This window comes from Dipodomys merriami, unplaced genomic scaffold, assembly GCF_024711535.1.
Source record: "Dipodomys merriami isolate MVZ:Mamm:240054 unplaced genomic scaffold, mDipMer1.0.p SCAF_1239, whole genome shotgun sequence".
NCBI classification, from domain to species: Eukaryota; Metazoa; Chordata; class Mammalia; order Rodentia; family Heteromyidae; genus Dipodomys; species Dipodomys merriami.
In genome coordinates this window covers 74,316-146,404 of record NW_027202537.1, presented here as the reverse complement: position 1 = coordinate 146,404, position 72,089 = coordinate 74,316, and the positions used below count along the sequence as shown (strand labels likewise).

Below are 72,089 nucleotides of genomic sequence, written 5' to 3'. Positions count from 1 at the left end.
GAGTAATACAAGAATTGCAACAGCTGGATGAGCATAGACAAAGATCAATAGAGCCATTCATGGAATCCATAAGCAGTCACCTGAAAGGAGTCAGGGAGACCACAGTGGGAATGTTTAATGGAGCCCAACAGAAGGAATGGAAGTCCAAGGAAACCATAACCAATCAACTAAGTGATTTGAGAGTAAACACTGAACACCAAATTAAGGAAGTAAAGAATTTCATTCAAGATCTAAAACAAAGCTCCAACAAAGAATTTGAAGCCATAACAGCCGACCAATTAAAAAGAAAAGAAATGAAAAATAAAGTAGAAAGTCTTGACAGTAGGTTAGACTATGCACAAGATTGAATCTCCGGCATTGAAGACAGCCTAGGTATTATAGAGAAAGAACATACAACTATCCAAGACAAATTCAAGAAATATGATAGATCTATTCAACACTTGGAAGACGCCATCAGAAGGCTTATCTGAGGGAAATGGGTGTAGAGGAGCACATAGAGACAGAAGGTAATGGTCTAGAAAATTTGTTCAACAGGATCCCAGCACAGAACTTCCCAACACGCAAAAAGATAGGCATATTCAGATACAAGAAGCTTTTAGAACTCTAAATAGACCAGACAAGAACAGGACTTCCCATCGTCCAATTAATTATAAGCCACACAGGATCAATTCAGACCAAAGAAAAGATCCTTAAAGCTGTCAAGGAGAAAAGATCAGTCACCTATAAAGGAAAACCAATTAGAATCACCTCATATTTCTCAAAAGAGACAATTAAAGCAAGAAGAGCCTGGAATGGTGTATGCCATGCTCTAAAGACAAACAACTACCAACCAAGAATAGTGTACCGAGCTAAACTCTCCTTCATAATTGAAGGTCTAATAAAAATCTTCCATAGCAAAGAAAAACAAACAATAAATCTCCACCAAATCAGCTCTACAAAAGATACTTAAAGATGTCCTAAACCTAGAAAACCAACATGACCACAATAAAGGCCAAGAAACCACATACAAACAGAATCCAAGAACCATAGAAAGAATCCAGTAGTCGCAGCACCTAAGATGGTGGATAAAATGGCAGGAGCACCCAAATACCTCTCAGTCCTGTCTCTCAATATTAGGGGATGTAACTCTCCAATTAAGTGACATAGACTGTCTACTTGGTTTAAAATGCAAGATTCTTCTATCTTCTACCTTCAGGAATCACAACTTGCCCATAAAAATCAAACACATTTTGAAAGTGAAAGGCTGGAACAAAATCTACCAAGAAAAAGGCCTCCCAAAACAGGCAGGAGTTGCAATCCTAATATCAAATAAAGTAGACTTCAAATTAACATTATTGAGAGGAGATAAAGAAGGTTACTACATACTAATTAAGGGATATCTCTTTCACCCAAATTTATCTAAGAAATATTACTTTAAATCTCACATAGATCAAACGACATTAATTGTTGGGGACTTTAACAAACCACTATCCCCACTAAATAGATCAAGTCGGCAAAAACTCAACAGAGAAATCCCAGATCAGCAGGACATGGAACATTTTCCAAATCAAACTTGTCAAAATTCAGAAACATTGAATTCATATCTTGCATTCTATCAGACCAAAAGGAAATAAAATTAGAACTCAACACAAAAAGCCACCAAAGAAAGTCCAGTAAAAGATGGAGGCTGAAAAACACACTGTTCAACACCAGTGGGTCATGGAAGAGCTTAGAATCGAAGTTCAAATGTTCATATTATTCAACAAAAACTAGCACAGAGATTTTCTGCTCCTCTGGGACACAGAAAAGGCATGATTCAGAAGCAAGTTTATAGCTCTGAGTTCCTATATTAACAAATTGGAGAGACATGGAACCAACAATTTAATGAGATCTGACACTCCTTGAAAAAGAGAATCAAGATAAACCCCAAACCAGTTGATGGAAAGAAAGAATTAAAATTCAATCAGAATTAAATGAATTAGAATCCAAAAAAAAAATGAAGAATCAACAAAATGAGAAGGTTCTTCAAAAAAATTAACAAAATTGACAGACCCTTAAAAAAGAAAAAGAAGAGAACACACTGAAATTAATAACTCAGAGATGAGAATGGAAACATCACTACAAAAACAACCAAGATTCAGAACATTATAAAGGAATACTACTCAAAATTTTATGCTAATTTGTTTGAGAACTTGACAGAAATGGACATTTTCCTGGCAAATATTGACATGCAGAAACTAAAATGAGTTAAACCATCTTAGCAGGCCCATATCAAGCATTGAAATAGAAAGAGCAATAAGAGAACTCCCATCTAAGAAAAACCCAGGAATAGATGGTTATACAGCAGAATTCTACAAGGCCTTCAAAGCAGAGCTCACACCAATACTCCTCCAACTCTTCAATGAAATTGAAAGAGAAAGTTCACTACCGAACTCTTTCCATGAAGCCATCATAACCCTCATCTCCTCAAAGAAAGAGCACTATAGACCCATTTCTTTGAGGAACATTGATGCAAATCCTCTCACCAAAATTTTGGCTAATCAACTTCAACAATTCATCCAAAAAATCATACACCATGAGCAAACAGGATTCATTTCAGGTATGCAAAGCTGCTTCAATATGCACAAATCAATTAACATAATTCATCACATCAACAATAGCAAGGATAAGAACCACATGGTTATCTCAATAGTTCCAGAAAAAGCCTTTGACAAGATCCAACACCCCTTTATGGTGAAGGTCCTAGAAAATTAGGAATTTATGGAACATTCCTCAATACAATAAAGGTTGTGTATAACAAAACTACAGAAAGCATTATACTCAATGGTGAAAATCTAAAGCTATTCCCTCTAAACTCTGGAACGAGACAAGGAGGCCCACTCTCTCTACTGCTCTTCAATGCAAACATAAAGAGGAACCCAATAGGGGAAGAAGAAGTATAACTTTCCCTCTTTGAAGATGATATGATCTTGTATTTAAAGACCCCGCTCCCAAGTTACTCAAGGTTACTCAAAACTTGGGCAAACTAGAAGGGTATGAAATTAACCCTCAAAAATCAATGGCTTTTCTGTATGAAAACAATGAGAAAATTGTGGCTGAAATTAGGAAAGCAACTCCATTCGTAGTAGCCCCACAAAAAATAAAATACTTAGGAATTAACTTAATCAAAGGAGTGAAGGACTTCTATGATGAAAACTTTAAATACCTGAAAAAGGAAATCAAAACAAACTTAGAAAGTGGAAAAACTCCCATGTTCCTAGATTGGAAAGATCAAATCGTGATAATGGCAATACTTTCCAACGCTATCTACAAATTGAATGTGATACCTATCAATATTCCAACCTCATTCTTCAAGGACATAGGAAAGGCAATCCAAAAATTCATATGGAGCAATAAAAGACCCTGAATAGCAAAAACGATACTTAACAGAAAGAACAGTGTTGGAGGAAAATCAGTACCAAATTTCAAACTCTTCTACAAAGCCATAGTAAGCAAAACAGCTTGGTACTGGCACAAGAACAGACATCAGGACAAATGGAATAGAATTGAAATGATCCTAAAAACCTACAGCCATCTAATATTTGATAAGGGAGCTGAAAAAAATAGAATGGAAGAAAGACAGCCTCTTCAGTAAATGGTGCTCTCAAAATTGGTTAACTACTTGTAGAAAAATAAATCTAGATCCTTATATATCACCCTATAGCAGAATCAACTCCAAATGGATCAAAGACCTCACAATATGAAGACACTCTGAAAACATTACAGGATGGAATAGGAGAAACCCTAGATCTCCTTGGTACAGGCCGAAAATTGCTTAATAGAGACCCAGAAACACAACAAATCATAGAAAGGTTGACAAATGGAACTGCATGAAATTGCAGAGCTTCTATATGGCAAAGGACATAGCTAGCAAGATCCATAGAAAGTCCACAAATTGGGAGAAGATCTTCACTAGCCATGCAATGGACAAGGGTCTCATATCTAAAATATATCTGGAACTCCAAAAAATTAAATCCCCCAAAAACAAATCCTCAAAGAATCAACAGCCCAATAAATAAGTCTGCTAAAGGCTTAAAGAGAAACTACTCTGAAGAGGAAGGAAAGATGGCCAATAGACACATGAAGAAATGCTCAACCTCCCTAGCTATAAAAAATGCAAATCAAAACAACATTGAGATACCACCTCACCCCAGTTAGAATGGCTATAATCAAGAACTCTAATAACAACAGATGCAGGAGATGTGGATAGGGGAACCCTACTGCATTGTTGGTGGTAGTGTAAACTTGTTCAACCACTTTGGAAAGGGGTATGGAGGTTCCTCAAAAGACTTCATATGGAGCTCCCCTATGACCCAGCAATCACACTTTTGGGCATTTACGCAAATGATCACAAAGAAGACCACACTAATGCTCTCAGCACAACTATGTTTATGGCAACATTATTTACCATAGCTAAGCTTGGAACCAACCCACATTCCCCTCAGTAGATGAATGGATCAATAAATTGTGGTATATATACACAATGGAATTTTTTGCCTCCATCAGAAAGAATGACATTGCCCCATTGTTAGGAAAATGAAAGTCTTGGAAAATTATATTAAGTGAAGTAATCCAGGCCCAAGTACACATTGGCCCCATGGTTTCCCTTATTGGTAATAAATAGGATATGTCTGAGACAAGCAGAAAAGGTAAGATTCGTTGATGTTAGGTGAAATGTACCCCAAGATAAGCATTCAAATATTTTTTCTTTCGTGCGATTGTTTCTAACATATTTATAAGATGAATTTTTGTTGCTTTGTATGTCCCTTCCCCACAATATAGCTCCTGTTTTCACTGTATTTTATGTTGGTATAGTTTGTGGAGGGGAAGGAAAAAAAACAAATCTTTTAAAAATTGATAGAATTGGACCCATTGTAACAATGAGATGTACAAAATGTTATGTCGAAAAATGAACTTTAAAATTTTCGCAAGGCGGGGCCTAATGGGGGGGAGGGGCAGGAGGGATGAGATGGAAAAGGATAGGAAGTGGAAACAAAAGAAGAGGCAACAATGCTTGATAAGAAATATACTCATTATCTTGACCATGTAATTGAAACTATTCTATATGGTATTTTCAGAATAAAAAAAAAAAAAACCTTCAGACCTATTAATGGTACACGAATTCTATGTGCTTAGAAGGGTCTTTTTATTTTCACAGCCGTTTTTGGCATACACAGACATATCATGGATTATATGAAGATTATAAATTTCCAGATACTTGCCAGGAGGAGTAAAACCTATCGTTTATTTTTTTCCAGAGGCTTCCCATTTCATGAAATAAATATGCTGCTTGATGTAGGATTTCACAAAATTATATTGCTAGGAAGAAGTTAAACAAGCATCTAACATTACAGAGATGAGGGAGATGAATTGATCTCTTGAATAATTTACTTTTGGGTCAAATAAGAGCAGGCTGCCAAAAAGAGAGTAGACTTTAGAGAAACATGATGAGTTGTATGTAAATAGGTGCTTAGCTGATTTTGTTAATTTGTGAACTAATACAGGGAAATAAAGTACAGCAAGGTAAAAAAAAATAAAGAACTCTGCATTGAAATACTCATTTGTGTGTGTGTGCACACAAACACGTGCCTGTACACACACATGCATGTTCATGTGCTCATGCATGCATTCATCATTCCTGCTCTAAGCATCTGTGCCCAAGGTAGTGGTCTACCACTTGAGCCACTGCTGCACTTCTGGTTTTTTGGAGATAATCACATGTGTTTTCATGATTGTACTGGCTTTGAAAAGTGGTTTTCAGATCTCGGCCTCCAGTGTAGCTAGCTAAGCTGATTCACCCTCTGAGTAGCTAGCTAAAATTCTGTTTGTCCTCTATGCTTCATTGCTCTTTTATTCTTTTCCTGAGGTAATCAAAAACCTGTCATATAAATGTCTAATTGCTTTAAAAATATTGTTACTGTTTGGCACCAGGGGCTCCAATCTGTACTCTTAACTACTTAGGAGGCTTGAGAACAGAAACCAGGCCAAATTTTAGGGGAGTTCCTTCTCAATCTATAGCTGGGTGCATTGGATCATTTCCACCATCCTGCACTATCTAGAGACTAAGATTGGAAGGACTGCAGGATCCAGTAAACTAGACAAGTTGGTGTGCAACTCTGATGCCATTGATGATGGGAAACTTAAAAGGACAGATCAGGTGCATGTTCTTGTGGAAAGGGAACCCTTATCCTAAAATTAACCACTGACATAATGCCAGCCTAGCAAGAACAATACCCCATTTTGAAATCCTCACAATTTTCCAAAACCAAAAAAGTACATACATTAACATCCCAAAACTTAGTACAATCTGATCTTTGCTCTAATAGCATCTTTATCTGATTGTCATATGACAGACAGAATAGTTTCTTCATTAAACTTATGATATATTTTAAAAGACCTAGAAAATTCTTTCTCACTTATTAAGTGCAAACGAATGGCATATTGCCTCATTTTTTACATATTTGACTGCCACTAAAAATCCATTCAATGATTAGTATAGTAATATATTCTGATTTCTTACTTTATTTGTAACAGTTGTTAAACATGTTGCTTTTCTGCTGAAGTATAAGTATTTAAATAGTCTTAACACAGTGTGCTATATGCTGAGTCCTGGGAAAGAGTGCTACGTGCTGAGTTTTTCAAAGCATGCCATGCACTGAGTCCTATACACGGCGTGCCTATGGACTCCCTCCTTCAAAGGGTGCTGTGTGCTGAATCATCCCAAGGCTACTATATGCTAAGTCCTTCAAAAGACACATTGTGCTGAGTCTTTTACTTAGTGTGCTTTGTGCTGTTTTTTGAAGTATGCTGTGTGCTGAGTCATCCCAAAGGGTGCTATGTTCTGAGTCCTTGAGAGGTAGTTTTCCCCAACAATCTCTCTCAGTCTCTCAGTCTCTCAGTCTCTCTCTCTGTCTCTCTCTCTAACTGGGTCATTGTGCACGTTCTTGATATGTGGAGTGGAGAGGCTTGGAGGAGAATCTCCTCTAGTGGTGGGGCTGAGGGGAGGTTCGATCCCCTGAGCAAGTGCTAGGGTTGGCAGGGAGTGCAGAGCTGAGGTGAGGCTGTAATTCCCATGGCCTGGAAGCCATGTCAGGGCTGATCTTTTGGGCAAGGGTAGGGGGCGGAGCCAAGGGGAAGAGGGGACTGGGCAGAGGGGAGGAGGAGGCAGGGTCCAGGGGCCTCACTGTGGAGTCAGCAGTGGCCAGGGTCTCCCAGGGGCAGGTGTACATGCGCAGAGAATGTGAGGCGGCCTGCAAGAGGAGTGGAAGTAGAGAGAGAGAGCAGAGAAGAGCAAGGATAGGCACGAGGGTAAGTGGCTTCACATGCTCTGTTCGTGGATCAATAGAAAAATAGCCAAAATGAGAATAAAGGAAACAAATGTACAGCCAAGATGAATATAGTTAGAATAAAGGTAGAGGCAATAAAGGTCCAGCCAAGTATATAGGAAGCCTTGAACCAACACCCTCTTTCTGCAAGCATGCTTCCATGAAGCTTATGCTTTGTCTGGCGTGATCTCTCACGCAGATTCAGCAGGAATTGTCATGGCATTTCTTCCTTTTTTATTTTTTAATTGAAGCTCATGAATGTCTTGGTGCACAGAAGAGATAAATCTAAAGATCATCCGGAAAATGATTGGAAATATAAGAATAAGAATTGGGAGAATTGATCTGACAATGGTAATTATAATTATTACATTAATGCAATCCAGAAGATTGAGGGCCTCCACGTTATGCTTAAGTAATGCTGCCAAAGATTGTAAGTTTTTTACATCTAAATGAGCTTTACTAACTGCTGTAATTTTATCCTTAAAGCCTCCATATCATGAGAGATATCTTTATCTCTCCAGACTCCCAACAAATGATTTTTGGTGGCATTCCAATTAAAAGAAAAGTAATATTTTAGAACAATAACACAGATATATTTAAAACTAGCATGACATTTAACTGAGAGTTGTGTTTTTAAATTATTAACTTCCTGACCTATAGCCAGAACCACTTCCTCCAGAGCATTTATTTTCATTTTTAACTTTTTATCTATAATTTGTTGTTCTGCTAGGGCTAATGAAACATATTTGTTTAAATCAGTAACAAAATGAGCAGTGTTTACTTCATTTACTAAGGCTGCTGTAGAAATCGCTAAAGAGCTAATTATTGTTAATAAAGCACTTACTCCTAAAATCAAGGCCGCAACAAAGTGTTTTGGCTGCAACATAATATCCAGAATTTTCAGCATTTGTAAAGCAGAATTTTTAAACCAAGGGTCATTTTATAGATCTACACGTAACATTACATATGAAGGTCTTTTTAAAATAAAAATTACAGAATATGTTTTATCCAGAGAAGAAGTAAGACAATTAGTAAAAATATAATCCTTACAGCTAATATAATAAGATTTTCCTTGATTAATAATGATTAAATTATCTAGTTTTCTAGCTAAAATTCCCATAGGATAATCTACACATGCTCTTACTAAGAGTACTTGTAGTACTCTTAGTTTCTTTGGGCTTTTTCAGTAAAATCATGTTTGTTGCTGCAAAAAGTCTAAACAAATACAGATGAATGCCCATTTTATTGTGAAAGGGAGAGTGACTCACCAAAACGGAAGCCACCCACGCTGGAGTGAGCCATCTTTTCAGGGGTTCCCCGTGCCTATCAGGAGCATAGCCATTAAACTTTCCTGAATTATGTTTTAAGTAGGCGGCATAATCATAATCAGGGTTAGCAATGGAAAAATCAAAAATACTATCTGGTGCCCCAAAGGGTTGTAAAAAGAGGCCTTTTGAAATCCACATTCTCACCATTTCGGTGAGGTAATTAATACATCCCCAAACTGATCTTTGTCATGATATTTTTGTAGGCAGTTACCTAAATGTATATTCCTCTTGGGAATGAAAAAGGATTCGTTATAAGTATGAAAGCCTAATGTCATCATGCCAATTTCCCACATCAATCATTTTTTGAACTTTTTATCATTGGATTGATCAAGGGGATCAGTCAAAAAAGTTCTATAGTTTATAGGCAAACACCCGTGGAGATTTTCTCCTGATAGCGTTATGCAAATTGGAGTGGTATCTATCATTCCTTCATAATTAATTCTTTGAGAAGTCATATGAGAATTAGAATAGTCCTCCAAACCCCCTAGCAGATCACTATTATTTGTCATTACTTGTATTATATCCTCATCCCCCCACCCCTTCCCACAGGATGTAGAAGAGGAGGATTAGGAACATATGTCCAGTATTGTTCTCCTGAAACAGACACTGCCTACACAGCAATAATGGCAAGCATAGCAAGAAACGTATTTTCAACAGTGATAGTCTTTCCTATAGAAACAACAATCTCCTCCACAGAATGGATGAGCTTCTTAATTTATTCCCAGGTTGGTGGTTGAGCTTCTTTTGTTGTCTTCGCCTGTTGAGGAGAAAGGTGAAGATGAAGACTTTTGAGCTTTGGCATCGCTTTCTTCATTTGCATCTTCTGTTTTGTTTTTTTTCCCTGGGTTTCTCTTATTTTTGTAGGGCACACAAGTCGGTTGCGATTCCAGATGGGTGACTCGGCTCCTGTGGAAACACACATGGATACCCTCTTCCCTAGGTGATTAATACATCAGGCCCTTTCCAGGTACCTGTGAGCAAATCTTTTAACTTTTGGCTGAACTTTAAATCCAATTTAGCTCCAATGTTTTTGCATAAGTGTAAGATTTTGTTGATTAGTATTAAGGTGATTAATTACAAATAAAGCATGATGGTTTCTCTAGTTAATAAGTCAGCCATCCTATTTCCAAATGAAAGAGGACCTGGTAAATTTGTATGTCTCTTATGGGTTCAATAAATATTTTTTTTCTAAGTTGAATTAATTTTTGTAACTGTTGTAACAAGTCTATAATTTTTGATTGTCCTGATAAAAGAGCTGTCTCTATGGCAGGAAATAAGTTAACCACATGCTTAGAGTCTGTGTAAATGTTATGCTGCTGGGGAATATGGTTAAAGCTAAAATTACAGCAATAATTTCCGTCTGTTGCTCTGAAATGTCAGATCCCTTTTAATAATAGGGAAGTGGTCTGGAATGTATACCACTGAAGTTCCATTTGAGAACCTATCAGTAAAAACTCTTAGAGCTCCCTCGAAAAGTGTTGTTACCACTAATGGAAAAATGGTTTTTACCTCTTCCACAAATTTTAATGAAGGATGTTGAGGAACATGAAATATTATTTGTCCTGTATAATTTAATAATGCTAATTGCCAATTCTCATCATTCTGTAATAATATTTTAATTGTTTTTTATTATAAGTTATAATTATATTATACATTTCTTTCTCAAGTAACTCTCAGGACCTACTCCTTGCTTTGACAATGAGTTGGCTGCACAAATATACATAAGAAGCTATCATTCTTGTCTGACTGTGAGGCAAGTTAAGCCACTCCAGGACTCCATCTTGCCATAAACATCTTGTATAAGATGTCTTTAATATTATAATATCCCAGTCTTTATTATAGTCCAATTGGACCACTTTTGCTTGTAACTTTTCTTCCACCAATGAAAATTTTCTAACATTATTGGAGTGAATTGTCTCTTACATTTAGGATTAGAATCCCCTTTTAAGGCTTCAAACAATGGGTGTAATTCTCCTGTGGTAATTTTCAAGTAGGGTCTAACCCAATTTGTATTTCGTAGTAATTTTTGAAAATCATTTAATGTTTTTAATTTATCTAGCCTAATACTCATTTTTGTGACATGATGTATTATTTTTCCTAAATAATTTAAAGGTTTATTATGTTGAATTTTATCTGGAAAATAAGCAAACCAAAGTTGGTTAATTGCTCAATGGTTAATTGTTAAAGTTTGTTCTGTTAAATGTTTACTTTCAGCAGCTATTAAAATACCGTCCATATAATGAATAATATAAGCATTAGAAAACTCTTCCCTAGTTTTTTGTAAAGCTTTATCCACAAATTTTTGACACAATGTAGGAGAATTTTTCATGCCTTGTGGCAAGACCTTACACTGATATCTCTGCCAGGGCCTTTTCAAATTACATGAGGGCACATGAAATGCAAATCTTTGAAAATCATTAGGATACAATTTTATTGTTTAAAAAATCCTGAAAATAAATGATTATTATATAATGTCCTTTAGGAACAGCCACAGGAAATGGAAGTCTTGGCTAAAGAGCCCCCATGTCATACATGGTGTTATTAATGGCTCTGAGGTCTTGTAACAACCTCCATTACCCAGATTTCTTTTTAATTACAAAAATTGGAGTATTCTAATTTTTGTATTGGCTATTGGATTTCTCTAAATATCCTTTCTGTATTTGCTCATTTACCAATTGTCCTACAACCTGTATCTTTTCTTGAGTTAGGGACCACTGATCAACCCACACAGGCTGATCATATTTCCATGATATTGCATCAGCAAACTTCTCATCAGCGGCACCTATGAAAAATTTTGTACAGTAAAGGAATCTGAAGTAACGAATTTTAGTTCAATGTTTTGCAAAATGTCTCTGCCCCATAATGTAAGGGCAAAGAAGATATAATAAAAGGTTGAAAGTTTCCAAATCTATTTTCACACTCCAACTTTAAAATTTTTGAACTTTGAGCAACATTGTTAGCCATACCCAATCCCATTAATGTAGATTCTGTCTTCATAATTGGCCAGGATGAGGGCCAGTCTTTTCCTGAAATACATGTTGGGTCTGCCCCTGTGTCCAAGAGACCTTTATCGGCTTTCTATCCACTTTTATAGTTTTTATGGGTCGATCCTTAGAAATAGATTGTACCCAGGCCACAGTTTCTGTGGAACTGAAACCTCCTGTACCTCGACCTTGTTTTAGGATTTGATTTGGAAGATGGACATAATTTAAAATTAAGATTTGAGCTAATCTTTGATCCATATGTATTTGCATATTTTTTAAAGACCTTACCGTTACACTAATTTCCCCTTGGTAATCTGCATCAACTACTCTGGGTAATACCTCAAAGTTTTGTTATAATTTGAGCTTCTACCAATTATCAAGCCCACAGTTCCTTCAATTACAGAACCATAAACTTGAGTTTCTATTAGCTGAACATCATGCATGATAGAGATGATGTAATCTCTTTTTGCTGCCAGATCAAACCCTGCACTTCCTGGAGTAGCTCTTGGCAAATCCCATACTGTAAATGGAGGAGACAAGGGATTTAATGGAACTGATCCCTTAGGGGATTTTTGTGTAACAGTAGGTGTGTCCCCTCTTTCGTTTAATGGGCTGAGGGAACATCCCTCTTCTTGTTTTTTGTGTCCTTTTCTTCTGCTGTTAGAATTCTATCCTTATGATATTTTGATCTACACTCATTTTTCCAATGATTGCCTTTCTTTCATCGTGGACAAAGTCCAGGCACTTTACCCTTTTTATTGTTACTAGGTTTATTTTGCTTTAATTGAAAATCTTTACTCATGTGTTCTGACTGGCCACATGAGAAGCAGACCCCATTTCTGGCCTGAGGTCGCGTCTTATGTAATTTTTGTTCATAAGCACTGAATGGTTTTCCTTTCATTGCTGCAGCATATGCCATTCCTTGAGTGACTGCTGGTGAGGCATCTATGCATGCTTTAACATTATCTTGCAATGATCCCGTCAGTAATTGAAAAGTACTTAATACATAACTTTTCATACTTGTTACCTCCTCCCTCATTTTTCTCACAGTTTTCCTTCTCCTCAATACCTCTCACAAGTTGATATGTACACTTCCCATATATTGTCTTGTGAGCATTGCTATTCCATTGGTTTGCCCTTTGTCTTTTTTCTCACCATTTTGTTTTTCCTCTTCCATTCCCTAATTAAGGTAAATGTATACACAAAATACAGGGTACCAAAATCAGGGGGATAAACCATAGGGAGAAAACCCAAAACAAAATAGATATCATATACTACATTAAAAACAGCAACCGCAAAAAGAAAAAAAAGCCTTTGTTTTCATATCTTGGAGTTCATTTTGCTCTGCTTCAGCTTATATTGTAATATATATGCATAACAAAGCCATTGGAAAAGAATCGTTGCATGGACACTATATCATGAAAACAAGGTTAACTGTTTCTGATGGAAAAGGTGGAATTAGGATTGGTGAATTCACGATTCTGATAAAGGAATTTCAAAAGAGTTTTACAATTATGACAGGTAAATTTTAATTCTTCAGCATTTTTAACAACTTAGCCTATTAAGAAAATTTTAAATTGCCTGGGAAAAGAGGATTTCATGCAAAGAAATCCATGGAGACTTGGTGGAGAGAGAGCAATGTGGGTGAAGATGGCTCATTAAACAAACAAACCAACAAGCCAATAAACCTCAGCAAACTTGCTGGAAATCCTGTAGGTTCCCTTGAAAATGTCCTTACCCCAGGAAATATATTTTCAGTTTGTGAAACAAGGTTGAGTGGAATTTAAATTCAAAGTTCTTTAAAAAAAAACAGACATCAAAATTTGTGAATTGACCTTTAATTACCAAACTGTAATTCTCTGAAAAATATATTTTGAGTCAAAATATTTAAGAGAAAGTGTCCTGAACAATGAAAGAATGTATTGGGCTTACATTTTTCTGTTTGTAATTCTTTCCACAATGTCTTTGCACATGAAGCACTGAAACAAAGGAAAAAAAATCTGATAGGATAATTCAAACCACTGATTTCACATTTCTAAGTGGCTCACAAAAATAATATCCTTATTAAGATGAGATAGTGAATACTTCTCTTATTGCATAAGCCAAAAAATTTTGGGATCAGAAAAGAATTGAGGAAATGAAAAATGTAAGAAAACTCTTTTTAGAACCCGAGCTAAGCATATTGGCTTCAAAAGTGTAGAGAGGCCAAAACTTTTTGATATAGATTCTCTTAATATTTTAGCTACCTAAAGTGATTTTACAGAGCCTATTTGCCTCACTATGATGAAGAACAGATTGAATGAAGACATGAAAATAAATTACACATCTGAATGAGTCAACTTAAAAGAGTTTTAAATGAGAAACAATGAAGATGGAGCAATGGGGGAGGCCCTATAGTCCTTCAGCTTCACTAAACTTGAAGCCAAGAAGCTGTGATTCATTGGAAATCAGGAACGAGCTAAGAGGAGGAGATAGAAGTAGGACATAGAAGCATTGTCCTTTGTAACAGACACTGTCTTCCAAGGTATGGATGATTTAACTCTTTTCTCCTCGATACATCTTGTTGAACAAATGCAAGACCAAGAGAAAAATAATCAATTGAAATAATTTTGCAAAGAATAACTTCACTTTTCCTGATATTATAACTAAGGAGAGACTTAAGAGAAAAGATAAAAAGTGGAGTAGACTTTGGTTTCCTCTAAGCATCTTGTTACCAAAATATATCTTTGAGTTTAGAAACGATTGAACCCAAACGTGGTGGAATACTTATTTTTGTTGGCAATTGAGACAAAAGAAGACTTTCAATTTTTAAAAAAAGAAAAAAGTATAGTCAAATATTTGTGATCACAGCTTCTTGGACTGGTTTTTGGAGACAAAGTTTTACATTAGAGTTTGTCCTCATTAACATAGAAGTTGGGTATTCATAACAACCAAATTCAAGAGGGAGGTTTAATGGACTCGCTAGGAAAGTAAAAAGAAAACCACTAGAAAACCCGAAAGTAGTGCTGTAGCTCAAGAGGTAGAGTGCTTGCCTTGAGCTGAAGAGCACAGGGACAGCACACAGGCCCAGAGTACCAGCCCCATGACCAACAAAAACAAAAAAACGAAATCAAATTAGTAACAGAAACTGAGAAAACCTTGATCATTCATCTTACATAATGGGTGGGAGAAGAAGGGTAACAAGAAATCTAAAGGGTTCTACATCTATGGCCAGGCAAATGTGTTAGTCATGTTCGTGGTGATAAGGATTACAGGTGAAAATGATCGACTTAGGGGAAAAAACTCTCTGATAGTTCTAACGTTTATATTAAACAGATGCAAAGATTGATCTGTTTAGATATCATCAAAATATCCATGACCATGAATATGAAAAAGAATGATAAAATTGGGGGCATTATTAAAGGGAAGAAGAAAAGAAAATTTATGACATAAGTGTAGCAATGTGAGCACCAGTGTGGACAAGATTGGAAGAAAGAGATAAGGAAATAAAAAAGCAATAGAAACAGATTTACAGAAGAAAAGAAAAGAAAGAATTTGCAGGAAGAAAAGGTCAAAACTGTTACAGAAACATTGAAGGAAATATGCTATTTGGATTTGAAAACTAAAAGGACATAGACAAGTTCAATAAGAACAGTGTTTTGGTGAACTGGTAGAGATGTAATTCATATTGATGAAATTTTGAGATATGAATGTGAAGCCATAAAATTCTAGATCCATTAATTCAACAGATCCTTTTTATTTTAAAATTTGGGAACAAATGCTTTTATTCTGACCTTAGAAGAACGAATGAGCTCCAAGAAAATGTCTCTAAGAAGACTTTCAATTCAAATATCACTGTTTGTCTCAAAATGCCTTAAATTCTACATCTTCTAATGTTGGCATAGAGTTACACTGTGGAACTTTTATCCGAGAGTGAGTACTACCCTATTGGTTAACATGGACAAAGTACCTTCATAAATAGAATGGGTGTTTGCAAACAAGAAGTGGTAGCTGAACAATGTTCTTAGCAGTTTTTACAGATGAAATAGAAATAGAGTAATCAAAAGGAACATGCAAAAAAACAAAGGCACAAAATAGAATGTGCCAAGGAAATGCTGATATACAATTTCAAATAATGTGCTCAGGTGTGAAGGTGTGTTCAAAGTACAGCGTCAGACAATATACTTCGATACCTTGAGAAAAAACTGCATTAAACTATTCTGGGATTATCATACAAGTAGAAACCTGTTACACTGACTCTCTAATCAGTCACAACACCATCAATTTAGGGAGTATTTTCCAAGAGCATATTGAGAAAAAGAGGGCTCATCACAATTAGTGTTCAGGTTGAAGTAACGACAATTACATAACGTTTCTTATAAGTCTTCATTTATTTTGGAGCATTAAAGTGGGAAAAAGCAAAGTAAATATTTTGCATGTATCTAAATTAAGTGGGACGAATTATATTGGTCTCTTTTTAACTTGGAAGTTATAGGTTATGATTTTTTTATACTCTACGTTGGGACAATGATCTGCTTTCAGTTATTTTCTTCTCTTCCCCTTCTTTTGCCCTTCCAATTAAAGAGACATACTTGAGCTTGCATTTCTAAATCCTTCTAAATTATCTGAATTTCTCCATACTTCTGTCAGCCTCCTATATCTTTCTCAAGGGAATATCTTCTTACTAGCATTTTTTTTATCCCATATGATATTGGATATCTTCCTGCCTAATTCAGTGCAAGATACACATTAGACTCATCCATATATCTCAACACTTGTACCACTATGAAATCCTATCTTACTTAGAAATCATGATTTTAGTATGTCTGGGGAGGTGACATCTGTCATTTTTGAATGACCATAATTGATACTTACATGCAAGCATGTTTTAAACCAATATGCCTCTCAGTAGATGAATGAATTGGCATGTCCATTGCGGTGCTGTGGGTTGTGGCAGGGACGAGGAAGAAAAATGGTTGGCTACCCTTGGTTATTAATCCTGGGTCCCAGGGCTGGCCAGATGGAGAATTTCCCTGCATAGGGTAAGCATTTTTATCGGAATTCCTTTATTGTCTATTTTTTATCTACACACTCTTGCCCAGTGCTTTCCTTTTTATATTTAGGGCAAATTCCTGGTCCTCTCTTGTTAACATCAGTATCCTTTTTACAGTTCTTCTTTATATGTCCCATTTGACCACATCCAAAACATTTTAGATTAGATGGTTGTAAAGCATACCAGGTAGTGGGCATAGTTTCAGCAAACAACTGCAAACGCCGGGATTCGGATGTATTGTCTTTACACGCCCTTAAATATGTATTTACATCCCCAGATTATTTTTAATAGGCAATAGGGCTCGTTTACAGTCCTCATTAGGATTCTCATAAGCCAACATGCCTAGTAGTTGTTGCTGTGCAGCTTCTCCCACAACATTATGTTCCAAGGTCAGTGTCAATCGTGATAAAAATTCAACATAGGGTTTATTAGGTTTTTGAATTACTTTAGTCCAGGAGCCATAACGCTCTCCTACCAGCCGAATCCTCCCCCATGCCTCAATACCTATGTCTCATAAATGCTCATGGATCTCTTCAGGAGAGTTCAATTGCATATGAGCATCTGCATATGGTTCTGTTCCACTCAACATAGGACAGGTTATAATCTGCAGGCGTGGATTATTGCTCTGTGCATTTTGTCTAGTCCTTTCTGTATATAACTCAGTAAACTACATTTGCCATTGTAGGTATTCAGGTTCCTTAAGCAAAGCTCTACAAAGCATCTTCCAATCCTCGGGAGCAAGATTATCGGGCAAGCTTATTAAGTAATCCCTTAACATAATGAGACTGAGGACCATAAGCCACTGATTGTTAAGTTTACCAATATCATCGACAGCAACACCCTCATATCTGGTTGGTTGAGCTATACCATTCATAGGAGGTGGTCAAATTACAGGATAAGAAAAAATAGGCATTTCTTCATCAGATTCACTGAGCCTTCTGTTTTGTGAAGGAGTGATGCGGTAAAAATTGCTTCTGCAAGCTGAGGAGTGGAAGGCTGTTTTACTATCACCTTCTCAGATTAGCCTTTCACTCTGCTAATTTCTAACTCCATATGTAGTAATCTTGATAAAATCAATTCCATTTGCTCAGACATTCTATTTACGCTTTCAGTTTGTTCATTTTCAGCTTTCTTTACCTCTTGTTTTTTCTCCTAATTGTGATGCAGCCTTATCTATTGCGTCCTTAACCTCCGAGTCCAATAGTAAACCTACAATAGAAGGCGCTGCCTCTTTCTTTAAGTCCGCTATTAATCTTTTCTCATTTAAATCTTTAAAAAGGGTATGTAAAATAGCCCAAATGGACCAAAATCTAACAGGATTCCTTTCCCCTTCTCGAACATCTCTTTCTACAATACTTTACTCATTTCCAATTAGCAACATCTAATGCCCCATCATCGGGGAACCAAGGATTCTATTCCCTAACTACATTAATAGACATTTCTATGTCAAAAGAAGACATAGTTACACCATAAGCTGCAAGTAAATATTTTAGCATATGTAAGTACGGAGTAGACTTAACTTGTTCCATCACCATGTCATTAAAAGTACTTACCTGAATATCCCTTCCTTTATTCAACACTGCAGGGTCCCTGTTTGTGTGCCAGTTGTGAACGTCTCAGGCATTGGGGTTCCTGGGTAAGGGTCGCAAAATCACCAGGAAACAGGGGTTGCAGAGTGCAAACAGCAATTGCCACTGCATGCTGTGCTTTATTGTTAGTGGGTATTTAAAGACAAGCAAATATTATCTTTGCCAAGATTTATTCAGGAGACATTCACACAAAGAATTTCAACAGATACAATTTTGCTTAAACTATGAGATAAGTCTTTGTATATTTTTATCTAAACTATTTTAGAGCAAGCTCAAACCATTTCCCCGTACTCTGGAAAATGCTTGACTAGCTGTTCGTCTATGCGTAAGTAAGCAGAAGAGCTACTTCCTCAGCTTTGAGACATGATAGCTTTGAGATAGGGAGAGAGAACATGTTCCCTCTCTAGGCCGGCATGCCAAGAGCTTTCCACATACCCAAACACAGTCCTCAGATAATCCTGAGGCCGGAGCCAGCATCATTCTGCACCTCCAACACAGACCCTGAGTCTTCACACAGATTGTCTCACCAACTCTTCTATTACTTTAAGCAAAAACAAAGCAAAGCAAAGCAAACAAAATAGACATTATCGTTAATTAAGCTGCTATTAAAGAGTCTAGGCACAATTATACTGTTAAATGATGTTAGTAAATATGTTTTGTAGATACTGATCTCACATGTGTCACAAAAATATCCATGGATTCATAACTAGAAACTCTGAAGTGTAAAGTATATTAATTAGGTGAGTTTCATTAGGTAGCCAATGAAGAGAACACCACAAGGTTTTCAGTCAGGTAAAGAAGTTTATTTAATGAACTGCTGCCCATGAAATACATGGGGGAAATGCATGTAAAAAAATGGGGCGATCCAACCTCTGGCAAGGATGAATCTATGTGAAGGACCAGATGAGGTGTGGCCATTTGGGGGAAACTCTGGCCACACTGGATCTGGATGTGACTTCAAGTTCTGGGACTCACCTCTGGTCAGATGGAAAGTGGGACCAGAGGCTGACCAGGTTGTGATTTAACAGGATGGGGAGGTGGCTGCCTCCAGGTGTGCCAGATACTAGGCAACACATAAAGGGTTGAAACTTAGCCAAGAAGTGGCTGCATAGGGTCTGCATGACCTGGGGCAGACCTAACAACAAATACAGGTAGTACTTCTGATATATGACTCCTGACTCCAAACAATTCATTCTCAGTCATGTTCTTTCTTTTCTTTCTTTCTTTCTTTCTTTCTTTCTTTCTTTCTTTCTTTCTTTCTTTCTTTCTTTCTTTCTTTCTTTCTTTCTTTCTTTCTTTCTTTCTTTCTTTCTTTCTTTCTTTTCTTTCTTTCTTTCTTTTCTCCCTCTCCTCTCTCTTTTTTGTTTTATTGGTTGGTCGTAGGGTTTGAACTCTGGGCTTGGGCACTGTCCCTCAGCTCTTGAGCTCAAGTCGAGCACTCTACCACTTGAGCCACAGAGCCACTTCTGGTTTTTGAGTGGTTTATTGGAGATAAGGGTTTCACGGACTTTCCTGCCCAGGCTGGCTTTGAACTGCAATCTTCAGATCTCAGCGTACTGAGTAGCTAGGATTACAGGTGTGATCCACCAGCGCCCAGCTCTTTCTCTATCTCTCCACTCTTTCACTCACCCTCCCTCTCTACCCTACCTCAGCATTGTCAAATCTCAAATAATGAACACTTGCTGAGTTGAACTCACAGGCTGGCAGAGCAGCTCAATTGGCATATGTGAAATTTATTTAATGTTTCCTTCTACTTCTACCACAGGTCACTGGAATCAAATAATGAACACTCAGCAGCATGGCATCTCAAGCCAGTTGGAGGAGGAAAGCAAGCATGCTCACTTCATTCTGTGAGGTTCACCCTGGGAAGGTGGGGCAGACTCCTCCCTCCTCTTGCTAAATCTCAGCCCAGATTCTGCATCCGTAGAGGTGACTGCCTCCAAGAGTCCCAGTTACTCAAGTGAAACAGTTACAAGGCAGAGACTTAGCTTCTTGTGGTGCTGAGATTAATGGCAGCATGATTCAACATGATCCACTAGTTTATTGAGATTGGGACTTCTTAAATTTTTGGTTAGGCTATGTTCAAATTGTGATCTATTTATTTCTGATTGCTAACCATGATTATAGATGTGAACCAGCACATCAGAACATTCAAAGTTCTTTATCCCACATGGAAGACATGAAGTTTAATTTACCAAATGACATACAACTAGACAGACATCAAAAGTAAGTCCTTAATTCTGGTCAAGATGTGTTGTTAATGTGAAACAAAATTACTTAGCAAAATATCTGACTACTGCGATTATACTTTCAAACTTACCCTACACTTTAATATCAAATCACTTATATTAGCCAATGATTCACTCAAATTACCTGTAATCATTTATGTCTGTCCTATCTTCTAGAATTAGGGCAAACAGGAGCTCACACAATTAACTAAAGTGGTAGAATTTGAGAGGATCACAGTTCTGAATAGGTCTAGGAAGGAAAGTATCAGCCATATCAACCTACTAGGTAGGGATATTGGAATGCAATCCTGATCCCTGCTTTTTGGGCTGGGTGCAAAAATTGCTACTCTATGCGTAAAGTAACTTAAACTAGAAAGGAGTGGTGGAGTGACTCCAATGGTGGAATACTTATCTAGCAAACAACATCAAAACTCAGATCAACTTCCTAAAGATAAAATAAGACAAGAAAAGAAAGAACAACTCATACTTAGCATGTGTTCATTGTAAAGATTTACACTAAATTATTGTAGTTATAAATGCCATCATTTATTTCTAGGAGCACACACATTTTGTGTCAAGACTAAATGAAAAATTAACACCATATATGTAAAATTTTGGTAAAACACAGGTCTAGCTTACAATGGTGAACGCTTAAGTTTGCTTGTGCAGTGGTGTTGCAGGGTTGTTAAGGTTTATGGAAGTCCATCTTTTTGATGGAATTGACATGATGAAATTACCTAAACATACATAACCATACAGTTCACTGGACAGATACTGCTGAGATATATGTATATATATATATATATATTGCACACACATGTATGCATTTATATATTAAGGGACAGGTAAGTAAAAATAAAAAATATAATGAATAAATTTAGTGAACAGATAACTTTTCCAAAGTATTACTTTACCTGAACCAGTTCATTTCGTAAAGTCTCCAATGCTATATCACACTTACATGGTTGCTGATCCCCTTCAGCTTTTTTATGAAATTGTTTTTTCTTTGTTTTACAGGTGAAAAGCCTGCCAATAAATATACTTTCATGACATTCCTTTCTTTAGAAAATGCAAAGCACGTTGTGTTATCTGGCTCTTTATGTATCATCAATATAACTTTTTTATAATTTCAAGTACATATTGTCTAAGATCTCACTCATTCTCTTCCAATAGTACCTATGGGAAGGAGAAAATGAAGGATTATGCTGTTACTTTGGGAGTTTCTGTTATTAATAACTGCAATAAATATGAAAATGAAACTCTGAAATTACTTAGAGAGGTAACTTGAAAGTTAAATTTCTACACACTTATTTTACTCCCTCAAACTAAAACACAGAACTTAAAATAAGTAACATTTTTAGCTGGGTGCCATGCTTGGAATCCTAGCTACTCAGGAGCTGAGATCTGAGGATAGTAATTCAAAGCTAGCCCTGGCAGGAAATCCATGACACTCTTACTTCAAATTAACCACCAGAAAACCAGAAGTAGCACTGTGGCTCAAGTGGTAAACATGCTAGCCTTGATCTGAAGAGCCAGGGACAGCGCCCAGACCCAGAATTCAAGCCCCTTGACCAAGAAAATTAAAAAGGAAAAAAGGGGGAAAAAGTAATGTTTTAACACTAATGTGCATATATACACAAAATTTGTCTAGAAATAAAACTATAACAGCCCCTGGACTGGCAAAAAAAGAGATTAAAGTGAAATTGCCTTCAATAATTCATTTAGACGATCTAAACTGAGGGCAGGCTACTAGAACTCACATCTCTAATTGAAGAGGTAGAATTTGAGAGGATCACAGATCAGAACCAGTGTGCAAGGAAAGTAATAAGAGTCTCATATCATCCTAAAGGTTCGCATGTTGGAATGTATTTGTGATCCCCGCTACTTGGCAGACAGAGGTGAGGAACTTAGGCTGTGTTCAGCCCTCAGCAAAATGGATAACCTATGAACAAAGTAAATAAATCGAAAACGGATTATTCTAATGGTAGAATACTTGTTCAGCAAACAAAATATTTAAATTCATACTCATTTCGTAAAAGAGGAAAGAAAAGGGAAGAACGAAAGAAAGAAAGAAAGAAAGAAAGAAAGAAAGAAAGAAAGAAAGAAAGAAAGAAAGAAAGAAAGAAAGAAAGAAAGAAAGAAAAGAAGAGAAAAGAAAAGAAAGATAGAGAGGAAGAAAGAAAGGGAGGAAGAAAGAAAGGGAAAAGAAGAGGTATAAAGAAATACCTCAGCAGGCATTAGATGTTAACAATGACCCTAAATCATTTTAGCTATAAATGCCTTCATTTAATTCTGGGCAGAGACATTTTGTATCAAGCCTGAAAAAAACCATAGCATACGGCATACAAAACTTGGGTTAAATACAGGTCTGCCCTACACTGTTGTACCAATAGGAATGTATGTCTAGTGCTGTTGCAGGTATGTTAAGGTGTGTGGGAGTTTATCATCCTGATGATCTTGCAATGATGAAATTGACTAACTACACAATTACCTTGGCAGATCCCTGCTGAGACTTATATTATGTCACAGGTTAAAAAGGAACAATATATACGATGAAATATATTGAACAACCAGGCATTGTGTCCAAAATTATTTTTACCTGATTCAGTGTATCTTTACATTCTATATCACATGTACAAGTTTCTCATTCCCTTCTGTCTCATTATGTTGTCTTGCCTTGGTTTTGTTTTGTTTTCAGAACCGTGGTATAGGAGGGCATTTCTTATATTTTTGTCTTCTAGTCTTCAGAAAGTCTGCAGTTAAATATGCTTAAGTTCCTTTCATTAGAAAATTTAAACCACAATGGGTAGGGTCTTTATCATGATTTTGTTATGATCTCAAATACGTTTTTATTTCTTGCATTCTACCTGTATAATCTCACTTCAATCTTTTCCAAAGGGCACTTCAGCGGAAGTAGGAAATTCAAAGGGGATTCTGGTAGAGAATTACTAAAAATTCTGATACATAGTAAAGGATGTAAGTCCAAAATTATTCATTAGAGAGATGATTTGAAAGTCATCTTTTTACATCTTAATACTCTTTCCTCAACCAAACCAAAGGAGTTAAAATAACATATTTATAAGTTAATGGACACAAATGTGGACCAAAATTCTAGAAATAAAATGATCACTCATGAAACCTTACTGATACTTCAAAGAATGCTTTCCAGTTAGAGGAATCATCTTCACACATTTTCACACAATGTGAATCTGCCTGTTAACAGAACCCCAAACTAGACTAACGCATCTAATAGCTAACTAATTTTTGTTGTCTTTTGTCAATACTGCTTTCTTATCATATTGATTAGTATGAATTCTGTGACCATTATAAAATCACATTTGTAATAAAAGTTCCTAGGTGGGAACTTCAAGGATGATGTGGTGTGGGGTTTCTGGTGGAGCCCTGTCTGGTTCAAGGGAGGAGTTGGTATTGGGACAGCTTCTGTGGTAAAGCAGGGCGGGGCTTTGAGGGTGAAAGCCAGTCTGTGTAAGGCTTTGAGACAGCAGGGAGGGGACAGGAAAGACTAGACTTGTTAGGAGCAGGGTCTCTTGTGGAGTAGGTGGGACTTTAGGATGGAGACTGGCAGGTGGATGGGTTTTCAGTGGAAGAGGGCAAGGTCACTGGGGAAGAGGCTATTTGGGGCAGAGCTTTGAAAAGGAAGAACAAGGCTATAGAGGAGGAGGTTACTTAGAGGAGGGGTTGTGGTTTAGCACTGTGAGCCCTGGTGGGATATGTAGGGTGAGGTTTCCCATAAGGCAGGGAAGATAATGAAGGCAAGAGGCTGACAAAAGGTGGGGATTCTGGTGCAGGAATGCAGAGCTATGAGGGAGAGGCTTTTCAAAGTCCGTGAGAGGGCAGAGTGGTGCTAGAAAGAAGTGGGCTAGTAAGGGGCGGACCTTTGGGAAGTGTGTTATGGTGGAGGTGGGGTTTCTGGCAGAGCAGGATGTAGTAACAATGTATGGAGGAATTTTTCATGACCAGAGCTTTGTGAGAGCAGAGATAGGATCCAGTGGACTAGACTATTTAGGACAGGTTTTCTGATGTAGCCAGTTACCACTTCGAAAAGAGCAGTAAGTTTGGGTGGGGATTTCAGTTTTGCAAGGCAGGACATTAGAATTGGACAGGGTTTCCAGTAGGGCAAGGCAATCTTCAAAAAGGGATTATGAAGGGACAGGGATTTACAGTTGAGTCTGGTGAGGCTTTCAGAGGGAGGCCAACAGATGCAGTAGTTTGCAGTGGAGCAATGTGGGTGTCGAGAGATGGGATAGTGTGGTGGGGGTTTTCTAGAGCAGGTCAGGGCTTGGAGCCATGGGGTTAATTGGAAGAGGGACTTTGAGAAGGAGTGGAAGGTCTACAAAGGTGTAGAGTAATTATGGGCAGGGTTGAGTAGGGTGTGGCTCTGTGGGAGGAGCCAATAAGAAGAGGATTCATCATGGGAACAATGAAGCCATTGAGAGAGTAGATATGGGAGATACAGAGGCCTGTGGTGGAGCAGGGCTGGCTTTCCAAGCAGGAGATGGGCTGTGTGAGAAGCTTCTGGTCAACTAAGGTGGGGCTACAAAGGCAGTTATAGAGAGGTGGAGGGTTTTTGGTGTAGCATGAAGGGAATTGTGGGAAGAGGTAGGTTCAGGGCTGGGCTTGAAAAGTTCGGCTACTTAGACTAGTTATGGATCGAGTTTCTGATGAAACCAGGAGGGGTTGAGGGAGAAGTTTGGTTGGGAGTGGGGTATGAAAGGGATGGGAGGAGCTTGGAAGTAATAGAATATGGGAGCAATGGGACTCAGGGAATAGAGTAGTTAGGGACAGGGTATCTGGTGGATGAAGTTAGGATTAGAGGGAGGAGCCCAATGTAGGCGGAGTTCTTGTTGCAACAAGGTGGATATTAGGAGGAGATATGGATATGTTTGGTTTCTGGTGGTGCAGAGCAGGGATTCCAGGAAGGGGTGGAGTGGAAGAACGATTTCCCTGTAGCAGAGGAGGGCTTTCAGGAAGGATTCTGGTTGCAGTCAGGCCATTGAAAGTTTATAGCAGGACTACCAGAGGGTAGGTTAGTTAACGTTGGGCTTTTTAAGGACCAGGCTGACTGGAAGTGGGTTTCTAGTGGATCCAGTCAAGTTTTATGGGAAGGGGAGATAGGAAAGGGACAAGATTTAGTAAAGAGTGCGGCTACAAAAAATAAACAATTATTCAATAGGAAAACCATTTCAGTCACCATAAAATTATATTACTTTTATGTATGCGAGAGATATTGGAGAAAGTAAGCAAGTAATAATTCCTTCCTATTGAATTTTTTAAAAATTCCTGTTGAGTGAAAATAAAACCACAGGTCACATCAGGCTCAGAGGCCCACAGTAGACTAAGAAATATGAAGCACTGGACTGGATTCCCCAGCACAACCTTTAAGGACTACAAAAAAAATTTTACATATCTCACTTGGTCATAATGGACACTCTATTATCTTATAATTGTGAATGAATAGAACTTTTACTCTGACCGTTTTAGAAATCCTAAAACTAAGTAAGTGATAATGTTTTAACTTTATATAATATGGGAAGTATATTAAAATAATTAGGAAAATATAAAATTGTACACAGAATATTTGTTGTGCAGCATCAGTTTTAATCTAAAAGAATTTAAAACCAGAAAATTGCCATATGTGAGATTGCAGCATGGTTGCTTTTCAGTCATCAAAATGGTGACTTAAGGAATGTGTCTTCAGCATTGGATACATCGATGTTAAAACATATTTAAAAATGTGAAGCACTATACAGACCCTGAAGAAACTCAGAGGGATCTGTGAAATGAGGTTGGAATAAAATTAATGAATAGTTACAGTAAGAATTGATCTTCACTAGGCACATAAATATTTTCCAGAAGAAAAGACTACATTGAAAAATAAACAAAACACTGAAAAGGAAGCAGGCAGGCAGACCTTGAAATACACATTATCCAATGAAGAATATCTATTGAAGTATGATTGCAATAATCTTTAACCTAAATTACAGTACTGATCTATGTTCTTCCCTAATGCCAAATAACAAAGCCATGAAAATGCAGTAATAATTTTCAAGACATTAGACTTTACGAAGGAATTCAATGAATGTATTTCTAGATAGTAAAGATAGATGTCTGAGATAAAGAGTAAAGCAAATATCCCCAATTCTTAGCCCTTCCAGGTCAGAGGGGTACAAGCCGAAGCACAAGGAGAATAGACAGAAGTACAGTAATGCATACCAGTAGTTCCCAAGATGCAATGATGAATATAAGAGTGGAGAAAATCAACATGACCATCATAGGACCTAACACTGGAGAATAGAGAAAAGAACCGTGAAAATCCATGGAGAATCACAAAGAATGTCCTTGCATATTTGACAGAAGTGTGCCTTGCATGGCATTGAGCTCTAAAATATGTGTAGGTATTATAGGAAACTATTTGTGCTCATATGGTGCCTCAAGTAGTGATAAACTTATGATTTACAGGACATTGAGTAATAATAAAGGTCCTGCTTCAGTAGTGTAGAGATAAACCTTGATAAATTCTGTTTTTAAACACCTAACACCCTATAAAACCAAGACAAGAAGATTCAAATTATATATAAGTGACTTGACTGCAACAATAGAGTTCAAAAAATCAAATCACATAATGGGATGTAAAAGGATTACATTATTAAGGTAATCTTTAAACAACACACAATTTTATGTGAATAGTCCTGATTTTTGATGCACAAAAACAACAAAAACAAAACAAATCAAAACGAAGAAATGACACTTGGCAATAGAGCTAGATGCCAGTATCTCATCTCATGAGGCTGAGATTGTAAGACCATGGTTCACAGATGGCTGGGGTAGCAATCCACGAGACATTTATGTTCAATTGTTCAATCAAACACATAGTGAAACCTTGGTTAAAATAGTACAGATTCAGTCAGTCATGAGTGAAAAAAAACAAACAAGATTTTGAGGCTCTGAGTCAGTTTCATTACTGCACACAGGCACACACACACACAAACACACACACACACACACACACACACACACACACACACACACACACAAACACACACAGCGAATATTAAGAGTGTAAAAAATGAACCTATCTGCCAGGACTATCCTAAGCATATATGAATTAATAAAAATTAGGGAAACCATAGAGCCTATGTTTCTTTGAGTCTGGCTTCCTTCACATAATGATTTTTTTCCAAGTCTTTCCATTTTCTTAAGAAAGGGGCTATGCCATTCTTTCTCATAGAAGCATGAAATTCCATTGTGTATATATACCACATTTTCCTGATCCATTCATCTACTGAGGGGCATCTGGACTGGTTCCATATCTTAGATATGGTAATAATGCTGCCAAAAACATACTTGTGCTGGTAGTTTTAGTGTTTCATTTTTTGGAGTCCAGTCGTGGGGCTTGAACTATGGACATGGACGCTGTCCTTCAGCTCTTCATCTCAAGTTTAGCGCTCTACCACTTGAGCCACACCGCCACTTCCGGGTTTTTTCTTTTTGCTTATGTAGTACTGAAGAATTGAACCCAGGGACTCTTGCATGCAAACACTACAACTGAGCCACCTTCCCAGCCTGAGAGAAGATATTTTAACTTATTTTCTACACGTAAATTAATATTAAGCAAAGCTAATTAAAATAATTACTTATATACTCTTCAGAGGATGAGTATATTACTCTTGGATATCTTTAAGGAAAAGACTTTAGACTCATTACAACTGATGCCTTGCATTGAAATTACAGGCTAAACTTTCTTCTTCATTAAACAAAAGCTTCAGTTCTTTCATATTAGAATTGCAAAATCATAATACCTGAATTTTGATTTGTTTTCCTTTGCTATTTTCAATTCCATTTTTCATCCATTAGCTATCTAGAGATAATTTCGACAAATGCCCATGAATGGGATTGCTGGCTCTAGAGCTATGTACAGTTGACCATACAAAATGATGCTAATTGAAATGGACTCCAAGACATGGAAACAACAATTACTTTTTTTTTTCAGATATCAAACTTGATGTCAGTAAAGAAGTGTAAATAGATCTTATTTTATTTCATTTGTCTTTGATTTATCTCTGGACATCTCTGTCTTGATTCTGGTACCTTCCATCTTGTATATACATTATCTGATTTGGAGAAAGAAAGGGAAATAACATAATGATGAAAGAAGTGACCCATTGCAACAATGATATTCACAAGACAATATACCGGCAATGAACTTTACAAGTTTGGGGTGGGGGGTATGGTTGGGGGTGGGAAAGGATAGGAGAACAACAATGGAGTGGGTAACAATATTCATCAATGAAAGTACCTTACTCATGTAACTGTAAACACTCTGTGCAGTACCTTTAAATAAAATAAAATTTAAAACATTGAACCTACCCTAGAAAAAATATCCCTTTCAAAATAACCCATCTGTAATAGTACTTGTGAGGGATTCTAGAGTCAAACTGTTATACCTGGAAAGGGATATATTGGGAAGCCATCTCAAACAGCAATCAAAAGGCTGAGAGCTGTGCTCTGGAAAGGTCAAACAGTTAAGGGAAGACAGGGGTATGATTTATTACCTCAAAAGTATTTAAGTTAGAGCTGTTGGACACTAAAAGTTTAAGACTTTGGAAACAAGATGTATGTCTGTGCTATGGTTGTAATGATTATTGCTCCCTTCTGCTCCTTAAAAATAAGGGATTCAATTATCACTATGTATACAAACAATACCTCAGTTAATAGTTGTAACCACAAACTAGATTGATGCCTCAGTTTGTGGACATACCTGTAGCCACTCATTACCCCACCCCTGTAGTAGAATGAATATAAAGCATTTTAAACAGGATTTGGGAATCCAGAACCTGGCAATGAGGCTTTGGGTCCTCTGGTGTCTTCTTTCCTATCACTTCCTGTGATTTCTCAGTTCTTTGGCCAGGTATCCCAACATCTTTGCTGTTCCATGGTTCTGGTTAGTGACAGTACTGATATTCGGGACACCTCAAAACAAACTATGGAAAACACTTCCTCAGAGAAGATTCACAAATGTATAGGAGCACCTGGAAAGAAACCAAACATCACAAGTCATTCTGTGATCCTCTAACAAGAAAGTATAATTCAGGTGTATCTTTACTTCGGATATATATAAGAGATGGACAATTGTCCCTTTTGTTCATTTGGTATTTGGTATTGCATAAATTTTCAGAAACACATATACATTGTGAAATAATGTTATTTATTTCATAGGTCACAAACCTTGTCACTGGAGTGATGACCCAAATGTCTTATCTCAGTTGCCCGATTCACTCTTAGATGAGTGTGAATTGCATAATTGTGAACATTTTTCCATGAAACTTAACAACACAAAATGAAGTTTGAAGGTCAGGCCAAAGATTTTACATATATTACAGTAATACACACATAAACTGCTCAGCACTCATAGCACATTGGTGTGTTATAATTGTCTTCAGATCAGAAATATTCTAGAGTTTAAAGTAGAATGATGGGCTGTACATTTTCAATGGAAGAGTGATGAACACCCCCTGCAATTATTCTCAGTGGAAAATCTTCCTATACATTTTACTGACTTAGCTTCTACTCTGTGCTGTAAGTAATTTGATGTTTTGACATATGAATTTAATTTTGGCAATTGAGGAAGTCAATGCACATCACTCACAAAAGTTTCTTTATATGTACTGGTATTGCTTTATTGTGAACTTCCTAAAAGCCAGTCATAGGAGCACATGTCCCTAATCCCATCACTTCTGTCACTGAGATGAGGTTTGAAATATCCAGACCACTTGGCAATTCATAGTGAGAAAGTTTCTACAATGAAGGGTGAGAGAATACAAAAAAGAGCAAATGAATCTTCCAACTGTATTGTTACATGTTCTATACATGTTCTATAGCCATTAAGACACCACAACAGTATTTTTATAACTTCTTACCTACTTTTTTCCTGTTCTGAGATGTTTTATTTATGGATCTCTAAGAAATCATATAAGATTCATAAAATAAATCTATAAATCATATAAGAAATCTTAAAAAATAGTTTGTTTTGGATATATAATTTAAAAGGAATAATTTCAGGAAAGTATTAAGAACATAAAATGTAATGCACACCTAAAATTGTCTATTTATTTAAAACTTCAGCAGTTGTAATTTATTTATTCTAATAACAAAGATTATAAACTAAGTTACAATAGTATTCCAAACGGAACACAGAACTAGAAAAATGAAGGGTAGCACTAAAGAATGCTACTGCTACTACTAATAGAGTAAGAATAAAATTTAGGCAAAACTCCTTCAGACTAAAAGCCACAGGACAGCCCCAACATTACTTTAATTGTTTCATATGAAGACAAGACCTTTTTTTGTAAATGTAAGTTTTCACAGATATTAACATCAGTTGGGTACATATTTCTTAAGTCCTTCAGGAAGGATGTTCTGACAATGTTGATGGAAGCTGACTTCTTTGGGACCTACTACACAATGTGAAGACACCATTCCAAGCACTGCACCTGCATTAGGGTAATTTTAGTGCTCATGATAGTTCTTCCAATTAGGAAATGAATTAAGTATTTTATTAAAAACAGAAGTAGGCAACAAGGCCAAACAAATTTCCCAAGTACCCAATACGGATCAGCTGTAGAACCATAATTCAAATCCAGGTTTCCACCAGGCATATCTGAGGATATTCTGTAAGTTTCACATTCATTACCTTTCAAGATGTATGGAGCAGATGAACCCACATTATCTTCCTAATTATGGTTATAATGACAATAACATTGCTACAGAATATACATATTTTTAAATTAAAAGGGTGTGGGTAATGACATTGTAGGTGATCTTTATACCAAATAAAGACTGAACCAAAAAGAAAAGTAAGGGGCTGGGAAGGTGGCTCAGTGATAGAGCGCTTGCCTTGAATGCATGAGGTCCTGGGTTCAATTCCTCAGCACCACATAAGCAAAAAGAAAAAAGTTGAAAGTGGTGCTGTGGCTCAAGTGGTAGAGCACTATCCTTGAGCTGAAGAGCTGAAGGACAGCACCCATGCCCAGAGTTCAGGCCCCACGACCAGACCCCCCCCCCAAAAAAAATAAAAGAACCTAGGCCACAAATTTTAGTCATAGTACTAGCACTCATATACCATATATATATATATATGTGTGTGTGTGTGTGTGTGTGTGTGTGTGTGTGTGTGTGTGTGTGTGTGTGTGTGTGTATGTGTGTGTGTGTGTGTATATACACATATATATGCTTCCTAAAATATACAGTTAGTTAATTTGTCCAAACCTGGTCATAGATTAAATATGAGGTGTGAAAAAGTATGTAAGTCTGAAATGACTCCAAGGTATTTTGAGAAGACAGCTGGAAGAGTTATCACTTAATCATATAGTAATGAGGGATTGGTTTGTAGATAGAGATCAAAGCTCACTTTGGGATATTTTGAGTTTGTTAAAATCAGTAGTTAGGAGTTGTCAATGGACAGGATGCTATTAAGGACTTGAATTAAAGTAAACAGAGATGGAGAAAAAATACAGAAATAATTACTGTACTCAGTGGTAAAAAACATGAGAAGGAATATTACAGAGCTAAGCCCTGTGATACACAAATATGTAACACATGAAAAATGAAGAAAAACCGTAATAAGTATGTAATGCAGACTTATATGGGTAGGTATTTTTAATGTTTAAGGGTTATGAAGTGATTGTGTGATGACCTAAAATTTAAGAAATTCGTAAGTTCAACTATCCTTTGGGCCAACCATAGCTGATAGTTTAAGTTAAACGGGGCCACAATAGTGTGTCTTGATTTACCAAAGTGAAAATAGGCCAATATTTGGAAAGCCTCTTTTTGGACATGTGGTTGGAGTGCAATTACTGCAGTTTGTTCAACTGTCAGTAGAAAGCTACAGGTTTAGCACAATGATAGAAATCTTTCAGGGATCTGGTAGATTTTCCCTCTGTCTTCAATTTCCCTTTTTTTCTGAGAGCTAAAATATCACTACTGGAAGCCTGTCCAAATTGTGCCTTTGGCAAGTTAACGGATAGTCAGTCTAACACATGCCCAAATAAAAGAGAATTGGAACAGGTTTACATTGAGCACTCACAGTAGACGGGTCTCTGGACTTTCTCAGGAAAAACCTTCTGCCATTGTGGGATGGATAGGGCTGGATAATATGCAAAATAGACACCATAGATTGAAAGTATTCTGCTAAGTTAACACTTGAGATATCGGATGTTTTAACTGCATTGTATTGATTTTATGAATCAGTTAATCAGATTCTTCATGCCATATGATTTTACTAGACTGTAAAACGCATGCTTATAGCATTTCTTTTGTATAACATATAGTATGTTTTGAAATTTGGTATAAAACATTTGTCTTTTCATTTATTTATTTTTAATATGTATTACTCTAGTTTTCAAGAGTAGGGAAATGCCCTGGAACTTTGTAATTTGATGTCATATGTAATTTATTTTTTTTAAATTCTTAATTAGTGTCTATTGCAGTTCCCAGCTATATGTAATTTAAACTGTACTTTTCTTCAAGTGTATCATCCTACGCTGAAGTTTTTTTCTTACAAGCTTTCTAATAAATATGTAGTCTATTCAATTTTGAAAAGTACTGCTGTACCTCCCACTTATTTGTGGCATTTCTGGAATCCAAGTTCCTCTATGTGTCAGGGTGGATACTTTTGCTTGTAACAGTTTTGTTATTGAATACATAGCATCTGACTACTTAGGGAACAAAGGATGTGAAGTTACAGTATCCCAATAAAGAACTTCCAGGACAATTCAAGGGCAACTCATGTACTCTCTGTGTAGGTGAATAGGAGCATAGAAAAGAAAGTTTTATACATGAAAGTGACTGGGAGTGTGTGCACATGGGTATTCACTTATTTATCTGTTGTTATAGTTTTACATATTCAACATTTTTCATTATATATATATATATATATATATATATATATATATATATATATATGATTACAATTTCCAAAATCCAGAGAACCACATCCATGGGCCACGCTTTCCTATGTTGCTCTTTGGGTAATAAGAATGAAACCTGGTATTGTCCTGTGGTAGAGAAATAACTCAGAAATTCAAACATTTTTCTTTCAATATGTTGCCTGTTCCTACATCTAAAATGAGGAAGTCTGTTAATATGTAATACATGTTATAATCTATTTAATATATTTATACAATGTATAATATATTCTATATTATATATAATAACTGAATGTTATATATTCATTAGGAAAAATACAACGAACGTATCTATGTCCATACTTTCCCAGCCATGATTAGGTTCAGTAAAGTTAGGTGCATTACATCTCAACAGGAAAAGTCTACTGAAGTTTTGATGACCTTGAGCTAGATAAGGAGAATTTCTGTAAAAGGAGCCTCTCTTCAATTATGAGAAAAGATAAGTTTGGAAGTTTTTTTGTTTTATTTTTTTTGTTTTTATTTAGGCCGGACAAGGAGCCTGAACTCTGGGCCTGAGCACTGTCCATCACCTCTTCAATTCAAGGCTAGTTCCCTACCACTCAAGCCATAAAAGCACTTCTGGCTTTTTTTTGCTTATGTGGCACTGAAGAATCGAACCCTAGGCATTGTCCCTGAGCTCAAGGCTCGTGCTCTACCCCTTGAACCACAGCACCGCTTCTGTCTTTTTCTGCCTGGGATTGCTTTGAATCATAATACTCAGATCTCAGCCACCCAGGTAGCTAGGATTACAGGTGTGAGCAACCAGTGCCCAGCAAGTCCCTCTCTTTTAGATATTATTCTAAAAGCCTCCTATCCAAGGTCACTCCTAAGATAATAAATGGACCTATGCCAATAGTTCCTTCATACTCTCATCTCCTCTTATGGCTATGGTGTGTCTTTTCCATTGTATCCTGAACCTACTTCAAAGTTCTCTTCCTAATCCATGATTCTAGGTGTATTACTAATAATTACCTAAATTTTGTGGCTATAAACCCTAAATTACTCAACTATTTATTTAATTTATTTTTTTCTATATGATCGTGGTTCTGTACAAATCTGAGCTTATATTCACCTCTTGCATCTACCTCTTGGCATGAGCAGAGCCTGGGCCTAATCTACTTTAAATGCAAGAGGTTAGCCAAAGAACAGCCTACAGTATTCCTGCCTAGGAGTCAGTACAGGTAGTTGAGTGTCTGAAAGAAGCAATGCATTCCTGACATGAGAAGCGGTGAGAGAGACAACAGCCTACAGAGCAAACTGGCAGTCACAACATTTAACAACTTCTCCTTTGGGGAAACTGACCTCCTGCAAAGTGGCAGCGAGAAAACTTTAATTTTCTTATATGAAGGAAGTTGTCATGTCTCACTACATAAATCCCTTGTAATCAAAGTGAGGGTCATTCTTTTGTTTCCACCTTAGGCCCAGTCTCAGTTTACGTCAGACTTTGCTCAGACTCTATTCCTACCGGAAGGTCCCTGATGAGGAGGAAATTGTGATCTCTTGGCTTCTGACTGGCCCATTGGGACCTGAGGCCACTTTTAGTTTTCAACATGTTCCTTCTGACAATGGGAAAGCTCATTCTCTGAATTGTGCCCTAGTATCGAATCTCTTCAGAGAAATCAAGGAATGACAGATTCTTCCTGAGTGAGTGAGTTTCTCCATTTCCAAAGAGGTCAATTAATATCTGATTCTGAGACCCAGGTGAAAGTCCTTTACCAGATCCTCCAAGCTGGAGTGGATGTTAGCTCAGACTCCAAGCCATCCTCATATTTCTCCAGCTCTTTCTCATGAACCAAACTGTGACAGGAGTTTAGTTCAGAAACAAGGAAAAATGAGAGAAGCAGAAGAACCATTGGCAGGCTGAGGAATTTAGAGATTTTGTCTGAAAAAAAGGGCTCAGAAAATCTAGAATCAGGGGGCTGGGAAGGTTGCTCAGTGGTAGAGCGCTTGCCTTGCATGCCTGAGGCCCTGGGTTCCATTCCTCAGCACCACATAAGCAAAAAGAAAAACCTGGAAGTGGCTCTGTGGCTCAAGTGGTAGAGCGCTAGCTTTGAGCTGAAGAGCTGAGGGACAGTGCCCAGGCCAGAGTTCAGGCCCCAGGACCGGACACCCCCCCCAAAAAAAAAAGAAAATCTAGGATAACTCACATCATTAGGGAATCACATCATAAGATTAGGGAATAAATGTAATAAATTACTATCTAAATTACTAACTCCACTACTCTACATTACAAGTGTTCTGTCAAAAGTTAGCTGTCCTAGCTCTATTTTGATCAGGAAAACAGAGCATATTCTTTCCTTACAAAGTTCTACTGAGAATCTTTATCCATACCCCAGGTTGTTCTTACTCTCTACTTCTCTGTTACTTTCTCTACTTCTCTGTTACTTTCCTTTGCTGCATTCAATCAATGACACTTGAATGTGTTAGCATCTTCTAATCCATTTGTTATAAAGTAAAACAAATTATGGGGAAACATATATCTATGGTACATTTTCTTCAGGGGCATATTTATTTGATATTATTAAGTATTATTTTAATAGTTTCATTGTTAATACTTGAGAAAAATATTTTACTATTAGCAGTAATTAGTTGCACATTTTTTTGATATTTTTCCATGTCTGTGTATTTTTTAAGCTTCTAACATCGTCTTTTCACCCAACTGTTGCCTTCTTAAAATTGCTTCAAATTATAAACTATATATGATGGTCCTCTATGTGTTCATTGATATATTTAAATTTTGATCTAATATCTACATATGATAGGAAATCTTCAACCTATTGCAATTGGTCTGAAAATCAATATGGATGTTCGTCATTAAAGCAAAAACACAATGCCACAAAACTTAGTGAAAGTAGGATGATTAGGTATATATTCAAAATATTTAGCAATGATACAGTACAAACATTCACTTCTCATATACCAGAACATGTTTATAGCTATGAATAGCACATTTTCTTCATTCCCTCTTTCTGGTGCATCTAGGTTGATTACACAGCTTGGTTGCTATAGAATATTGCTGCCATGAACATGTATGTTCATGTTGATTTATATTCCTTAAATATGTATCCAATTGCAGTAAAGGTCATCAAAATATCTGCCTTTTTGGTATTGTGTAAACTTCCATTAAGATATCCCTATGGGTTACACTAGTTTACAATGCCACAAAACCAAATATAGTTCCTGATTTATTTACCTCTCCAGCAGTTTATTTATTTGAGTGGTGGTAGCTATTCTGGTGTGTAAGATAGGATCTCAGTGACTTTCCTCTTTATTTTCCTTCTTATTTGCTATGTGGATATGAATCTCAAAAATTTCATTTATTTATTAAACACTTACATTTGTACTTCATTCCTGATTAGTGTTTTTCTTTTTCTTTGGTAATTGATCAATTTTTAAGATTTATAACATTTGATTTTTTCCCATTACAAATACTCATTTCAGTTAGTAAAAAGATTTTTTTTTTTCATTACAGTGGTGCACAATTAACTAAAAACAACAGATTGTACATTTATATCACTGGATGTTTTTGTTTGTATTTACAGCCAGGAAATTGTTTCAATAAAGATGCTGAACTCCTTTCATTGATATAATGAAAGTATAGTATCTCATATTGGCCTAAACTAATCTCAGACTTAACAGTCAGTGCCTGGGCCACCACAGTCTGGGCTAAGTAAAACCACTAACACAGCATAAACTGCATTTAAAGAGAGCAAATGGCTTCATAAAAGATGGAAGAAAGGCATCACCTTCATGAAGCAAATGTTGAAGTTCACAAGCAGACCTTAGGAATCTGAATATCAAGAAGATCAAAGGATAAAAGTATTTAGAAGGACAACTTTAGAACTCAAAATTGGGGAGGTGGGACAAACAATAGATACCAAAACTCAATGCAGAAGGGAAGGAGAATTTTACCCCAAACCTCAGCTGTGTCTGACTCTCTCACACAACACACACAGACACACACACAGACACACACAGACACAGACACACACACACACACACACACACACACACACACACACACACACACACCGAGTGAGAGATCTTTGCCAAAGCACAGGCATTCTGGACTTAGACACCGAATACTCCAAAACTATCCATTGTGAAGGCCTTTACTGAAAGTACCCATTGTAAGTAGACATTTACTGAAAGTTAGAACTCAGGTTCCTGGAAAAACCGTGAAATGTCACAATAAAGTTCTGCCCATAACTCCCCTAGCAATAGCCTTCAGCGGATGACAGGAAATACCTAAAGCTACAGATTATTTTTAATTTTTTATCTTTTTTTACTTTTTATTGTGAAAATACTGTACAATGGAGCTACAGATACATGGGCAAGATAAGGAGTACATTTCTTATCAAGCATTGTAGCCTCCTCCTTTGTTTCCCCCTCCCATCCCTTCCCATTGTCCCCCTGCTCCCCCTTCGAATCCTCCTCCCCCCTTCCCCTCACCAAAGTTGTAGAGTTAGTTTTTCTCCATAAGAATTTGTACATCTCATTGTTGCAATGGGTCCACCTGTATCCCTATTTAAATGATTTGTTTTTTTTCCCCTTCTCCTCCACAAATCATTGCTTATTGCTTAGCCTGCACTCGCTAGCTAGATTGTTATAAGATTACCCAGTTAACAGAAGGGTCGGGGATCTCAACTCTGACCCACTGCAATGGTGACAGTTGTGAGTCCAGGCTCGACCTTGCAATAAATGACCCTAATGTGGTCACGTGACAACTGGCTCCACGGTGGTCTTTGGGGATCTTTTGCTAAGCACAAGGCTAGTGTACACAGAGAACCCCAGGGGCAGCTGTATCTGGAACAATGAAGCTTTTTTCCTCTTCTTTTCAGATAATCAATCATGATGTTGGAGTTGGCTCCACAGCTGCTCCACACCTGAGCAGGAGGAAGGAAAGGATGCCTTAGACTGCAGGATGGCCTTGTGTACCCCTGGATTTATGTGTAAGAATGCAGTTTGTGGTCCTTAGACAGGGGCGGCCAAGCTGAAATGGTGGTAAACTTTGCCTGGAGGATGGCACCCTGTGAGCCCTGCATGCATGGTGAAGCAGCTGGAAAGTCCTGTGAACATCTCCGGGATTGCCTCTCAGTGGATTGGAGAAATTGACTCCTGTAGTTGCACATGGCAGGAGGCAGGAGGAGAGCAGGAATCCAGAAGATGGGAGAGGCACAGAAGCAAATGCACCTCTCCATTGAGACTCCTCGGCCATTCTAAGGAGGTTCACAACCCACACGTGGCGGCCACTGCACAGGTCCCCAGAGGCCCTATTGTCTGAGGAGCAGTTCCTGGTCCTGATCCAGAGCTGGAACTTCCCAAGTGGCCCTGAGCTTGGCTGGGCTGGAGCAGAGCCTACCAGCCATGTTTCCTCTGCCCTGCTGAGTATAGCCTCCTAGCAGCTGCCCAGGCTACAGCACCCACAACAGGCCACCTCCTTGGGGCAGGCTGAAGCTGTGCTGACAATTCCTGCCTGGTGCCTGCTTCAAGGCAAGAGCCAGGCTTAGCCCACAGCAGAGTTGGCCCTCACTTCCAAGGGCATTCTAGGGAGGCATGACAACCACATGCCCAGACTTGCTGCCCTCACTGCCCCTAGAGGTTACCTATAAGTCCCTGCCTTTGTTCTTGAAATTCTTCAGCCATTGGTTGTCTCATTTCTCATTATCTGTTTGAGTGTGGCTCAAGACTTCTTCCTCTCCTCACCAAGCTAACATGCCCTAGCAAAGCCACCCCAACTACCAATCTACCATGTATTATGTGATTTTTTTGTTTCTCTTCTATTTTCTTCCTCCATGGTATAACCCGTTTCCAATGTATTTGAGGTCGGTGAGCTCCAACTTGCATATACAAATTTCTAATGTGGGGAGGAGAAGGGAAATAAAATGCTGAAAGAAGTACACAGTATGACCCATTGTTACAATGAGATGAACAAGACACTATGTTGAAAATGAACTTTACTAGTTGGGGATGAAAGGGGAGAGTTGGGGAGGTGGGGAGAAAAGGGATGGCAGGGAAAAACAAAAGAGGAGGTAACAATGTTCGTTAGATAATGTACTCACTAACTTACTTATGTAACTCTAATCCCTCTGTCTACCATTTTCACAATTAAAAAAAAACATGAATTATCCTGGAGTACATTAAGTTCAAATTTCCTAAATGCTCTGTAAATTAAGACCAATTTTAAGTGGGAAGTAGGTTCTCAGAAATATTTTTTGTCAGTGTTTGTTTTGTGCATTATTACCCAAGTGTACACAAATTAACAGAAAGAGAAACAATAGGAATAGGAGAAAGAGAAGTTCTGTGTTTAAGTATAATGGTTCAATAAACTATAGAAGACTCTGCAAATAAGACAACTTTGAAACAATAAAGCTAAGGCCAGTATTTAGACCTATGGGAGTGACGTAGAGAAAGCATTACTCCTAAATGGAACATGAAGGATGAGGCCACTCTCTTTCTTCTACTAGCTCTAAATCATGGTAGCTAATCATGCAAATTTGTAAAAATTAGAATGGAAGAATAATTCTGGTTCCAAGCAAGTCATATATAAGACTATGGACTTAACTGGGGAAAAAAAAGGCCATGTTGAGAGAGCAGAAATTATTCTAGCAATGAACTGGTGGCTAAGATCATATTTCTTTTTCTTTCTTTTTCTTTTCTTTTTCTTTTGATGGTAGTGGGGCTTGAACTCCATGCCTGGGCACTGTCCCTCTACTCTTCAGCTCAAAGCTTGTGCTGTACCTCTTGAGCCACAGCACCACTTCCAGTTTTCTGGTGGTTAATTAGAGATAAGTGCCTCAGAAACTTTCCTACTCATGCTGGATTTGAACTGCAATCTTCAGATCTCAGTCTCCTGATTAGCTAGGATTACAGGTGTGAGACACTGGCAATCTGCTTAGGATCACATGTAATTCACTTGCAATATATTATCTCCTTTTATTGTATACATTTTAGTGCTTTGGAAGTGAATTGTACCTTCATAGGTTTTCAAAGCTAGTATGAAGGCTGAAGCTACACCATTTTACAAGATTGTTCTGACTGACCTGTATTACTTGAATTTACATAGGAGTTTATTGAGCAGGTGGACCCATATTCTACAGAGATATCTAGATGTTTGATAGTCACTCATATTTTGTACCTTCAAAAAACACAAGACCCCAGATATTATATATAGAAAAATGTCTTCAGAGACTACTTGAAACAACTAAAATTAACTCAGGAATTAGTTAAGATTTAGATAACAGTGTAGCATAACAAAGCTGAATGATAACTTGAGCTGTACAACAGAGGAAAGTGAGAGGAGAAAGAATGATGGGCCACATAGGAGCTATATGTGATTGCTATTGTGTTTCAAAAACCAGAAAGACTTCAGAGAAGAGAAGGAGAAAAATAAAGTGTCCTGAGAGAAGTTTCTTTTTAATCCATCTAATAGCTTGTACTAAAATCAGTGGAAATGGGAAAAATTAAAATAGAAATTAAAGCGTTGTATATGCATGTTTTAATAGGAATATGATAATTTTCAAAGAAATAAGAGAGAGAATAGTTAAACTCTAAAGGGAAAAGGAATGAAGAGAGAAAGAAGCAAAGTAAAACTTTATCAATAACAAACACAAGAGTTTGGAAGTGGAAATATTCTAAATTACAATAAAAATTGCTAGCGTGGATAGAATATGGATCACATGTTATCATATATAATTTTGAAAAAGCATACTAGGAATGAAAGTCATGGTTTAAAACACTATTTGGATTATAACTAGACAGTATAGCTCAGTAGTAAACCATTGGCTTTGCATATGTGAAGCAATGGTGTGAACTCCCAAGCATTACAAAGTACACACAAAGCACACACACACAAAAAAACCACATAAACACACACACACACACACACACCACATACACACACTTTCAATATTGATATTATCATATTAAACGGAGGAAATTATCACAAACTGTAAAAGTATGTTAATATATGAAATAATAATATTGCTCGTAGTATTTAAAAGTTTAGTAGAAAGTAAATAGTCACAATATACTTGGATTTTAATAGATTAAGTAAATTGAAAATTAATAGAAGACATGAGAACTTTTGCAAATAAGTTTTGTGGGTTTTTTTTTTTTTTTTTTGCTTATGTGGTGCTGGGGAATCGAACCCAGGGCCTCATGCATGCAAGGCAAGCGCTCTACCACTGAGCCACCTTCCCAGCCCATAAGTTTTAAATAATAAACATTTTGAAACATGTGTCCTTTTATTTTAACAAATGTTTGATATTACTGGTGTTTTAACTCAAGATTTAGAATATGATAGCGAGGTGTTGTATATAACGCTAGGGATGGCTATATCCATAATAATTTCACTCTGAATAGTTTTATACTAAGGTCTCATAGTTTCCCAGTCTCTCCTGAATTACAAACTCTATTTACACTTCCCACCATAGCTAGAAAATGGATTTCACAAATCACCATGCCGAGCTCAAAGTTTTTTTTTTTTAATTCAAATAAAAGTACTTCCAAAAAGTGACCAAGTAATGAAGCCTTTCTTAGTAAAGTATGTGCTTCTTGAAATTACTGTAAGTATTTGTTACCTGGACAAATATTTTTATACTATAAGAAAATAAATATATTTAGATTCACTAACCATATAAAATTAAGAAATTAATTTTTAAATAGCCACATGTTAAATATCATAAAAGCAAAATATATGTGTCTGAATAATTTACATGTGTAAAAATCATGCAAAATTAAATTAACTGATTCTAAACTTTGAAAAAAGAATTACTCTAAAGAAACAAAAGGAAACATTTAAGCTCAAAATTTGAAATTTAGAAAATAAAATGAAGTAGGGGCTGGGAAGGTAGCTCAGTTGTAGATCACTTGCCTTGCAAGCATGAGGCCCTAGGTTCGATTCCTCAGCACCACAAAAGCAAAAAGAAAAAAGCCGGAAGTGGTGCTGTGGCTCAAGTGGCTCAAGCGCTATCCTTGAGCTGAAGAGCTGAGGGACAGGGCTCAGGCCCAGACTTCAGGCACCACAACTTGACCCCCCCCCAAAAAAAAAAGAAAAGAAAATGAAGTATACTCTTTAGTTGACTTAATTAAGTGTAAACGCTCTGTAAATCAATTTTATATTAAAAAATGCTTGAACAAAAAAAGCAAAAGTACCCATTGATCAATGGCAACAGCAAAAGCATCAATAGTTCTTGTTTTGAGTGTACAAAAATATCGTTGGAATATATAACAATGTTCCTTCCTGAAGAAATATACTCATTACCTCATTTATGTAACTGTAACCCCTGTGTACATTACCATTACAATAAAATTAATTTGAAATTAAAAATAAACCAAATAATATACCAATTAAGAATTCTTAGAAGCTATTGGTTAAAAACATTGTAAAAAACTCCCCTAAATATCCAAGGAATATACTTTGAAGATACTATTTAAATGCTTCAACTTCAGCAGAAAAGCAAAAAGTTTAAAAACTGTTACAAAGTAAAGTAATAAATCAGAATATATTACTATTAATAATAATCATATGACAAATTTATAGTGGTAGTCAAATATGTAAGAAATGAGGCAATTTGCCATTCATTTGCACTTAATAAGCGAGAAAGAATTTTCTAGGTCTTTTTAAATTATCATAAGTTTAATGAAGAAATTATTCTGTCATATCATATGATAATCAGACAAAGCTGATATTAGAACAAAGAACAGATTTATTAAGTTTTCGGATGTTAATGTATATACTTATTTTGGTTGTGGAAAATGTTGGGATTTCAACTTGGGGTATATTGTTCTTGCAGGCCGGCATCATATCTGTGGTTAATTTTAGGATAGTGGTTCCCTTTCCACAAAAACATGCACCTGATCTGTCCTTTTAGCCTTCCCATCATCAATGGCATCAGAGATACACACCAAATTTTCTAGCTTGCTATCTTGCTTGGCCTGGATCCTCAGTCCTTCCAATCTTAGTTTCTAGATAGTGCAGGATGGTGGAAATGATCCAATTCACCCAGCTATAGATTGAGAAATAAGTCCACTAAATTTTGGCCTGGGTTCTGTCCTCAAGGCTCCTAAGTAGTTAAGAGTACACATGTGATACCCTGGTGCCAAGCAGTAAGAATATTTTTAAAGCAAGTGGACATATATATGACTTAGGCTTGTGAATACCTCACGAAAAGAATAAAAGAGTAGTGAAGCACAGAGGATAGGTAGAATTTTAACTAGCTACTCAGAGGCTGAATAAGCTTAGCTAGCTACTCAGGAGTCTGAGATCTGAAGACCACTGTTCCATCATGAAAATACAAGCGATTATCTCAAAAAAAAAAAAAAAAACACAGCAGAATTGTAGCAGTGGCTGAAGTAGTAGACCACTATCCTTGGGCACAGAAGCTGAGGAATAGTTCCCAGGGACTATCAAGCCTCAAGAATGATGAATGCATGCATGAGCATATGCACATGTTCGTGTGCGTACTCGTACATGCATGCACACATATACAAACACAAATTAATATTTCAATGTGAACTTATTTTTTTTTACCTTGCTGTACTTTATTTCCCTGTATTAGTTCACAAATTAACAAAATCAGCTAAGGACCTATTTACATAAAATTCATCATGTTTCTCTAAAATCTACTCTCTTTTTGGAAGCCTGCTTTTATTTGTCCCAAAAGTAAATTATTCAGGAAGTCAATTCATCACTCTCAAGTCTATAGTATTAGATGATTGTTTAGGTTCCTCCTAGCAATATGATTTTTTGAAATCCTGCATCAAGCAATTTATTTCTTTCACTAGAAGAGAAACCTCTGTCAAACAATTAATAATAGCTTATTCTCCTCCTGGCATTCATCTGTAGTTTTATTTTCTTCATATATTTCATGATCTCTCTGTGTATGCCAAAGTCTGTGCTTAGCATGTGTATACCATTCATAGATACTGAAATTGCTTTTGAATAAATAATGTTCACACTGACTATCTTGAAAAAGAAGAATTGGTTTCTTAGCACTTTAGGTAAGAACTTGAGGGAAAGAAACAAAAGGAAAAGTGAGGAACAACTCAACACATAGATTCAAATGAAACAAAACAACCCAAGAAAACAAAAATTAATTCAGTACTCAAAAACCTGCAGGAAATGAAAGATTTAAAAAAAATCAGCTATGACAAGCTTATGAAATTCGTGACTACATGGGAGTGCACTGTTTAGATAGTGGCTAAAGGCCAGACTGAACATAAAGTTCTGTACACAATGCCATGCACCTGTTATTATAAATTCCAGGAAGAATAACATCAAGTGCACTGAGACCAAGTTCATACACTAGTAAGAAGCCAGTTTCTAGATGAAAAATAATCAGGATAACTTAGGGCTGGGGGCATGAAAAAGTGGTAAGAACATCCATTTAAGGGGCACAAAACACTCAATCAAACTATAGTATTAGGGGTAAAAAAGTTATGATTTAAATAATTAGAACAATTGTAGTACTTGAGTATTTGAGTGGAGAAAAATCCATTAGAGAGATAGAATGAACCCACGTTCCAATGCTACTTTAGTGGTAATGTTTAGTGGTACTTGAGACAAAACAGAGTTACCTTGCAAATGAGCATGGATGTACATTTGGATGATGGAAATACTCTACTTATAGAGGTGTAAATTAGATTTTTTTGGATAGATTGTAGTTCTTGAACTAAGAGCCTGGGTGATGTCCTTGAGCTTTTTCTCTCAAGGTTACCACTCTAATACTTTGAGCCACAGTTCCAATTCTGATTTTCTGTTGGTTGTTTGGAGATAAAAGGCTCATGGACTTTCCTGCCCAGGATGGCTTCAAACCATGATCTTCAGATCTTATCCTCCTGTGTAACCAGGATTCCAGGCATGAGCTGTCGACGTTTTTAATAATTCAGTAAATTGTATAGTTACAGAAGTTATAAATTATCATTGTAACCTGTGTAATATAGGTGTATGTATAGATCAATGCATACAGTTAGAAATATATTGACATATTTTGCATCTACAGTAGATTTATGAAATCATCCTTCATTATAAAATAAAATGGAAACAAATTTTATAAGGAGAAAAACAAAGGGAATTGTTACACGTTACTAATTGTTGAATGGAAGATGAATTGTGAGAATCAGTTTGGGAAAACCATCTCTACTTTAATAAAATGGATAATTGCTATTAATTTCAATCAACTATGGTGGGGGGGAGTATTGGATGAGGGGGCGGGCAGAGGCTGGGAACGGATGTGAAGGGTAAACAAAGAGGAGGCTGCAATTCTTGATAAGAAATGTACTCATTATCTTGCCCATGTAATTGTAACTCGTCTGTACACTATGTTCACCAATAAAATAAAATAAAATAAAAAAGAAATAAAAAAGAAAAATGTGTAGGGAAAAGTTATATAAAGATCCATTACACGTAAATCATGATTTACTGAATGGAAATTCCCTTGTAAAACTAGTTAAGATAATAAAAATATAATTAAAAACAATGGAGACATCTAATCTTAAACTGTGTTCTCTTAAACCATGAGTCAATATAATAGTTTCCTCCTCAGAAATTTTCTTTGCAGGTATTTTCCTCATAGTGACAGAAAAATGATCAATGCAATATCAATACATCACATTGCACATCAGAAAGAGACACAATAAAAATCACAGTAAAATGTTAGAATTCACCACATGATAAAATAACAGGCAGAATGTGCCAAATGCTAATTGATTATTTTTCCAAGTACTTTACCGATGGTATCTAATTTAATCCTCAGAATAATTCCAAAAAGTGGAACTACTTACATGTTTAATTCTCAGATGATCATATTGAAGTCTTCAGAGTTGTAATTACTAGTACAACATTGCACACATGGTAAGTGTTAGCCTGAGGTCCATCCCCGACTGTATCAATTAACCTCATTCTATTTTATGACTAATATTCTAGGAAAAATTCCCAGAATTATTGTGTACACTCATAATATTTCAGTTTATCTTTGTTAGAAAATAGGGAACTGTAATATGAAAACTCGAAGTTCAGAATCAATGCATACCTCCCTGGTGAAAGGACCTGCTAAAGTATAACATTCTTGATTTCTAGGTCAAAATAGCAGAAATCATATTCTATCCCTTCACTCAACACTGCACTGCCTGGGGACCCTAACTCTGTTTAACACTGTCTTACTGAAAGAATGACCTCCCCAATTCCTGATGGAAACAAACTGCAGGTCTTATGGACCAATCATTTCCACATTGTAGCTCAACTAAGTTGTTTACCATTAGAAGTATTTTGATTGCTTTTTATACCCTACATTTTGAGACAAAGGTACTACTTTAAAATGCTGTTAAAGCAACACTGATATAAAAATCACCTTTGACCCCAGATAAATAATTTACCTTTCATGTACCCAAAAATGCAGTCTGACCTATTATTAATATTAGGAATGAGAGGATAAAAAATCATAGACAACAAGGCCTAAGCATGAATTAAAGCCTCTCCAACTTGTGAATACAATTGGTTTAAAAAGACATTAAGGGCTGGGAAGGTGGCTCAGTGGTAGAGCGCTTGCCTTGCATGCATGAAGCCCTGGGTTCGATTCCTCAGCACCACATAAGCAAAAAGAAAAAAACCGCAAGTGGTGCTGTGGCTCAAGTGGAAGACCGCTAGCCTTGAACTGAAGAGCTGAGGGAGAGCGCCCAGGCCCAGAGTTCAGGCCCCACTACCAGACTGCCCCACCCCCGAAAAAAAGATATCAATACTACTATATTTGTTCAAAATTTCTCATGATACTAAAGATTCAATTGTAAACTGTTAACACTTGAAAATAACTCATTTTCTTGGGAGTAGGAAACAAAACACAAGATTAATCCTAATAATTTTCAAAGACATTTATTTATACTACAAATTCACTCTTATAACTACAAAGATTCTAAAAATAACTGAAGCATAGTGTCACGAAGGCCATAATTTAACTTCATCATATACATTCAAAGGACTTTGCTAATAGAAAATAAATTTATACTAATAATTAGCTCACCCAATTCACTTCCATTCTTTTATTCTATATCTTTTATTTTCATAGAAACTGGCTTTTCATAAAATGATGCATAAAAAGCCTATATACCCACTTATATTTTCAGATTTTAACAATGTTTATTTCAGAAATGTCTTTAGCTGTATAGTCAATGAACTGAAATAACACTAAAATATTCAAAGTTTTTTCAGAAATTGCAAGACTCGCTCTGGGATATTATTTACATTGGAAAGGATATTCAAAAAGCCTTATTTGTTAAAGTTGTGATAGTTACTCCCACAAAAATACTATTAATGAAGAAACCTTCGTATGTATAATACAACTTCAAATGCATCCTCAATCTGGAGGTGACACATGCTTTTTGTTTGTTTTTGCAATGTATATCTAATAAACATATCCGCAATACCGATTTTCAGTCAATATGATGGGATATTCAAACCTAAAAAATACGGGGTTTATTATCTTAGTGTGAATAGATACAATCTTACAAAGAAAGTTATTTTCAACAGAAATCCGGAAAGAGTTTATCCACCTTGAGTTTCACAGGAATAACCAGACAGTAATACCTATTTCGTCAAGTTGGTCAAAATTACTCTATGAGTATATCTTAAAATTATATCCCATTTAAGAGGTGAAATACATATTTTGTACTGACAGTCATCTTACAGCAATAACTTACTACCTAATTATATGTGTATCTTCTTTCCTAGCATATACTAAGAGTTGAAAGTGATCTCTTTTATCTAACTTAATGGTGTAAATGCTTTGATTATGATGATGTTATTATTTGACAAATAAAATGTACAGAAGGGTGGTTCCACTGAAATGACAGGACAGAAGAGTGATAAATAACAATATTGCAACATAGCTCTTTTCAGCCTCACTCTGTCCACATTGGCAAGCAACATTGCAACCGCACACACACACACACACACACACACACACACACACACACACACACATGTGCGCACATGTACACACACATACATGAATGCCAAATTCAGGGTTTATTGTACATAAAAGTTCAATTAAAATATTAGTGATTAGGAAAAATGATAATTTGACTTATTACAAAATAATACATATTCTAATCACCACGGTTGTTACATTTTACCTGTGTCTCCACATGTGACCACTTAATTTATTTTTAGTTCATTCATTTATTCATCATTCATTAGTTTGGTGCCAATACTGGAGCTTGAACTCAAGGCTTGGCTCTGTCCCAGAATTTGTTATGTTTTTGTTTTAGTTTTCTCAATGCTAGCATTTTACTGCTTATACTACAGCTCCATTTCTAGCTTTTGCTGGTTACTTTCAAACCAGAATCTAATGGACTTTTTTGTCTGGTTTCAAATCACAGTCATCAGATTTCGTCTTTCTGATTAGGTAGGATTAAAGACCTGAGTCACCCGTGTGGCTCTTAATTTTTCCTGTACATATGTAATGCACATACTTAGATAGTAATTTAAAACTGAGAACATAGAAGCAAGATGTACAGTGATGATATTGTCCTGTCAGAAATTCAAGTTAGTAATGTAAATTTCTTCTTAAGACCATACACAAAAAATACTTTAGAAGAAATCTGATGTTGTGTGTGTATATGTGCGTGCATGTGTGTGTGTGTGTGTGTGTGTGTGTGTGTGTGCTGTTGCAATATGTTCCACATATAAGCACTGTGCAGCGGTGTCCAGCTATTCACAGTTATTGCATGAATATCTGCCTTGAGATACCAACTCATGGGCAATGTCTAGGTGTCCACTCTAGGCTTCGCGATGAAGAGGGGTATACTCATCCTCATCCCTAGTATTCATATAAGTGGCCTTTTTGGAAAGTACTCTCCACACTGTAGTAAGCTGCAAGACAAGCACTCTACCACTAAGCCACCTTCCCAGCCCAAGGATTAAGATTCTTGCCTGTAATTTGGTCAAAGCTATGTCTCATTACGTAGGCGACTAAAAATGTATTTACTAATTTCAAGTAAATACATAAATTCTATTTCCGTCTCTTTTAAAAAATAAAAAAATTGTTTGCTCTGTAAATTGATTAGATGCATGGATTTTGTGGCTAGCTATGTCATTTCACATATGTATCTCTTTTCCTCTTTCTCTTTCATGGTTCTCATAGACAATATGGTTGCTCCATAATTATCCTAATTTATTTTGCTTTTATATTTTTAGTTTCATCATTTCACTTTCTGCTCTGCCATTTCCCAGAACAGCACCACATAAACAGAAAAATCCAGAAGTGGTTCTGTGGCTCAAGTTGTACAGCTCTTGCCTTGATTTGAAGAGCTAAAGGAGAGTGCCCAGGCCGAGTTCAGGCCCCACAACTAATTTAAAAAAAGAATCTAAATACTTGATAATTCTACTAACAGATCTGACTGAAATCAGTTGAATCACACTTTTCCTGTACAATGAAGGAATAGGTCCAGGCTAGGAAAGCAGCTACAGAAGGCAGGCAGATTGTATCTGTGACAAAACTTTGTGGAAAATGGAATCGAGGATTACTTACTGGTGATTCACTTGCACTTGAAGCATGATTCTGAACTATTGCTTGCTGATTCTGAACTATTGCTTTGATCATTATATTTTCCAAGAAGAAAAAGTGAAATTTAATTGGTAGTAAAGGACTACTAATACATTTTGTCTTCTCATTAAGCATCTTCAATCATCAAAATCACTTGAAGGCAATAGACAGGCCTATTTTTAGATGAAAACAAGTGTCTTTACAAAAGCAAAAATTTTGGTAGTCATACCAAGGTCTTCTATTTTACTACTGCATTATACATTTTTTCTAATGTTGGATACCAACATTAGAAAGCTACTAGAAAGCTCTTAAAGCCCATATGTTGAATAGTGAGTTCTCTTACACTATAACATGATATTTCCCAAATCATTTACAAAGAAGGCATTGTTTCCTATTTTCTCATTCCTAGAATAAGCTGCACATGAAGACACCAAGGGTCCTCATGTTCAGACAAGGAACAAGATGAAAAAGTGAGGAATGGTATCAATTTCAAGAAAAAAATGAAGTAGGATCCAAGCAAATTTCTTCTTTGGGATGCCGAAATTAATCTGCTTACTATGGTGTGAAGACTACTTTCCAAAAAGGCCACCCAGATGAATACTAGGGATGAGGATGAGTATACCCCTCTTCATATGGAAGCCTAGAGTGGACATTTAGACATTGTCCATGAGTTGGTAGCTCAAGGCAGATATTCATGCAATAACTCTGAATGGCTGACACCCCAGCACAGTGCTTATATGTGGAATAATACCAGAGTGGCAGATGCCAATCCCCAAATTAAAGGCCTCTTGTCCTCCTTGCATGTTGCTGCTGGGAATAGAAATCGAAAAGATACTCTGTTGAACCATTATATCAAACCAGGTTTGAAGAACAGCTTGGAAGAAACTGCATTTAATATTGCCAAAAGGATAAGTATGTCTCACTACCTCTTTGAAGTTGTGGAAGGCTGTACAAATTTTTCGCATAAGTCGTAATGGTTTGGTTAAGTTTCTTAAATTTCAAAAATGCCAGTCCATCCTTTGTGGCCCTACAAATTTTTTCACAATAAAAAGCAACAGCAATATCTTACTTTAAAAATTCATGGATTCCATGGTATTCTTCCAAGTGAATTGCCTGACTCTGATGTCAAAATGCATTCAAGAGTTTTTTGTCTACATCTATAATGATTTCTGCAGAGTTTGTGATTTTTTTAATCAGAAATAATTTTAACTTATCTGTTGAAATGGTGCTTTTGTGAAAAAAGTATATCTATGTTTGTACAATATCCATAATCTATTTCATTCGCTCCTAGATATAATACTTTGAATTCTACATTTTTATATAATGTATAGTTTCATTAATAAATGTGTCCTTTCATATTGCATTCCATATAGAAGAAGTTTAAGATTCCTTTTTTCCTAGGTCCTTATATTATTTTATTTCTTTGGGATAACATGACAATGTTATCTAATTTCAGTTTTGTAAAGGTTATGCTATGTAAAGGCCTTTCTAAGGTGAAGATTTAATACACTGATGTCAAACTAACCTTTAATTCTATGAATTACATGTATTGTTACACTTGTATTTTTGTAATCAACTTTTTAATAACTGTTTTTATATTTCTTGCATCAGAAGAATGAAAAATATAGAATACTTCACAAATTTTCATATACTCCTTGTGCAAGTGCCATGTTAATCTCTGTATTATTGTAATTTGGGTAGACCTGCTGCTGAAGCATGAAGTACCCTCTAAATTTAAGTACTTAATGATGCAATCTTTACACAGGCATATATCCATGGTTGCCTATTTGTAACAAGGAACACTTATTGTTCCTTAAAATGTGATTGATCTTATTTCTCTAAAATTCTGTGTATAGTGGAAAAGCTTATATCATTTGGCCGATTGCTCATATTTACAATTTTTTTGTCAATGACTATTTTGTCGTTTTCATTTTAAATTTGATCATACTTTGAAGCCTTTAAAGCTAAGTCCAAAGGTGATGGCTTTTCAAGTACTTATTTATCAACTGAGTTAGCTTTGTAGAGCTAATGGATTCAAAGTAAGCCTTGCTTGAGAGCTACTTCTAAACTTCTGCAGCTTAAAATTTCCCAAATAAGGTCTTGCTGGGACAAATGTCTACCTGAACCTTTACCCTTCTTCCTTGTAGGAACAGACCAACCAGAATATCTTACCCTGACAGCATAGATTGTCTTACTGGAACAAAACTAATCTTAGTTACAAGGGATCATAGAAAGATGAACAGTTCAGACAGAATTGTTCAGAATAGAAGGTATTTTATCAAAATATAATTGTTTATTATACTTACCATTTCAAAAGTAGCTAAAGCCAAGAAGGTGAAAAAATTTTCATATGCATGATTACCTACTGTCCTGGCCTGTCTATCATCCAACCAGGCAGGAACTTACACTACTGACTCTCTATCACCAAATATTTCCATAGCTCCTGGAAAAGTCCATATGTTTCTCCTCGATATTAGGCCTTAAATTGGTAATGTTTTAATCACAGTGTTTCCTCTTGCCTCTAGGCTGTAAATCTACAAATGGTAAAGCTTTAAGTCTAACTCTACCAAACACTGAGGTAGAGATAATGGAAGAATACTTTGAAACAGAGTTGCCTTTGATTCCCTAACCACAACACAACAATGCAAAACAATTTTTATATTATATATACTTATAAATTTTATATTTATAAATATAAAGTATGTGCTGATTTTAAATTCCACACAGTGAATATTACTAGAATTGATAATTTGACAAATATATTGATACTTATTCCGATAAATAGAATGGAATATAAATAATTAGATTTAGGATATATATTAGAATATAAAAAGTATCAATGCAATATCTTCGGTATAAACTTGTGATACGTTCTATGTGTTCGTTATCTTCTGAATTCACATGGTAAAATAACAGTATTGTTTTCTGCTAATCTATAATGGATTTTACTCTGATGCTCTGTTTATTGTTTTAACTCGCTGGTCCCAAAGTGTTTTTCTCCATATTTCTGAAGCATTCTTACTGATTATACCCAAATTTTGCTGATATGATGTCTAAAAGCTATTATTCTTCTGAAGTACCCACGGATCCGAGGATACCAGTTCCTAGTTATCTGTATCATCAGATAACAAGGGCAAGACTTCTCACATAGGCCCATGCAACATGCCAACAGAAAATAATTGAAGACATCTCAATTTCTCATTTCCTATAATATTTCAGGACCTCAGTTGCTTACAAGATTTAGCAGAATTCAATTGTGAACTGCAAGGCAGGTTAAAATGAAAGATGAGATGACAAAATCTAAGAGAAAGTACTATAATTCAAACTTTCAATTTACAGATGATCAGCCCATATGAGTCAACAAAATTACAAATGAACAAGATTATTTTTAATAGCCCTCTCCTAATGATTAATGAAAGATTTTAGTGAAGCCAAAAAATAGTTTTTGTAATGATAGATCCATAAGTGGCCTACCAAGGCTAGGAATACCTGATTTAGAGGTCAAATATAATTTAGAAAAACATTAATTGAGAAGATCCTTAGTGCTACAAAACACTGGTACTTCAGTAAAATGAGGTTCTGTAGTATAAAAAAATGTTGTCATTCTCAAACCAAAGATAACCTATATTTAATCTCCTGAAAGTATATTCATTTTCAAATAAACTATTTAAAATCACATTTGCCAAAATAGCACTTAACAAGTAGATGATAGTGATATTACAAGGATTTCAAGTATAGGGAGCTAGTTACAATAGAGTTGATTTACGTACCCAGCACCAATAGCAAACAAGTTCAACCATTCATCCAAGTGTAGAAATAGTACTCCCCACCATTTGTGTTGTTCAGTAGGTGCCTTCCAGAAATGTGTTAAATATATCAGCCTCCCATATTTCAAACCCAAATATTAGCTAATAAAGTAAATTTTATCACATAAGAAGGTACATTTTAAAAAGTCACTAATAGTTGCCTTATCATGTGTTGTTTTATATTTTCCCTATCTGTCTAACATAGTAAGAAATATGACTTTAAGTTTTGAATATCGGTACTGATGAGAGATGTGACAAAAATAAAATCTGTCTTTTATTTGTGTCATATTCCTCTAAGTAGTAAATTTTAGTTTTCTTCGTTTTCCAAAACTTATAGGTAGTAGAAAAAATTATCCTATGTAAAATAAAATAATCATACACCATTTTACAAAGCAATTTATAAAAACTGGTAGTTAGAAATAAATTCTAAGCCATTTTTAAATTTTCTTGTTGAGTAAAGATTAATCTTCCAAATGAACTAGAATAAAATCATGTCTAAGTGCTTCACATCTCCAGTCTTGCAAATTGTTATTGCAGATGAATGAATTATGGAAATATAAGCTGACATCAGTTCAAGTATATGTGGGAGTGAAAATCCATGGAATGTATATAAACGTTTCAAAGTATTAACAGGCAGTTTAACAGAATGACTATCAGGAAATTGAAACCAGAGAGGAACAATAGTAAAGAAATAGAATGAATGAAAAATGGAACAAGGGGCAAGTACAGCTAGAATACTCAATGTACATATGTAATGAAGGAAGTGCTAAATCTGAACTCAATCTTGGAAAAAGAGTTGGTTGACATTGATAGAAGGAGTGACTCCGATCCAGGAGAATTAGACAATTAGATGGACATATTTAATTGTAAAACACTTGCACAACCTTTTGAAATTCAGTTAAAAAAACAACAAACAAAAACACACAAAAATGACAACCAAACAGCAATCACTAGAGAGTATGAATATGACCTCTCAAAATTTTAAGCAGTTAATGAAGGGCAGTCTTTGGAAAAGCAAACAATCTGTTCAAAGAGGGCATTTTGGGGTAGGGGAGAATTTTGACCAGATTTAGAAAGATTGTCTAAGGTTATAAATCACCTATATCTTCGGCAAATATTTTCTTCTGCGAGTGCTCTTTGTCTGAAATGGATACTCCAGTCCTGAGTCACACTTGATAGCTTGTGAAGACAGAATGGAAGAAACAAGATCAAGAACCTATTTCTCCACTGGAGAGAAAACAGTCCTCTCTGTTTTCTCTCAATCTCCTCACTACTCCATTTTCATACTTTTAATAAAGTCAAGTGATTTTGAATTATATCTTTCCTTCTTTGTTCTCACAAAGTAATTGTTCAAAATAATTCATTAAATATTATTTGCCATTATTTTCTATCATGCTGTTTACTTGTTCAAGCGAGTCCATTAAACTTCCCCTTTTCATTTGGTTGCCACGAAAATCCAACAACTGTGTTAATGAGGACCAACGCTAATGCAAAACTTTGTCTCCAAAAATCCAGTCCAAGAAAATATAATCACAAATATTTAGCTATAATTTTTTCTTTTTTTTTTAACCTTGAAATCTTCTTGTGTCTAAAGTGCCCACAAAAATAAGTATTCCACCACTTTTTGGTTCAATCACTTCTAACCTCAAAGATATTTTGCTAACAAGAAGCTTAGAGGAAACCTAAGAATACTCCACTTTTATCTTCTCTCTTAAAACTTTTATCTTCTCTCTTAAGAATCTCTTTAGATACCATATCAGGAACAGTGAAGTTATTCTTTGCAAAATTATTTCAATAGGTTATTTTCCTCTTGGTCTTGTATTTGCTCAACAAGATGTATGGAGAAGAATAGAGTTAAATCACCAATTCCTTGGATGATATTGTCTGTTACAAAGGACAATACTTCTATGTCCTACTTCTATGTCCTCTTCTTAGCTCTTGCCTGATTTCCAATTAATCACAGGTTCTTGGCTTCAATTCTAGTGAAGCTGAAGCACTATAAGGCTTCCCCCACTGCTACATCTTCATGGTTTCTCTTTGAAAACTCTTTTATTTGGAGGTGGAATTTATTTTCATGTCTTGATTCAATTTGTTCTGCATTATACTGAGCCAAATAAGCTCTGTAAAATCACTTTAGGTAGCAAAAAGATTAACACAATCTATATCACTATATAAAATAGTTTTGGCCCCCTCCAGTGCTGAAACCAAAACGCTTAGCTAGGGCTTCTAATGACGTGTTTTCTTACCTTTTCTATTTGCTCGATTCTTTTCTGATCCCCAAACTTTTGGGCTTATGTAATAAGAGAAGTTTTCACTATCTCATGTTAATAAGGATATTATATTTTTGAGCTACTTAGAAATGTGAAATCATTGAAGTATCCAGTCAGATTTTTTTCTGTGTTTCAGTGCTTCACGTGCAAAGAAATTGTGGAAAGTATTAAAACAGAGAAGTGTAAACTCAATACGTTCTTTCATTGTGCAGGACACTTTCTCCCTAAATATTTTGACCCAAATAATCTTTTTAAGAGAATTACTGTTTAGTAATTAAAGGTCAATTCTGAAATTTTGATGTCTTATTTAAAAAAAAAACTTTGAATTTAAATTCCAATACAACCTTGTTTCACACAGTAAGAGTATATTTCCTGGGTAAGGACAATTCTCATGGGAACCTATACAGGATTTACAGCAAGGTTTGAGAGGTTTGTTTGTTTACTGTGAAAATGAGCCACCTTACCCACATTGCTCCCTCTTAGCTAAGTCTCCATGGATTTCTTTGCATGAAAGCCTATTTTCCCAGGAAATTTTAAATTTTTTAATAGGCTAAGTTAAAAGTTAGAACAATTAAAATTTACCTGCCATAATTTTAAAACACTTTTGGAATTCCTTTATCAGAATCTCAAATTTACCAATCCTAATTCCACGTTTATCATCAAAAACAGTTAACATGTTGTTTTCATGATATAGTATCCATGAAACTATTATTTTCCAGTTGTTTTGTTATGCATATATATGAAGGTATATGCAGATGCTGAGCAAAATGAATTCCAAGATATGGAAAGAGATATTTATTTGCAGTTGTTGTTTTTAATGTACTATGTGATTTCTATTTTCCTTGGGTTTTTCCCCTATGGTATAACTCCTACTGTGTTTGAATTTGGTACCCTGTGTATTGTGTATACATTTACCTTAATTAGGGAAGGGAAGAGAAACAACAAAATGGCGAGATAAAGGACAAAAAGCAAACCAATGCAATAGCAATACTCAGGAGACAATATGTTGGAAATGTACATTACAACGTGTGAGGGGTTTGGGTATGAAGGAAAAACGTGAGAAAAAATGAGAGAGGGCATAACAAGTTTGAAAAGTTATGTATTCACTGCCTTACCATTGCTAACCCACTGCACATCACTTTCACATTAAAATTAAATTTAAAAAATAGCCTGCATGAAATAAAATTTCACTGTATTGGTATAGTAAATATTATTCTTTATGTAGTAACTTTTTAAAAATTCAGTACTATTTGGCATATAATTTGAATTAATTACCCCTTCTTTATCAGAGGGCCATCAACTTGAATGTTATCCAACTAGATAATTTATTCACAATATACTTGCCAATATTTTCAGAAAAGAATAAATTAGTACTTTCTCATACTAAAACCAAAAGCCATTTAATTCTATGGAAACCCATAACTTTTAAAAGTAAATAAGTTGTTAAGAGGACAGAATATGTGTGTTCTTCAAAATTCCTATGACTAATAATTACTCACTTTCAAATTCTCAACATTCCATACCTGAGAGATTCAAAATAGTACCTGTTTGTATTTTATGTAATTCTGCAATAGATGCATTTTCCAATGGGGTGTTACAGATTGAGAAGTGAACAGAAAAATAGCCACATTCTGGTATAGGATAAAAGTATAAAGCACCGGTTATAATTAATTCTTCAAGAGTAAGCAATTGTTTATCAGATTAAGCTATTATTTCTATGACCATCAATCCCAAAATTTATGACCTAAAGTCATCCTAGACCAACAGTTTCCAACTTGTAGTGTGCACCTCAAAATTCCCTTAATTCACATCACAAATAGCTTATCTCTATTGGGAAAAATATTACACCTTGCTAATGTGATGCCCTCCGTGTTCTGGAAAGAACACCACAACGTACTGGGTTGCATCATTTTTCCTCCACTGGTATTCTTGCAAATATTATTTATATTTATACTTTTTTACTATCATAGATATTCAGGATGCTAAGATTGGAAGATTACAGTTGAAAGCCCACCCAGGCAGGAAGGTTCCCTAGATTTTTATCTCCAATAAACTTCTCAGCAAAAGCCAGACACAAGTGGTACTGAGGTTGAAGTGGTAGGGCACAAGCCTTGAGCTTAACAGGCTCAGAGACAGTGTCCAGGTCCAGAGTTCAAGCCCTATGACAAAGCAATAAAACAAAAACAAAAATAAAAACAAACCCATATCCTAGCATTTTTCTCACTGTATACAGAGGCACGTAATTAAGGAAATTGCTTCCTGTGTTACATACAGGTAGAAGAAAGAAGAGGTCACACAATTATTCTATTCATACCATGTTATATTAAAGCCTCAAAAATTGCTTTTTCTAAATATATAAATTAATATCATCAATTTCTTGGCAACTCTGTCTAAATTATTCACATTATCATTTTCTACATTAACAGTTAGAATTATCTATTAACTGAGTTCTAATTATAACTCGCTTGAAACAATATGCTAGGTAAATAGAATGCAAGAAACATCTGTAAATTTGTCAATTAAACCCTCTACCTAAAAAGAATTTTGTAGTATCCTATAGAATATGAAATTACAAATGAAACCAAAGTATTTTTTGAAGTCTAAACTCCAATTTAGCAAGATCTATAAAGACCTACATTAGGTGATCTTTGCTATTCCTCCAGGCTTAAGCTTTTGTAATCCTTCATCCTTTCCTTGGAATCTAACAGAATGATGATTACGTACTTTTTCAAATTTTGGATGGGAATCATGAACCACTTTGCATGTAGGAATGTTCTGTAATGAAGAGCGCATTTAAAACACAACTGAGGAGGGGCTGGGAAGGTGGCTTAGTGGTAGAGCACTTGCCTCAAATGCATGAGGCCCTGGGTTCAATTCCTCAGCACAACATAAGCAAAAAGGAAAAAAAGCAGAAAGTGGCGCTGTGGCTCAAGTGGTAGAGCACTAGCCTTGACCTGAAGAGATGAGGGACAGTGCCCAGGCCCAGAGTTCAGGCCCCAAAACCGGAACCAAAAAAAAAATTAAAAAAGAGTTAAAAAAATAAAAAATAAAATAAAACACAACTGAGGATTATATACCAGTTGTATTTCAATAGAAAACTTGGCTTCTCAAAACATAATGAAAAAATTAGCCCAAATTTCCAACTGTGTATTCCTTCCTTGTTTGGTTTGTTTTATTAAGACAAAATTATACTACCTGGTCCAGCGAAGTTATCAGTAGTAATTCCAGTCTCTAATCTCCTGTCAGTTTGAGTGCTAGAATTCAAGGCTTGTATCACATTGCCCCACCATAGTTTCTTGGTTTATTTCTTTATCTGTTTGTTTGTTTATTTATTTATTTTTGGGTCCGGTAATGGGTCCTGAACTTTGGGCCTGGATGCTGTCCCTCAGCTAATCAGCTCAAGGCTAGTGCTCTAACACTTGAGCCACAGAGCCACTTCTGGCTTTTTTCTTTTTGCTTACGTGGTGCTGAGGAATCAAACCCAGGGCTTCATGCATGCAAGGCAAGCACTCTACCACTGAGCCACCTTCCCAGCCCCTTCTTGGTTTATTTAATCTAGATACAGACTATCAATTCTGAACTTATCCAGTGATATTATCCACTAGACTTCTTAGACTGTTCATGCACTATTTTGAAAGATGTTCTAACATTTGACACAGGGTATGAACATTTTCAAATGCACCTGCCGGGTCTCTGATTCATTCCTCCATGGATCCTATCCCTTTAATATTGATTACTTGACTCTCTTACTATCTCTGGTCCCTACTTATGTAATATTCTCAAACTTTTTTGAAGAAAGTTCACTTTAGGATTTTCTAATTTTAAAAATTACCACTTGATTCTAGTCTCACTCAGGAAATACTTTCTATTGTTTTCTAACTTTTCTACATATTCTGAGAGTTGCTTCATTTGTGTATATGTGTGTGCACATATAAGTGTGTTTATGTTTATATGTATGTATGCAAAAGCCTCTAGCTCTTATTCATCATTCTTGCTCATGACTGTTATTCCATCACCTGAGCCAGTCTTCCAATCTAGCTTTTGGCTGGTTAATTATAGATAGTGTCTCAAACACTGTTCTTCCCAGGCTGGATGTAATCTGAACTTCCCAGACTCCTTTACATACTTAGGTTTAATTTATCCAGTAGAAACAACTTTTAAGCTACAAACATTTTTGTGAGTGTAAAGTCTAAGCTGTAGCCCAGATTTTTAACTCAAGAATTCATATAATGATAGATGAACATAACATTACATATGTTGAATGTACACTGTTAGAAATGTGATCCTAAGCTGGGTGGTGGTGAGATCTGAGGATTGGGGTTCAAAGGCAGCCCAGGTAGGAAAGTCCAGGAGACTCTTTTCTCCAATTTACTGCAAGAAAACTGGAAGCCGCACTGTGGCTAAAGTGGTAGAGCATTAGCCTTGAGCGGAATAGCAGAGGGACAGTGCCCAGGCCCAGAATTCAAGTGCCAAGACCACCACCAACAAAAAATATATAAGTAAAGGAAAGAAAAAATGTGATCTTATCCACCAGTTGATGGCTAGTATAATCCCTGCTCTCTCAAGTTGGAATTTTTTCCTTATTAAATCCATGCTCTTATATCTGACTTGCATTGGAAACAGAATTATTCTTCCATTCTAATTTCTACAAAGTTGTGTCATTAGCAAGCGTGATTAGGAAGGGAGTGGCCTCATACTTTGGGATCCACGTAGGAGTAATGCTTTCTCAATATCACTCTCATAAATCTACATACTGGACTTGGCTTTATTATTTCAATGTGGTCTTATTTGTAGAGTCTTCTATAGTGTATTGAACCCTTATACTTAAACACAGAATTTCCCTTTCTCTTATTATTGCTATAGTTAACACGAGTTAACAAATTCATGTACACTTGGGAAATAATGTGCAGCATATATACTCACAAAAAAATGATCTAGGACCCTTCTTCCTCTTTAAAATTCGCCTTAATTTACAGAGAATTTACAAATTTTGAATTCAATATACTCATGAATAATGTATTTATAAGAAATATAAATTTCATATTTTCTCTTTACTAAGTTGTCTCTGAAATACGTGTTACATCAGGTCCAATGTGTTCTTGTGTTATTTCGGTGAAGCCGGAAATCATTCATTATACCTCAAGCAGCACCATAGATTGTTCCTGGAAGTAACTGTTACTGGATATGGAAACTGATCCCAGTAGAGGAATGGAACATAGAGTATTGACAAAGTTCAAGTTAACTTGTGCTTTCCTTTATACTGTAAAAGAAGAGAATCCGAAGGCTTGAAGGAAACTCTGTCCCTGACTTTTTCTAGTGTGTTTTGACTTATATATAATTATTCTGTAAACTTCTAGTTGAGAGTATTACAAAAAGATATAATGTGCCATTTGCTGGCCAGCATAGAACAAAAAGAAATAACGTTGTTTTAAATATGTTCTTCTTCAGGGGCTGGGAAGTTGGCTCTGTGGTAGTGCACTTGCCTTGCATGCCTGAGGCCCTGGGTTAGGTTTCTCAGCACCACATAAACAAAAATAAGCCAGAAGTGGTGCTGTGGCTCAAGTAGTAGAGCGCTAGCCTTGAGTTGAAGAGCTGAGGTAAAGCGCCCAGGCCCAGAGTTCAGGCCCAAGACTGGACCCCCCCAAAAAATTCTACTGCAATGAAACAAAGACATGGATGTTTTATAGTGTTTTTTGGATGGATATTTCACCCCGAGATGATTCTTTTGTTGCAGAAGTCAGTTATCAATTACTTTAGTTTGGTCCTGAGTTCTCCAGAGCAATAAGGATTCCAAAAAAGCATCCAGTGCCTATGATCAGCAAAAGGAGCCATTTCTCAGGCCAATACTCCTTTAAGGAGGGTCCAATGAAATATCTGTTTTTTTGTTTGCTTTTGTGTTTAGCTTGTGTTGGTTCTGGGGCTTGAACCCAGAGGCTGAACCCTGTCCCTGAACAGTTTTCTTTCCTGCTCACCTACCCCCAGAGCTAGTACTCTACTGCTTGTACCAAAACTCCAATTCTGGCTTTTTGCTGTGTAATTACAAATAAGAGTTTGACAGATGCTCCTGCCAGGTTTGGCTTTAAACTAAGATAGTAAGAAAGCCCAGTGACATCAACTGTATAGACTTCTCTTTTCAAACGAGAAATATTAGATGAAGTTTATTGTAAAGCTAATATTTTACAATTTTTTTCTTTCTTTATTATTGTGAGCATAAGGTACAGAGGAGTTACAATTACATGGGCAAGATAACGAGTACATTTCTTATCAATCATTGTTGCCTCCTCTTTGTTTCCCCTTCCCATCCCTTCCCATATTCCCCCCTCCCCATACCGGATCCTCCCCCACACCAACGTTGTAAAGTTCGTTTTTCGACATAACGACTTGTACATCTCATTGTTGAAATGGGTCCACCTGTATCCCTAGTTAAATGATTTGTTTTTAGAGCATATGTCCAGAAAAGAATCCATAACATTACTCAGCAAAAGTTGGTGCACTGAATCATTTTGGAATTTTTTTGTTTGGGAGGATTACTGAACTTGCCATTCCTTTTGGGGAAACTTAAAGTCATATTTCACCTTTTTTGTTGGTTGTGGGGCTTGAACTCTGATCCTGGGTGCTAAGCTAGAGCACCACCTCTGGGTTTCTGGTGGTTAATTGAAGGTTAGGGTATCGTGGACTTTCCTGACCAGGCTGGCTTTGAACCACAATCCTCTGGTCTCAACCTCCTGAGTAGCTAGGATTACAGGAGTAAACCACCAGCACCTGGCTCATATTTGCATTTATGTGCACTGAATGACACTGTGTAGACAAAGAATGGAAATTTTAACCAAATGATATTGCAGCATTTCAGAAAAATTGAAGTAGCAATAAATATGTCCTCCTTTCCATTTTGTTACATTAATGACTGATGATCTATGGGACCCTTACATGAGCATCCTCTGCCATCTGTATAGGTGTATTTAGTATCAGGAAATGTTCATAGAGAAATATAGAAAGAATAAGATTTTTAGAAAGCAAAGGAGATAAGGTATGAAAGAATAGCTTAGAAGGAGATACATTTATCACACAGAGATTAAGAGCTAGCCTAAGAGATTTAGAATGTTAAAGGCAATGAGGAACAGCCTAGCTGACAACTAGTTCTACAATAACCAAAAATGGTTCTCAAGAACATTTTCTGGTATACCTTAATTACTATCATTTATTCCTTCTATCTGGAGTTATTCCTTATTTTCTTTCACAACTATTAATTAACCTCTGCATTTTTGGTGCCATAACTGTCCAAAAAGATTTCAAAATCCCACATAGCCTACCATTCCCTTTGTGATTAGCAGTTACGACACAAATCCTGGAGTGGTTGAATTTCCAGAATTAAACGTTACCTGACATCTAAGCACATCTCTGGCATTAATTGTTGTGACTTAATGAACAAGACTTTTTTCAACACAGTATCCTCATATAAGTAAAGTACATGAATTAGGAACTGTTGTCAGGGGTCAGTATGGAAGGAGTAATTATATATTCCAAGTGTGGGTTATTTATTTTGCATTTACTAACTGAATGTTTTTGTTTTCTTTTGATTTGATTTGTTTTTGTTCTTTTTGCCAGTAGAGGGGCATAAACTCAGGGGTAGGGAATTTTCCTGAGCTTTTTTTTTTTCTTGCTCAATGCTAGCTCTCTATCATTTGAGGCACAGCACCACTTCCAGTGGTTTTGTGTGTGTGTGTGTGTGTTACCAAGGAATTGAACCCAGGGTTTCATGGATGCTAGGCAAACACCGTACCATGAAGCCACATTCCCGGAGCCCTAAATAACTTTCTTAAGATGGCATTTCATTTTCATTCTGTAACTATATATCATATTTTTGGCCAGGTGCTAGAAAATGATGTAGAAAACAATACAATACAATAAGTCTAGTAAGGCTGGATGGACAATGAATAACTGTTACCGTCTATCCAGGTAACAGAAGGGCTTATCTCATGGAGCTGTTTCAACAAGCTGAGGAGACAGCTCCTGACCCACAGCCAACCTTGGGTTCCAGCCACATGGGGATGCTGAGCCCCCTCCTCCAGCACCCATTTGACCCGTTCTTGTGAAAGAGAGAGAGAAAAAAAGTCAGAATTACAATTAAGTCTGGTGCCAGTGGCTCAGAATTCTAATCCTAACTATACAGGATTCTGAGATATGAGGATCATGGTTCATAACCAGCCCAGGCAGGAACTTCTGTGAGACTTTCATCTCCAAAGAACCACCAGAAAATCAAAAGTAGTGTTGTGGGCTCAAGTGGTAGAACACTAGCCTTTTGCTGAGGCTTTTGGGAACATCGCCCATGCCTAGAGTTCTAGCCCCACGACTGACAAGAAGTGGACTTCATACCACAAGAAGCGGACTGAATAGCACCCATTGTCCTAGGGAGCATTTTAGCAAAGTCAGGCAGAGCTTCCTCTGAAGTTGAAGTCATAAGTAGGTTACCTGGCTTCTCTCTGCCTTGGTATCTCCAGTTGCAAAACTCAACACAGTGAAGGATCCTCTTCCTCATGGGGATAGGGTAATGATGAGAGAGAGCCATGTTTTGTTTCATAATCCCACATCTGTTGCACAATTAATAACAGGCCCCACCTGAGCCCTTTCTGGCTATCTTCCTGTCATTTCCTCAGAGAATTGCCGAGAACCTTATCTGAAGACTACTCCCTCTGTTCCTAGCCATGCTCCAGAGATCCCTCTGTATAAATCCCTTGTTTCCTCACAACTGTCCTGTGAGGAGAATGAGGTCTGATTGTTACGAACCTACCCAGACCTTCACCTGTGGTCAAGAATTGTCTGCTGTGATTTTTCTGCCTGCTCAAACTGACTTAAGAAACCATTAAACCACAGGAAAATCAAACACAAATAGACCAGAGTCTCCAACAAGAGACAGGTTAAGAACACAAGGGAGATACAGGATCTTCCCATCCCCCACAAAAAAAAAAATCAAAGAACTCTTTCTTTGTACCTTTTACAAATTTTTTTATAAAAGTTTTTAATTAATTTTTAATTTTTTACTTTAATTTTTTCTATTAATTTTTTTCTTCCTCTCAAAATTTTATCTCTTTTCAGAAACATTGAAGTAAAACCTTGCATTCTCTCAGGCCACAAGGGAAAAAAATTAAAACATAAAAGGAAAAGCCACCAGAGAAAATCCTGTAACACACTGTAACAACACACTGCTGAATCACGAGTGGGTCATTGAAGAGATTAGAAAAGAAATTCAAATGTTGATGAACACACAAATTACCAGCTCCTTTGGGACACAGCAAAGGCAGTACTCACAGGCAAGTTTATAGCTGTGAGTTCATACATCAACGAATTGGAGAGATCTGAAACCAACCATTTAATGAGACATCTGAGTCTCCTTGAAAAAGAGCAGCAAGATGATCCCCAATCCAGTAGATGGTAAGAAATAATTAAAATTAAATCAGAATTAAATGAATTAGAATCCCAAAAAATCATAGAAAGAATCAACAAAACAAAGATTTGTTACTTCCAAAAAATTAACAAAATTGACAGACTCTTAGCAAATCTTATAAGAAAAAGAAGAGAACACACCCAAATAAACTCAGAGATGAGAATGGAAACATCACCACAGAAACAACCAAGATTCAGAACATTATAAGGGAATACTTCTCAAAACTTTATGCTAATAAGTTTGAGAACTTGGCAGAAATGGACCTTTTCCGAGCAATTATTGACATGCCAAAACTAAACCAAGATGAGTTATACCATCTTAACAGGCCCATATCAAGCATTGAAATAGAAACATCAATAACAAACCTTCCATCTAAGAAAAGCCCAGGATCAGGTGGCTTTACAGCATAATTCTATAAGCCCTTGAAAACACAGCTCACACCAATACTCCTCCAAATCTTCAATGAAATTGAAAGAGAAAGTTCACTGCTGAACTCATTCTATGAAGCCATAATAACCCTCATGCCCAAACCAGGCAGGGACACATCACAGAAAGATAACTATAAACCCATTTATTTGATGAACATTGATGCAAAACTTTTCAACAAAATGTTGGCCAATCAAATTCAACAATTCATCCAAAAAATTCTACACACTGATCAAACAGGATTCATTTCAGGGATGCAAAGCTGGATCAATATACCCAAATCAATTAATATAATTCAACACATCAACAGGAGCAAAGATAACAACCACCTGGTTATCTCAATAGATGCAGGAAAAACATTTGACAAGATCCAACGCCCCTTTATGATGATGGTTCTGGAAAAATTAGGAATCCATGGAACTTTCCTCAATGCAATAAAGACTATATATGACAAACCTACAGCCAGCATTATACTTAATGGTGAAAAACTAAAGCCATTTCCTCTTAACTCAGGAACGAGACAAGAAGGTCCACTCTCGCCACTTCTCTTCAATCTAGTATTAGAATGCCTAGCTACAGGAATAAGACAAGATGCAAACCTAAAGGGGATCCAAATAGGGAAAGAAGAAGTAAAACTCTCCCTCTTTGCAGATGTCATGATCTTGTATTTAAAGAATCCAATAGACTCCACTCCCAAATTACTCAAGCTGATTCAAATCTTTGGCAAAGTATCAGGGTATAAAATTAACCCCTCAAAATCAATGGCTTTTCTGTATACCAACAATGAGAAAAGTGTGGCTGAAATTAGGATAGCATCTACATTCGTAATATCCCCACAAAAAATAAAATACCTGGGAATTAACCAAAGAAGTGAAGGAATTCTATGATGAAAATTTTAAAAACCTGAAAAAGGAAATCAAAAGAGATCTTAGAAAGTGGCAAAAACTCCCATGCTCATGGATTGGAAAGATAAACATCGTGAAAATTGCAATCCTTCCAAAGGCTCTCTACAAATTCAGTGCGATACCTATCAATATTCCAATCTCATTCTTCAAGGAAATAGAAGAGGCAATCCAATAATTCATAGAGGATAATAAAAGACCGCGAATAGCAAAGCGATCCTCAACAGAAAAAAACTGTGCTGGAGGAATATCATACCAAATTTCAAACTCTACTACAAAGCAATTGTAATCAAAACAGCTTGGTAATGGCATAAGAACAGACCTCAGGACCAATGGAATAGAATTGAAACCCCAGAAATGAACCTACAGACATATAGCCAACTACCCTTCAATAAGGGAGCTAAAATAATAGACTGGAAGAAAGACAGCCTCTTCAGTAAAGGGTGCTGGCAAAATTGGTTAACTACTTATAGAAAACTAAAGCTAGATCCGTATATATCACCCTGCACCAGAATCAACTCCAAATGGATCAAAAACCTCGGAGTCAAAGCAGACACTCTGAAAACACTGCAGGATGGAATAGGAGAAATCCTAGGTCTCCTTGGCCCAGGTTGAATTTTTTTTAATAGAGACCCAGAAACACAAGAAATCAAAGAAAGGTTGGACAAATGGGATTGCACGAAGTTGCAGAGCTTCTGCAAGGCAAAGGACATAGCTAGCAAGATCAATAGAAAGCCCACGGATTAGGAGAAAATCTTCACTAGCCATACTAGAGACAAGGGTCTCATATCTAAAATATACTTGGAACTCAAAAAATTAAATCCCCCAACAACAAATCCTCAAAGAAACAACTGCCCAATAAATAAGGCTAAAGCCTTAAAGAGAAACTTCTCTGAAGAGGAAAGAAGGATGGCCAATAGACAAATGAAGAAATGCTCAACCTCTCTAGCCATAAAAGAAATGCAAATCAAAACAACATCGAGATACCACCACACCCCAGTTAGAATGGCTATACTGAAGAACTCTGATAACAGATTCTGGAGGGGATGTGGACAGAAGGGAACCTTACTTCATTGTTGGTGAGAGTGTAAATTTGTTCAACCTCTTTTGAAAGCTCTATGGAGGTTCCTCAAAGCACTCAACATAGAGCTCCCCTATGATCCAGCAATCCCACTTTTGGGCACTTACCCAAAGGTTTACAAAGAAGACCACACTAAAGCATCCAGCACAACTATGTTTATTGCAGCCTTTTTTTACCATAGCTAAGATATGGAAGCAACCCAGATGCCCTTCAGTAGATGAATGGATCAAAAAATTGGGTTATATATACACAATGGAATTCCATGCCTCCATCAGAATGAATGACATTGCTCTATTTGTTAGGAAATGGAAAGACTTGGAAAAAATTATATTAAGTGAAGTAAGCAAGAACCACAGAAACATAGGTCCCATGTTTTCCCTTATTTGCAATAACTAGTATATATCTGAGTCAAGCATAAAAGTTCAGATAAATACATGTTAGTGAAAAGAACCCTAAAATATCTATTCAATTTTTTTTCTTTCATACGATTGTTTCTAGTACATTCATAAAATTTATTTATTTGTTGCTTTTTATATCCCTCCCCCACCGTATAATCCATGCTTTCACTGTATTTGATGTTGTTATAATTTATGGAGGGGAAGGGAAAAAACAATTCGTTGCAATAGGGATTAAAGTTGGACCCATTGCAACAATGAGACGTAGAAGTGGTATGTAGAAAATGAACTTGACAACTCTGGTAGGGGGAGGGGGAGGATGGGATGGGAAGGGGAAAAAAAGGAGGTGGCTACAATGCTTGATAAAATATGTTCTCATATCTTGCCCATGTAATTTTAACCCCTCTGGATAGTATTTTCACAATTAAAAAAAACTCTGCTGCTGTGGACTAAATGTTTGAGATAATCCATCTAAATCGATGACTGTGCATGTTGCTACATGTTTACCACCCCAACTACAGATGACCAGGCCCGGTGGAGCATACCTGTCACAGATAGGAGGACATCAATCCAGCCCAGCCAGAGCATATAGAGGCTCTGTTTCAGAAATGCCCAAATCAGAAAGGTGGCTTCTCAGAGCCAGGGAGAGGAAACAAGTAGTGGGTCTTGGTGCCCTCAGAGGGGCGTCTGACCCAGGGTAGGGGTGGTTTTGGGGCAGCCACTCACATGCGCTCCTAGGAGAAGTTGCTTGAGGCTGCTCCAGGTGGGGCAAGCGGGAATGGCAGTGGCATTGCAGACACATGTCCTCAGAGAACCAAGGCCATTGACCAAGTTGGAGCTTTACACAGCCTGGCAGGGTGCCATTGCCTGGTTTGAAATTCTGAACCTTGGGAAGGCAGGGAGGGGGCTGGGGACTAGGCAGGCATCTCAATTTCCTTCTATATTCCAGTCGCCTTGAGTGTCTTCTCACCACTCAGCCATCTATACCTTCCTCAACTGCTGGTAGTGTTGTAAACTAACAGAGGGAATCCTGGTGCTACCAGGCAGCATGGAATGTGGGCGTGGCCACCATGCTTGTATCTCATTGGTCAGAAAGAACGGGGGTGTGGCCAGAATCCTGTGATGCAAACAGCATGTGCTGAGTCAAGAAGATAGCAGCTCCCCCAGCTCTTTTCCCAGGGAACAATGTCCAATTCAGTTGGAGACAAGAGCGTGACCTGCTTAAGCTGAATGGCTGCACAGATCATTGTGTATGGCTGTTTGTTCCCAGTCCCAGACCATGAACTGAGGATATGGGCAAAGTCTGTGAGCTGCTTTTGCTCAAGGCTGGCCTTCCACACTGGAGCCACAGGGATTCTGGCTTTGTTGGCACTGAAGTTGGACTTTCCTGCCTAGGGTGACTTCGACCATGAGCCACCCATCACAGCCTTGTAAGTATCAAGGAAGACTGTTGAGGGCCACTGGTGCCTGCCTAATCATTGGTCTTACTGGTGTTCTTGGACAGACTGATAAGTTCCCTATCCTTGGGTTTAAGTGGTGGGAGCTATAGCCCACAGTTGGAATCCTGGTCCAGCCACCTCAAAATGGAAGGAGATCCTAAGAAACTTACTCCTGTCCATATGATTACCAATAGAATATGATGTATGTCATGATTGAAAGAGCAGTCCTTGAAAGATTGTAGGATAAATTTATATATAATTATTTTATAGGACACTGATCGATGTTAGTTAATGCTTTATGAAGCATTTAAACAATCACATTCATAAAATGGAGGCATAAAGAAATACCTAAGAATTACTATACTATTACATAATATAAAGGTGCCATTATTCTGCATGGACTGGGATTGGAACCTATGGTCTTGGTAACTCTGTTGCACTGTGTGGGAAGGGGAAGCTTGCCTCCTTGAAGTCAAGAAATACAAGTCGGTTCTTTAGGCCTGAAATAGATCCCCACCACTAGAAAACATCCTATTCATGTACAATTTACATATATGATTCATATTTACATACATACGTTGACTCCATATTGCATTCAGTGCAGTTATTTTATTTGTTTTATTCATGTATTGACCATTTATTTTGACTATTATGGCACATAAAACATTGATTACATAAGATATAGGTCTGCATATGTATTCCACTTCATACCTGACACTCAAGACTTTCACAGAAAAGGAAAACATGCATCGCCATCAACTTCTTACTCCACAATTCATTTTTAGGGAGTGCTGGCAACTGAACTCACAGCCTACAAGCCTAGTAGGCCCAATTCATGAATGGGTGAGTGTCAGCATGCCATACTGGGGCAAATTAAGCTGAAAGGCTATAACCAGGAACTGAGATCAAGCCCCAGGTGTTAGCAAAATAAGAACAGATTGAACTGCAGATGGAAGTATTTATATGTATATATATATATATATATATTAATATGTATTTATATAGAGTGTTAAAGATGTCTATATATTACTCAGTTATATAGACTAGATTCCTACCAATTCCTGGGTATTAATAATGCGTCCATGTCAATAATGTTATTGTTTTCATCCTTATACTATTAATGAAATCAATCAGTGTCCTGAAATTATTGCATTCCTGTAATAATATTCTTTTTATTCTTCATAAATACTAAATAAAAATCAATTAGCCTCCTGAAATGATGCTGCCTAAATTTATAGTAGCATCATTCATGATCAACTCATTGAACATTGACATTGATAACATTCCATTTTTCTTCCTATGGTTGGGAACAATTTTCTTAGTATCTCCTGCCATTGGTTGGTGTTAGGAGGGGGATTCGAAATCAGGGCCTATGTTGCCACGTGGGCCTATGGGTTCCCAGATAGTCTGGCAGCCTTCAGCAATGCAAGGTGAAGTACCCTTTGCAACAGTGTCATTCAGACCCATGAGGGTCACCGTGCAAAGGAAGAAAACATAAAAAGGCCACATTTTTTCTGTGCATTGCTTTCCCTGAAAGACCTGAGGGTCTAGGATCCCAGAAGGAGCTGTAGGTCTAGTCGCTGCACCCCAGCCTAGGGTGATCCAAGTTGAGGCAGAGTTGCCACAAACTGACTTCAAGCCCATACTGAGAAAAGTAAAATAAAAAATTAACTCACTGGCTTGCAATTCGTGATGTTTAATCTTCCAAGCTTTAAATTTGAACTCAGGATCTCGGTAAATCTGCAGCAATGTTGATGAAGGAGAAGATCACTGTACTTGAATATAAGAAAGTCAGACCTGGGACGATGGTGGAGAAGCTGGAGTCTAAACAAGCTCTCACATAGAAAGCAGTTTTAGAGTTCCAGTGAACAGTCCTAAGCCAGATAATCACACCAAGTGTGCCATCACAGGACAGAGAGTCAGGCCAGAGAGGGAAAATCCAGGCAAAGAGACAGATCTGAGCTCTTGTGAGCAGCCGCCGCAGCGGCGGCAGCAGTGGCAGCTGAGACTGCAGGCGCCATACCTGAGCCACACAGAGTCCGGGACGAAGGAGCCAGACGCAGCGGGTGAGCGGATTCTACTCAAAACCAGCAAGAACCGACAAGGAGCACACATCTTCATCCTGCAGTTCACAGACCAGAGACGACCCAGGAACCAAGACGGCGTGAGTAGAAGCCTGATGTCCTCACTCCTTCTCAGGGAGCAGAGGAGGGAATGCTACCCCTCCCCCCCCCCCATTGGAGATCTCCATCTTGGATACTGACAAAGAGCTCCAACTCAAGCCTTGGAATAAAATGAAT

At 36.7% G+C, this 72,089-nt stretch overlaps 1 long non-coding RNA gene and 1 pseudogene across 1 annotated transcript; both read right to left on the bottom strand.

Moving 5' to 3' along the window:
- Positions 1 to 28,572: 28,572 nt before the first annotated feature.
- LOC138823839 (uncharacterized) lies at positions 28,573 to 69,326 on the bottom strand. Its single transcript, XR_011370921.1, has 3 exons — positions 69,077 to 69,326; positions 29,360 to 29,554; positions 28,573 to 28,636 (listed from the first exon to the last, which is right to left on the bottom strand). It is a non-coding gene; the product is annotated as an uncharacterized lncRNA (long non-coding RNA).
- LOC138823840 (U6 spliceosomal RNA) lies at positions 51,647 to 51,746 on the bottom strand (annotated as a pseudogene).
- Positions 69,327 to 72,089: the final 2,763 nt, after the last annotated feature.